The sequence below is a fragment of the Nelusetta ayraudi genome, unplaced genomic scaffold, assembly GCF_046127955.1.
Source record: "Nelusetta ayraudi isolate G7.1 ecotype Tasmania unplaced genomic scaffold, CSIRO-AGI_Nayr_v1 ptg000127l, whole genome shotgun sequence".
Lineage (NCBI taxonomy): Eukaryota > Metazoa > Chordata > Actinopteri > Tetraodontiformes > Monacanthidae > Nelusetta > Nelusetta ayraudi.
In genome coordinates, this window is record NW_027466177.1 from 31,385 (window position 1) to 92,332 (window position 60,948).

General features: G+C 48.1%; 5 protein-coding genes across 7 annotated transcripts; 1 reads left to right on the forward strand and 4 right to left on the reverse strand.

Annotated features, from left to right (window-relative positions):
* Positions 1-11,955: 11,955 nt before the first annotated feature.
* LOC142904358 (contactin-associated protein-like 2) lies at positions 11,956-41,802 on the forward strand. Of its 2 annotated transcripts, XM_076050417.1 has the most exons (9): positions 11,956-12,090; positions 16,526-16,744; positions 21,436-21,672; positions 26,407-26,640; positions 27,708-27,841; positions 32,488-32,581; positions 40,192-40,476; positions 41,183-41,254; positions 41,390-41,802. In XM_076050417.1, exons 2-9 carry the CDS (start codon positions 16,627-16,629, stop codon positions 41,602-41,604), a joined length of 1,389 nt encoding a protein of 462 aa, XP_075906532.1. In that variant the 5' UTR covers positions 11,956-12,090; positions 16,526-16,626; the 3' UTR covers positions 41,605-41,802. The 2 variants fall into 2 exon arrangements, with proteins under 2 accessions (XP_075906532.1, XP_075906533.1); XM_076050418.1 differs by lacking the exons at positions 11,956-12,090; positions 16,526-16,744 and adding an exon at positions 18,670-18,741.
* Positions 41,803-44,282: 2,480 nt separating this feature from the next.
* Positions 44,283-45,896, reverse strand: LOC142904384 (lipocalin-like). Its single transcript, XM_076050461.1, has 6 exons — positions 45,737-45,896; positions 45,480-45,619; positions 45,320-45,396; positions 45,125-45,238; positions 44,908-45,012; positions 44,283-44,818 (listed from the first exon to the last, which is right to left on the reverse strand). Exons 1-6 carry the CDS (start codon positions 45,815-45,817, stop codon positions 44,799-44,801), a joined length of 537 nt encoding a protein of 178 aa, XP_075906576.1. The 5' UTR covers positions 45,818-45,896; the 3' UTR covers positions 44,283-44,798.
* Positions 45,897-47,205: 1,309 nt separating this feature from the next.
* Positions 47,206-49,648, reverse strand: c8g (complement component 8, gamma polypeptide). The gene is made up of 7 exons (XM_076050487.1): positions 49,316-49,648; positions 48,524-48,669; positions 48,085-48,155; positions 47,901-48,008; positions 47,670-47,774; positions 47,557-47,592; positions 47,206-47,341 (listed from the first exon to the last, which is right to left on the reverse strand). Exons 1-7 carry the CDS (start codon positions 49,493-49,495, stop codon positions 47,322-47,324), a joined length of 666 nt encoding a protein of 221 aa, XP_075906602.1. The 5' UTR covers positions 49,496-49,648; the 3' UTR covers positions 47,206-47,321.
* Positions 49,602-52,042, reverse strand: msrb2 (methionine sulfoxide reductase B2). Its single transcript, XM_076050489.1, has 5 exons — positions 51,711-52,042; positions 50,925-51,022; positions 50,679-50,755; positions 50,447-50,594; positions 49,602-50,259 (listed from the first exon to the last, which is right to left on the reverse strand). The coding sequence occupies exons 1-5, from the start codon at positions 51,826-51,828 to the stop codon at positions 50,128-50,130; spliced, it is 573 nt and encodes a 190-aa protein (XP_075906604.1). The 5' UTR covers positions 51,829-52,042; the 3' UTR covers positions 49,602-50,127.
* Positions 52,043-52,848: 806 nt separating this feature from the next.
* armc3 (armadillo repeat containing 3) lies at positions 52,849-59,941 on the reverse strand. 2 transcript variants are annotated; one of them, XM_076050481.1, is made up of 17 exons: positions 59,548-59,941; positions 59,314-59,362; positions 59,074-59,191; positions 58,699-58,824; positions 58,477-58,545; positions 58,207-58,379; positions 57,916-58,110; positions 57,091-57,274; positions 56,830-56,988; positions 56,629-56,737; positions 56,216-56,465; positions 55,950-56,086; positions 55,609-55,777; positions 55,427-55,521; positions 53,919-54,062; positions 53,494-53,656; positions 52,849-53,064 (listed from the first exon to the last, which is right to left on the reverse strand). In XM_076050481.1, exons 2-17 carry the CDS (start codon positions 59,359-59,361, stop codon positions 52,864-52,866), a joined length of 2,340 nt encoding a protein of 779 aa, XP_075906596.1. In that variant the 5' UTR covers position 59,362; positions 59,548-59,941; the 3' UTR covers positions 52,849-52,863. The 2 variants fall into 2 exon arrangements, with proteins under 2 accessions (XP_075906596.1, XP_075906597.1); XM_076050482.1 differs by lacking the exons at positions 59,314-59,362; positions 59,548-59,941 and having other exon boundaries at positions 58,699-58,848; positions 59,074-59,192.
* Positions 59,942-60,948: the final 1,007 nt, after the last annotated feature.

Sequence of the window (60,948 nt, forward strand, 5' to 3'; positions counted from 1 at the left end):
AAGAGCGAGCGCTTTCACGCCCGCTGACGTTTTGATGGGAGGGCTTTTACCGCGCCGGCTTGCTAACTGCGGTGCCGTCGGCCCGCTGACGCCCGCGTCCGCATTAATGCTCGGGGGGGGCCTGCCTGAAGTGATGCTGATGGGGCGTCTAGTTCTCAAAGAGCGATGTGGCTGAGTGACAAACGCCGCCGTTTGGCCTCCACGTCGACGCTTTGTGTTGCAAAGCTCTCCTGGCGCGCTCGGCGACGGATCTCCTCGTTAAAGCCGCCGTGCCGCTGACTGAAGGCGCGCGCATGTCTGCGCATGTGTGCATGCTCTTGGTCGACAAAACAACAGTTCATTCACTTTAATGGCCCTGTCTTGCACTCAGGGGGACAAAGGGATTTTTTTTTTTTTTTTTTTTTTTGGCTGACAACAGCGGACTCGTTATCCTGCGACAATGTTATTTGCCTGCTTTTCACACTGGGCAAGTGCAATGTAATGTATAGAAATGTATAATATAATTTGTTAATAGCGGAAAAATACATTGAAATATGTACAGCTTTTTTTTTTTTTGAGTGTGAAAGGAGGAGTTTTGCACTGTTGACATGTTTTCAGCCTCCATAGAAATATGATTAAAGCCATTACAGCAACAGACTGGCAGACAAACTTCAAAACCAAGGCTGTAAATCTATTTTCATGCCCATAACAGCTTCCTGCTAATTGTTGTAGGCTTGTTGTCGTTAACAACCAAACGAGACAGCTTTAAATAAGACGAGGATGTATAGAAACACCGCTGACTAATTTAGTACTTTCGCTATAAAACTTACTTGAGGTGCATCTCGGTTGATGAGCGCGTGATTGGATCTGCTCCATGCAAAACCACCCACTCTACATAATAGATGGAGATGGACACACCCATTATATTAACATGGCAAACAGTCGCAGCGTTGGATGGAGGGTGATTAATTACTCTCATTCATCATCAGCCCCCCAGGTTTGTTTTGCTTCTAGCCGCGGTGCAGGGCGTGCAACCGACAGCTGAACTCTTTCCCGTTCTTCTGCCTCGCGCAGGAGAGAAGATTCGGGCCTCCTGATCTACAAAGAGCACCTGCCGGTCAGCCAGGTGGCCGTGGGCGACACCAACCGACCGGGTTCGGAGGCCAAGCTGACCGTTGGACCGCTGCAGTGTCAGGGAGACAGTGAGTGTCGTGTGAAATTTCGCGTTTCAGTTTTTTTTTTCTTTTAGAGAAAAATAGCATCACTTTATGCACCTTGGAGAAGTTGTCTTGCAACATTATGGGGTGCTGACGACACTGGAGCGCCTCTGTTCCAAATGAAGCTATTAGACCCTGAATGAAAACCTCGCTGGATATCAAATACTTTGCTACTTATTAAATCCAGCTCGTCTTCCGCAAAGACAGTGGCGAGGTCAGGCTGCGCCCGGCGGGGAGGAGCTGCGTCAAGCTGCGCTTCTCCGAGATGGGGGGGGGTGGACCGAGCGGCTGCAGGTGCGGGAGGAGAGACCTCTGTGGGAAGGCGAGCAGGCCGGCGGTCTAATTGAGGGGAAATGCGCCGCGTTAATGACTTTCTCCGAGGCAGCTGCTGCTGAGAGGGACGCTTTCATTTTGGCTGGTCGGGGGGAGACGCTGGCGCTCCGCTCAGCGGGGGGTCGGCAGGTCACCCTCGGCCTCCCCCCGCGTCGCAGCTCAGTCGCCGCGGTTAGGTTTCCAACGCAGATCTTCGGGAAACGGCGTTTCGAGCGCCAGGGCGACGTCGCTAATCGGGGAGAGTTTTCGGTAAGATGTCGGAGCCTTTTTGTGATGTCACAAAGGGCTCCAAGACATTTCAGAGTCACCCAGGGTAGGTGCAGGTGACGATCAAACAAAAACTCCTCTTTGCTTGTTCAACCGCTGCAGTATTTTGTTGGAAATTCCATCACTTGCGACAGTAGCTGCGTTTCCTTTACCTCTAGAATTGCACGAAACCGAAATATCGCAATAAAAAAAACTGGTAATCGCGCTTTATGTTTGAAAGGAGGAGGGGACAAAATATTTTTTATAAGTAATCAAAGAGACAAATCCAACAACCATTCTTGACAGCAAACAAACGTAAACGATGATAAACGTAATTCTCGTGAGATCTCGCGGAACGAGATTTTGCACCATTAAATAGAAACACCTGCAAATCGCAATTACACTTTGTCAAACATTTGAGAAATATCGCTTTAACCAGTGAGTCAAGTCATCCTGTGGATATATTCAGGAGTTGAAATCTGGAAGCATTTTTTTTTTTTGTGTGTGTGTTTCTCCTGTCCAACAAAGGTCAGTCAGTGGACAGCCTCGGGAGAACTGGCTCGTATGCCAAGGAGTGAGCTAAAAAAAAAAAATCCAGTGTCAGGAATGTTTTAATTAAGAGCGAATACATTAGCCGAGAGCACATCTGCTTTCCGGAGCACCGGCGTATTAAAAACGTGGACATTCCAGGCAGGAACTTTCCCGGAAAGTGAAACTTTTGACTCATTACGGCTCTGACGGTTTCCAAAGACAAACGCGCAGGGTGGATCTTTTTTATTTATTTTTCATTTTGTTGAGTGCCCACTTGCCCTGCGCCCTCTCATTATCCTCACCGTGGTCACCCGCTGCATTAAAATGACTTTGTCAACTATGGCGCTTCACAATTACAATTAAAATTGAGTTGGTAAAAAAGGGCGGAGACTGTTTGTGTAGGATTGTGTAGTAACAGCGACTGGAAAAAGTCTGAGTTATATCTGGCAGCATTTTCATATTACATACTATTCATACTTCATATGCTTACTTTTAATACTGTATGTAACTGTAAGTGTTTTATAAAAAAAAAAAAAAAAAAAAAAAACAAGTCTGCTGGACACTTTTTTTCCTGGGCCCACAGTGTAGTTAGAAAATAACACTTTTTTTTTTTTTACATAATGCACTAATTATTTTCCAGCCTGAAGGACAAACTCTCCAAGGAATTTTCAACGTGTGTGTGTGTGTGTGTGTGTGTGTGTGTGTGTGTGTGTGTGTGTGTGTGTGTGTGTGTGTGTGTGTGTGTGTGTGTGTGTGTGTGTGCGTGCGTGCGTGTGTGTGTGTGTGTGTGTGAACTCTGTCTAAGTGCCACCCAGGTAAACAGTCTTTCACTGCTTTGTCATGATGGACTTTTGGCTGTTTGTCAGCTGATCGGGTATAAAACTGCACATACGCACACACACACACACACACACACATTGGACTGCTGTTCCTGTCTGTTCTTCTAATCAGTGTTGGCACACGGCTCTCTGTGGGCCTCTAAGTCACCTGGAACACACACACACACACACGCACGCACGTTTTGCCGCTCCATCATAATGGCCGGGTCCATGCTAATTCGCTTGGGGGCACCTTTGCCGCTGACAGAACCTGCAGCCTGTCAGTGCCGCAGTGTGTCCTGCCAAGCCGGCATGGATTAATTGCGCGCCCGCTTCTGATGCAGGCGCAGTACCTGGCAACATGGTACATCCGTCATTGTGAGGCGCGCAAAACTCGTAAAAGTCGAGCGGATGATGGAAACCTCAGTCTTAATGATGGGTAGCCGCCACGTAGCAGAGCGTCAGACCGGCAGTCGCGTCTCCGCTCGGTGCGTGCGGAGAACAAAGGGAACTCGGATTCAAAACCATCCCGTCCCCGCATCATCTCCTCCTCCTCCTCCTCCCCCCAAATTATCATATCCACACATTTAATGAGCCTATTTAAAGAAACTGGGATTATGGGCTTGTTTTCCACATGAGGGGACGGTAAACAGAGGAGGGAGGGGCGTCGATCAGGAGGAGGCGGCTCTGGGCCTGCTCTGCCAGGCCGTCCTCACTTTCATCTTCATGCATCGTCAACTGGAAACCACTCTAGCCAGAGTTGTGCTGTTTTGATTTGTGCAGCCTGAACACAACTTCCCGATATATGGATCTTTATCGTCATTGTGACACTGTTGGAATTAAAAGTGCCAGCAGATCAGTGCGGCAAATCATGGGAAAATTATTGAAATTCGACATAAATTAAAAAAAAAAAAAAAAAAAAAAAAGATAAAACTTATTCAAATAAGCTAAAAGTAAATAATGCAAAAACAAATACACGTATGCTATTGCACATGCCCTCATTGCACTTGAAAACCTGTACGGCGCTGCAATTATTGCCACAGGGCAGAAACAGTTTTCGAGTCGATTTGTCTGTTTATTTGTTTTTCTGGACTGTGTCACTCCATCTTTATTTGTTTCTTTGATTTCGTGGGCACAAGGTCATGTTTGCCCGCTACCTCCCTGAATGTCACTCAAGGAGGCATCGAACTGCGATGCTAAGACGCGTCTCTCTGTTGTAACCAACTGCACGGTGCCTCTAATGAGCCCGAGTTCCCCCCACGTGTGCGACCCCTCGAGATGACTCCTCAGTCCGCTGTTGCCTTCTAAGGTCACCACCTCCTCCTCCTCCTCCGCCTCCTCTTCCTCCTCCTTCCTCCCCTCTCGCTTTACGCCCCCCCACCCGAGTCTCCCAAGACCAAACAGACGAACGCAGCCTGGAGTAGGAGGAGGAGGAGGAGGAGGAGGAGGAGCAGGCACAGCAGTAATGTTGGCAGCCGCTGTGTGACTTGGCCGAAAGCGGAGAGGTTTCATGAAAAAGCAATATCCTGCAGAGAGCAAACACATTTTTAATCTGTAGCGGGAGGCGAGGCGCCATCATTACGACAGCGATTCCTCGCGCACGTTATTCATCAGTGGCTGCTCATTTTTCAGGGTGTAACTCGTAATAAGGTGGCGCCCGGCGCTCGCGGCGGGAGCCCAGCTGTACCTGCAATGCAAAGATGTGGAGAAGACGTGCTTCCGAAAAAAAAAGAACTGAATCTGCAGCTGAGACGCAGCTGAGATGCGCTTTTAAGATCTTCAGCCAGTCTTTGGCCGCCATTTTATTCTGTAATTTGTGGCTTTGGGTGGGGCGGGGGGTGGGGTGGGGGGTGGACAGGAAGTGGCCCGGTTCTGTCAGGAGCGCCGAACATGACGGAACACCCGCGCCCCCCCGAAGGTGCAGACTCATTACGACGCTTCCATCAACCAACTCGCTGCCGATCCCGCCTAATATCCCCCGCCGGCGTCCAGGCAAACAGTGACTTAATGACCCGCGACGTCGCATCTGTTTGTGTTGCGTCGAGACAATTACTAAAAGATAATCCCACCCCCGTCACTTGGAAGGCTCCGCAGTTTCTTTGCCGCGACACATTATCTTAGCCGCGTAGCGCCGAGTGGCCGCAGTCGAGAAAACCAACTTTCCCCCCCCCCAAAAAAAAAAAAAAAAAATGAAGATGACTTTGAGCTACGTTCGCAATAGCGCCGCCCGCCAAGACACCGGAACACGGAGCATACCTTATATATCGGCCCATTAAGGCATATTAAGCATATATTAAAAATTTCACAACTGAATAGGTCGCCCGGCACATGATTGATGCGTCTCATACCGCGTGTGGAACTCTCTCTCAGTGCGAAAGAATGATGATTGGCTGCCATGTAATGAGTTTTCATAGGCAAATGACTGATGCGTCGGGGAGTCGGGAAAAGTTTGAGCACAGAAGCACTTCTGTGAGCGTGCGGTGCAGATTTCTGTGTTCTCACTTCTTTGAGCAGGTAAGGAAGAAAAAAAACGTAACTTTTTGTGTGTTCGTGCGGCGCCTCCTCCTATATTGATGATGCCTATTTCCATGGCCAGTTTAATGGCTGCATATAGAGTAGCAGGCAGACAGAGAGGAATTAGTCTCATTTATTGATGTTAAAAGGGTTTGGGCGTTTTAACAGATGGGTATGAAAATAAATGGCGGCGAGTGGAGCAGAGTAGCATATATTCTTTTGTTGTAATTGGAAGGTATCCCTGCTATGAGACCCGTCTCCTTGGGAACAGAAAGATGCTGTAATGCCACAGAAAGTTATATCAGTTGTTTGTTTGTTTTTTGTCAATCGTGCCTTTTGATCATTTAATGTACAACAACAGGGTGTCCCGACAAATTTGACAAATTTGACATCAATTCGCAGGCCAATCATTTTGGCAATTCTTGTTGAAATGTCCTCAGATTTTTTACAGAATGTATAGAAACAGATGTTAGATTTAATGTTTTATTTTCCATCCAGTCACCCAGTTGTGTCACAGGCGGTGCGCATATTGAAGACTTATGAAATCAGTCCCATCGTAAACTTATGATGTTCAACACCTAAACTGTTCAATTTCACTGGGGTAGACTTAGTAGTTGTCAAGATAATGGCTTTTAAAATGATGTTACATTTTTTGTTTTTTGGGACGCCCTGTATTTGAAGAAGTTTGACGCGAAAAATGCAGACTGTCAGCAACACAATGACGTTTAAACTGAGCATCAACACGGGGAAGAATGAGCTTTAAAGGGACTTTGGTTATGACATGATTGTGGCGCCGGTCTCGTTTCAGAAGAAGCTTATCTTCTTGGATTTCCCCTCAAAGCCGTCTTTAGAGTTGACAGAAAATGCCCGGGGAAAAAAGGGGCAAAAATATCCAGCGAGCGGCAATTTGTTTGGCGAAAAACAAGCCAGGCCTGGTTCCAGGCAAAAGCCACTGAGTTCAGCTCTTTTCCTTTAACAAACCGAGGTTTTTCAAGAACTGCAGCATGTTCAGCGTTGAAGCAGGCGGCGCTACGAGCCGCAGGAGATCGGCCCCAGGTGAACCAGGTGCGACAGTTCACACCTGCTCAACCCAGACTTTAAAAAAGGCCTCATTCAGGAAGTGAAAGACGGGTTATTTCTGCTCTTTCTGCTGCCTCTTTTTTTTTTTGTAACAAGACTTCAATTTCCTTTTCATCCCACGCGATCGCGTCTTCTCTCAAGGTCCCAAGCTAAAAAAAAACAAAACATAAAAAAAATAGAAATAATAATAATGTATGACAAGCGACTTAATTTCAAAGCGAGATTGATAAACGCTTTCCGTGTCTCGGAGGAAGGCAACACATTATCTCCGTGCGCGTGCCAACGCCGCACTCACCGGCGGAGGCGCGCCGCCCTAACACGCCGCGCCACGGGTGGCTCAATTACGCGGGAGATGAGATGAAACACGGGTCTCGATGGAAATTTAAAAATAAGCGGAGGAATAAATGAGCCTGCGTGTCCTGCCGCAGTTCAACAAATTTTCCGATCTATGGATGTCAGTTCAAGTGCTGCGTTTTGTTTTGTCCCCCCCCCCCCGCAATAATATCAAGAGTTCTCCTCAGGGGAACCTTCCGCCACTGTCTCTCCTGTTGGACGACGGTGTTGTTAGCACTTTAGCTTATTTCTTTCAAACAACAAAAGCTCTTTAAGGATGTAGCAGAACAAGTTGGGAAAGAAATCTAATTAAAAGAGTTTGCACGGCACGCTTGCCCTCACAAAACAGGTCAACAGCAGCTCGTGAGAACCCAATGGTTGAGCTCATTAACATGACTTACTGTCCGAGCACGCGTGGCCGCCATGTATTTAACCAAGACCGCCGTACCAATGTCTGTTTGCGCTATGTCCGCGCAAGTATTCTCCACGTGCGCGGCGGAAAATGTTCTTGTTAATGGCCTGAACCGCCGAGTCAGTCATCCCCGCCATCTGCCGGCGCCGCCTCGTAACCCATCTGGTCAAACATCAACGGATAAATCATCTTGTTGGCTTCCACCCCCCCACCCCCCAAACAGACTCCACCCCTCCGAGCTGTAAGCTGTTACGGTTCGGGGGGCGGGCGGCAAAAGGTGTACCCTGCGAGCGGAACAAGAAAACATTGATTTTTAGCAGGCAGCTGGAAATTGTTTTTCGGGATTCTGCAAAAAAAAGAAAAAAAAAAAAAAGAACACAAACTTGAACTGCACAAGGTTCGTTGGGTAACTGAGTGTGCAAGGCTGTTCTTCTGGGGAGGGCAAGCAGAAACACGAGGCCTGCGTCAGGAATAGATGTGGATGGAGGGATTAAGAGGGGGAAAAACAAGAAATAATTGCAGACCTTGTGCACAGTTGTGCGTTGAGTCATCGAAAGTCAGCCTGGGACGCTGGCTTTGCTGGCCAGGCCGTTGGTGTTTATGTCTCAGACATGATTGGTTTGTGCTGGCTGGACCTTTGTATTTCCCCCCCCCCCCCAAGAAGCGTTGGGAAATGTTTGAGTTTGGGGGGTGATCAGCAGTCCGGCTAACAAGTTGCATCTGTGACTCTGGCGCGGCGGCAATTGGGAGGGACGTTTGTGATTTTGGCGCCCGTCGCCGCTTTCCTCTCCAACAGCCGCTTTGTAATCGCCGTCGGCCTCGGCTCCCCCCTGACTTCCTCCGAGCCTTTCAACTCCCGTCTCGCTGTGTTTCTCTCAGCCCCTTCCCCCCGAGGTCACCGCCTCCCCGTCTCTTGACTCGGAGCGTTCAGAACTTTTGCGCTAGGGCATATTTCTGCTCGAAGAATAACTCCTTCTTCGAAAAATGGTTACGAACGAGGCCTTTGGGAACATTGAAAAATGTGGTGGAACAAAAGTTTTTCGGTCTGCCTTGAAATTTTACATAATCGCACAGTTGTTATCACGGAGTGGAAATGGAGGAATTTTGCCAGCATCAGACAGAAGTTAACAAATAACAAGTTTAAATTATTTCTCCCGGTTGCAGCTGGCAACTCGGGCCAAAAAATATGAAATATCTAGAAAATATAAATATTACAAAAAAGAATCTCTGTAAATATTGAACAAGAACTGGTGTTAGAATTACCTGCAGCAATCCCACACAACTGGACTGGAAGGCAGCATCAAGCCATTGATTATTCATCTTTTTGGACACATTTATATTCCATATATCAGTTTGTATCAATATTTAGTGCTTTTTCCAAATACCGAAAGGTCAAGGGTCAGATGAGGGTCAGCAAGTTGTTGTTCGTAAAGTTTAGTTGAATGCTGTTCAGTCCTGAGGTTGTTGTTTTTCTGTTTATGTGCAGCAGCAGGGTAACTGTTTGTGTGCAAAAACTGTATATTTCTCAGAGAAAACTGAGCCGCTAAGTTTGTGCACCAGTCTGAACAAAAAAAAAATCCTCATTTAACTCCATCAGCTTCCCCGCAGATGGACATTTATATTTCATGCGCCCGGGCAACAGGAATATGAGGCCTGCATCAGGAATACAAGTGGATGGAGAAGAGATGCGGGGGGGGGGGATAAACAGGAAATAATTGCATATGTTGCATTCAACGCGCTACATAATGGGCTGTCAAACAAAGCCCAACACACAACCATGGAGTTGTGTGTTGTTGTTGTTGTTGTTGTTGTTGTTGTTTTTCAGAGTTACCTCAGTCAAAGAGGGGAAGTGTGCGTGGGCTGCCGGCTTTGCTCAAAGAAAGTAGGGCTGCGCTGATGGCAGCTAACACGCACAATGAAAACGGCTCTCTCAGTTGTGTTTCTTTTCGCAAGCGAGCTGCTCAGATCTGTTTTCGCCATTTAAAAGAAAGCGTTCAAAAACGAGACTGAAAGAGTGAAATAAAGAGAAAAGTTACAGAGAAATTGGAAGCTTTTTTTTTATTTATTTATTTATTTTTTTTATTTATTTATTTTTTTTGAGTTGTGCCGAGACGACAGAGTGCCTTTGAAACGCCCTTCAGTCACTGACGGCGTTCCCAGTGTCAGCGAGGGGTTGTTTGCTTTTTTCGTTCCTATGAACTGCATTGGTGCACATGGTGACACACAAAGCGCCGGCCCAATCCGAGCGGACCTACTGGCGGATGAATCATGTCTCTGTGGCCGTCCCGCGCTGTGACAGCTGGTTGGTCGGCGCAAAACTCATTAGGGGGCGACTTCGCCGCTTAAACGCCGTTCAGCCCGCCTCCCGTCGCCAGGCCGTTTGCGTTTATGTCTCAGGCATGTTTGGTTTGTGCTGCTGGACCTTTTTTTTTTTTTTTTTTTGTCAAGAAGCGTTGGGAAAATATTTGAGTACGGGAGCGATAAACAGCCCAGCCAACAAGTTGCATCTGTGACTCTGGCACCGAGGCAAATCGGGACGGTTGCGATTTTGGCGCCCGTCGCCGCTTTCCTCTCCAACAGCCGCTTTTCAATCGTCGGCAGCCTCGACCCCCTGACTTCCTCCGAGCCTCTCTACTCCCATCTCACTCTGTTTCTAACTCCCCGCCCTCCTGAGGTCCCCGCCTCCATGTTCTCCTGACTCGGAGCGCTCTGCACTTTTGCGTCAGCGCGTACTTCCGCCAGTAGGATAGAAGAATAAACACCCTTTCATTGATCTAAGAGGAACTTTTTGGTTGCCTCCAAGCTTCCGCCATCATAAAAAAAAAACAAAAAAACACTCCAGACGGTCAATGAGTGTCCCCAGCGATGAAATGGTTTTTACTTCCTGCCATGATGGATTATCACGGCAAACAGACAGTTATTTGTGTTTGTGGCCTCTGCAGAGCCCCCCCATTGTGGAGGCTTCAATTAATTCTGCTCATTAATCGACTTGGCCTCCCACGGACAAATAAACATTATTCCAGCCCTGTGTGTGTGTGTGTGTGTGCTTGGCCGCTATCTGCCCTCGCCCCTGGTGACAGGATGTGAAGGAAGGAGGGGGGAAAAAACACGGAGGAGCCAGGCCCTGCCACTAGGGGGCGCTTATCACGCTGAGCCAGGACGCGTCGAAGCAAACCTCGGCTGAATATGCATGCGCTCATGAAAACACATGCAAATAACCCTAAAATAATGACACGGTTGTTATTCGGAGTTGTATGTTTAATTTGGATGAAATCATTTTTTTTTTTGCAGAACATAACGTTAACAAAAAAAAAAAAAGAAAAAGTGTGGGGCAATCTCGACACTGACAAAACGCCTGCAGCCTTCAAATCTGCGTTTAATTGAGACAGACTCCAGTTTTCGTTTTTTTTTTTTTCGTTTTTTTTTCAAATTCTTAATTGCTCTCTTTGTTGTAAAATGTCAAATGGCGGAGGGCTCCTCTTATCGCCCTCATTGGAACATCCCTGGTAATCATCCCACCCGACTCGGCCATCACTGCAAGGTCACGGTGGAGGATCTGAGCCCGGTCCTCCGAGGCATCGCGCACATCTGACTCTGCTGATACCACATTAGTCTTCACTCCTCTTCCTCATCCCGCCCTCCAGGCCCCCCCCCCCAACCTCACCCCCCTCACCTCTTCCAGTCATCTGCCCTCTGCGCGACTTTCCTCCTCTCCATCACTCCGTCAACGTTCGGTCCCCTCACCCATGTCCGGCCCCTTTTCTCCCCTTTCCACACTCCTCCTCTTCTGTCCTCCTTACTCTTCATCATCCCCCTGAGTGGCAGCGGAAGCGGGGGCGGCAACGGGGTGAACAGAGGGGAGACAGAGAAGCCTTTTCATCAACTACAGTCTGATAATTCATCAGCGGCTGCTTTGGGCGCGCGGCTACTTTGTCTTCATTAGACGGTCGGCGGTCTCGCTCGCCGGCGCGGCCATAAAGAAACGTGTTATCGAAAGACCCGCCAAGCGACGGGCACGGCCGTCGTTCAGGGCCCCAGGAACGGGAATGGAATGAATGGAGGAGCGTGAATGGCCTCTCTGCATAGACGATGCTATCTGACCTCCTTTCTCAGCGCTGTTTTAAGCCAGCGGAAATTACAACGGAAACATGTGAAGGGGTGCATTTTCAAAAAGAAAGCGATTGAAATGCTGCCCCCCCCCCCCCCCCCCCCCCCCCCCACATGGGGGATGTTAACCAGTGAAACAGCAGGCGTGAGATAACAACGCTCCGCTTGGAACAGATCGATATCGCGATTCATGGAAATCGAACGAAACCATTCCGACTGTGAATTCATTATCGGCTCATCAGATCAATACCACCATCATTGCTGGTAGCTGCTGTACATGCATGAGTTAATGGGCCCGATGTGAGTGCTTTTTTTTTTTTTTCCTCTCTCTCTCTCTTCCTTCCCGCAGACAACTACTGGAACGCCGCCTCGTTCACCACGCCGTCGTCCTACCTCCACTTCGCCACCTTCCAGGGCGAGACCAGCGCCGACATCTCCTTCTACTTCAAGACCAGCGCCCCCTACGGCGTCTTCCTGGAGAACCTTGGCAACGCCGACTTCATCCGCCTGGAGCTGAAATGTAAGGCGCGAGGGGCGGGGTGGAGGCTCCACCCCCGGCCCCCCAAACCGGGTTGAGGGCTGACAGGCCGCTGTAGTGATTACGGTGCTCGGCTCCGTTATAGGTAATTGCCACGTGCGGTAATTAGGCCGACTCGGAACCTCTACTTAATCTAATTACCCATCGACGGGGATCGCAGAAACGCACGCACACAGCGGCAGCGCTGACAAAAAAATCCTCATCAACGAGCTGTCATCGACGGCTAATCGCATTTCTTCCGAGTTCAAACCCGATTTGGCGTCAGAATGTTCTCGTCCATTATTTACTGCTGACTTGCCCGGCCTTCTCTCTGAGAAGATTCGGGGGGGGATTTTTCTTTTTCTACTTTGTGGCAAATTGCTTCAGAACGATGAGCTGGTTTTGTGCTCCGAGAGATTCAGAAGCGCTTTATTTTTCTTTAGCCGCATGCGTCCGACACGTGTGCTGACACTGAACAATACTTGTGAGAAGTACGAGTGCAGTGACGGGCAGGGGGGCCGGGGGGGGGGTTCACCAGAGGGCAACGGTGCTTCGTCCAGCAACACATGCAAACCAAAACACAGCAGGCCGGAAGAGATAGCGTTGCTAGTGTGAGTTTGTGTTTGCGTGCACGTCTGCCTCTCCCGAGCTTTTCAAAATGCCCCCACATCGATTTCCCCCAACCCCCCTGACCCCCCTCCCCTCCCTCCACCTCGCCGCATTCGCTATCATCTCGCATTTGGCCCGGCAGCGCAAAAACTCGGACACACATAGGCGAAGGCGAAGGAAGGTGGGGGGGAAATAACAGCTTGTGCACAAACACACAGCTCGCTCGCGCGCACGGCAAACACACACATAATCTCTGCCCTCTCGCCGGTGCAAAAACTGTATCTGCTGCAATCCTGTCAGGGCATGAAATGACTAGTATTAAGGGCCCCGCTACCTTGGCTCTGCTGCTGCTGCTGCTGCTGCCGCCGCCGCTGCTGCTGCTGCTGTGGGAGGAGATCCGCACACTTGCAGATACACAAATACAACCGCAACACAAAGCGCCCCGGCAGACACAGGTGGACGCCATTGAATTCTAATCCTATGAAGTGACTCATGGACACGTATGAGAGGCCAGTTGAAGGCACTCGGAGACCTTGGCCCGCTAACAGGATTGTGGACATTTCAGGGTCCCTAAGTACACCCTTCTTCTTCTTCTTCTTCTTCTCCTTCTTCTGGACTCTTGTGGAAAGGCTGTATGTGCCAGGCAGGGGTTTAAGCCCTTAAAGGGCCCCCCTCTGCAAGTTTGGTGATAGTCATGGCCATCGATTAAAGCTATTTAGGTTCTGATCCAATTAGAGATGTGAGGCTTGTGCCCGTTTTTGTATCGGAAGGGGGGGGTTAGACGGAAGAGTTGCTTCAGAGGCCGAGCGAGTTTCTGAGGTTTTCACTTCTTCAAGGTCTTGTAATATTTTTAGTTGTAGCTATCAATGTTATTATTAATAATGTTAGTAGTAGCAGTAGCAGTAGTAGAAGTTTCAAGCGAGCAATTTTCAGACACCAGGTCATTTTGAAACCAGTGCACATTTACCCAAACTGTCAAGTGCATTGACATTGTCCCAAAATGTAAAATTCTGCTCTAAACTCCCAAGTCTCCAAAGCTAAATTTGCACACTGAGTGCAGGACCACACTTCACATTGGCAAATGTAGCCTAAGTGGTGTAATGGCAGTTGCCAACGTTAGCGACGGCTAACGTGCTCTCGTCGCATTTTAATTGGCCGTCGTCGGTGGCGTGTGTTTAATGTGCGCTGAATCGTCGCCTCTTTGTGGTCTAAATGGAGTTCAAAAAGCTGCAGATTTAAAACAAAAAAAATAAAAACAATCGAGCGCACTGCATAGTAAGGATTTGGAGGCACGCAGAGCTCATTTCCTGCTGATCACTGTTAATTTGTGCCGTGCCGACGTCGCACGGCGTCCTGCTCGGCTCGGCTCGGCCAGCCTCCGTCTCGAGGTGGACATGCAAAAGCAAAAGAAGAGGAAAAACAAACAGCTTCTCCGGGGTCACCACGGGTCAAAGTCGGTTATAAACTACATGCACGGCACAGTTGCTGACGCTTCCAACATCGCCGGGCAGACAGGCAGACAGACAGGCGGCGGCGGCGGCTTCGCTTCACTTTTCGCTCTGGCCTCTGGACAAAGTGGGAGAAAAGAAAAAGCTGCGCAGCCATTTATCTTCCCCCCTCGCAACACAACAATAATCAAAGGCGGACTTGCGTATCGCTGTGTGCTTGGCCTTGTTTCAGCATTTAAAATAAGCGATGTCTCTCCTGCCGGCCTGAAGACCTGCGCCGTGTTTACAGGCCTTATTAATTCCCAGGCACTAAAGCCTGTCAGAGGCTTTTTTTCCTCGCTCGAGCCGCGGTTTGTGTTGCATCTGTTCTGCCGCGCGCTGCCATTTGCTGTGTTTTATATCGCGAGCGGCCCAACGCTTCAGACACTTTCTCTGATTTATCTTATCGCTTAACGCACCTGGCACACCCATGCGGGCTTTTGCCTGAGACGTTCTCCGGCGACTTTGCATCTCGCCTAAGCGGAAATAATGTCCGCCGGGGATCCGGGCGGGAAGGAGGGAAGCGTTTGCGGGGCGATAAAGGGATTGGTAAGTGAATGGCGGAGTGTACGAGCAGTATATGAGGAAACAATTACAAAGTGTCTAGATGGGGTGGGGGGCGGGGGGGGAAGAAGGGAATAAACAGGGAGGGAGACGGAGGGTGAGACGGGGTATGGAATAATAGAACGGGGCCGAAGAATGGAGGAACTAACAATCGGGAGAGGGCTGCGGAGGGAAAGATAAGTGTGTTGAACCTCTTTCTCTCTCTGAGACGTTGTGGCAAAACCGCTGTAGCGCAACAAAAGGACAGAAACTGCAATCCAGGTGGAGTCAATTCGAGTCGCGGCAAACGTGAAGGCAACGGACAGGAAGTGGCACTCGGACGATGCGATAATGTGCCCGGCGTGCACCCAGCGCGCAATACATTGCATTGTTGGTGCAGGAGAAAGAGTGCAGCTGAGAGATAATGAGATGAAAGTCAATGTGAAAAACGGAAAAACAGCGGAGGAGTGCATTGATTAGAAAAAAGCAAATGAGGAGGACTTAATTTTCCTGTTGACCACCGCATGGAACCCCCCCACCCGCCCCACACCCCACCCCTCCCCACCTTCTAATGTCAGAGCCTAATGATTCCATAATGGAGCTCCGGGCGCAGCGAAGAGCTTAATGAGCGCCTCCAACGGGCGCAAGCCTCACTCGCACATCTGCGCCGATTGTGCAGCGATTGCGTAATGAAGAGGGATTCGCACTGTGGCAGGAGGTGATGAAAACTATCAGGGGCCGTGCATCAGAGGGGACCGCACGCAATTAGGATGGCCCGTCACTGCGCTGCCGGTCGCCAGGAGGCGCTGTTGGCTGCCGCAGCCAACAGAAAGTTGGGCCTTAAGAGTTTGTTGTTGCAAATCATCATGTCATCATGGATGAATCCATGAATTGGAACCGATGTAAATATGGACTCCTGCGGTTTATTTTGTGTAAGAAGTGTTGACGGCCGACACGTAGACACTGCCGGATTAGAAATAATATTGAATGTTCAAGATATAAGCAGAATGCACTTAAAAGTTTTCTTTTTTGTGTATCTTCTTTTTTTGTGTGTATATTGCAACAACTATTATCCTGTGGATTTCTTACAGACATTTGGCACCGTAAGAGTTTCATACTGTTCCATTTCTTATTCAGACTGCGCAATTTTGTTTATGTGGTGTTAAAAAAAAAAAAAAAATCAGGTACACCCATCACTGCTCTTTTCAAAGAGCAAATTTAAAAAAAAAAAAAAAGAAAAAGAAAGAAAACACACACCAGACGGCGCTCTGTCCGGCACATCAGCAGAAGCATCTGGTATAACAAGCAATCTGCATTCCAAACACATAATCTGTTGGCTTTGAAACAAGACGAGCCATAATTCTAGTGACAGCGTATCAATAAAGTGGAAGAAATGCAATCTTCTCCTCTCAACGATTTTCCGTTCTCTCTCCCTCACTCTCACACACGCTCGCACATTTTCTAATGTCCTCCTCCGCTGCGGCTCTCACTTTTTCACTCGTCCTCCTAATGAGACTGGAGAAATGTTTAGGAATAGAAGTCCGAACAGATAGCACTTCATTAGCGCTTAATGTCCGGCAAAAGCCAACTCTTCTTTGGTTTGTCAACGGCCAGCGGGATTAGTTCCCGTCCAGGGTTTGCGGGTGGACATTTGCCCAGCTGGAATCCATACCAGCCAAATGAACGGCCTCCAGACAAACGATGCGCCGGGTAGGCCATTGAGCTCTTACTTATCCGCCGAGTGGAGTCGCGATCCTGCAACCTGCTGACTCTGCGTACCCCTCCCCCGACCCCCGCAGCGCCCCAGGTCGTCTCCTTCTCCTTCGACGTGGGCAACGGGCCCGTGGAGCTGACGGTGCGCGCCGACGCGGCCCTCAACGACGACCAGTGGCACCGGGTGATGGCCGAGCGGAACGTCAAGGAGGCCGTCCTGCAGCTGGACCAGACCTACAGGGCGTCCCGGCAGGCTCCGGCGCAGGGCCACACGCGGCTGGAGCTCTTCAGCCAGCTCTACGTGGGTAAGACGCCGCCGCTGCGATTTGATTTCGGGACTTTTTTTTTAATATCTGCTCGGCGTGGGAGGGACACGCGCGGCGGAATTACAGGCTAAGCACACATCCCCGCCCCGTCTTCCGTCTTCCGAGAGAAGAAGGAAAAAAAGAAAAAAACGCCAATTGTGCCGCCTGTGTTGCCGGCGCTGCTGCCCTGAATCAAATTGTGAGGACGTCGGACTGTCTCAGAAGTAAAAGACGGGAGCGTCTTGGTTGGAAAGCGCTGGTTTCCTCCTTTTTGAGCAGCTTATGCACGGCCACCGCTAATTAAGTTGATGCTAATCCAGCACGCCCACAGCCAATTTTTCGTCTCTTTTTTTCTTCTTTTTTTTTTTTTTCTTTCTTTGCTTTAGGGAGGCGCTCACACGCAGACATATCTTGGGAAACTCGTGTAGATTAGACTTTTTAATAAGGCGGGAACCCGCGGCCCTCCGTGCGGTCCGCAAGGGCGCCAGACTTAAACTCGGCTCGCTTATTCTGCCGAGGTCGCGTGTTTCGCACTCTTCCAACTCCATATTTCTCTCGGATAAAGACGCTATCGCGTCCCGAAGATAACATCCGCCCCCCCCGAACTTCCATCTCTGCGCGTTTCTTTCGCCGCCTCCGTCAGACGGATGGCTCCCCCGGAATATCACACCAATCATTCCCCGCATTTTGCAAAAGAGGTCATCTTGGCCCCCCCCCCGAGCCAATCAGAGGTTGAAGTGGCCGGGAGATCTTCTAAACTTTTACTTCTCCTTTCTCTGCTACCCTTTTGTGCTGAGGGTGCTAAATTGGGGTTTCTGGGGGGAATAAGAGAAAAGTGCTGAGCCGGATCACAGAGTTCCTGCTGTCTCATGGATAGGAGAAGACGTTCAGCACCCCCACCCTCCTCCCCTCCCCCGAGGAGATTGTTCCAAATTTCAATCAGGCATCACCATGTGATAGCCTTCGCCGCCGAGCCCGTTCCATCGCCTCCATCGCTTTTGGCTGATTCGAAACGCCGGGGCCGGGACGCCCTCGCCTCGCGGCGTCCTTGTTTGCCTCCCCGCTGCATTTGGACTTTTAATTTAGCAAGAAGGAAAGTTCAGGGAAAAGGTGAAACTGTAATAATTTCGCAGCGTCGGGGGCGAGATGAGAGGCGGGAGGCGAGTAGGGAGGCAGGAGGAGGAACAAGAGGCCCCGGAGCTGACGGCCGCCTCCCTCGCAGCCGATCGCTAATCCCCCCCCCGCCCCCCGTTAATCCTCATTTGATGATGAAAGCGCGGCGGGAAAACAGGAAGTGATGCCGGACCGCTGAAAGGAAGAGGTTTAGGCCTGACCTTTGACTCCCCGGGAAAGATAAGACATCCCTTTTTTTTTTTCAGTATTTGATCAGGAGATTTGGGACGGGGGGAGGAGGGAACGGGAAGGCTTTCGCACCCGACAAACTGCAGCGGCACAACATGTGTTCCAGAAGCCAGATTGTCAGAGAGAGAGTTTTTTTTTTTTTTTTCACTTTGCCTCAGCTTTGCACGTCTTGTGCGCGTCTTTGTATCATCGCCTCCGCGGCGGCTCAATCAATACGCTCCTCATCAGGCATTTGATTGCTTTAGTGTTTACCGCGCAGCGGCTCATTTGCTCTAATGGCCCTGAGAGTAAATGTTGGCGCCATCAGCCTGCTGTCACTTACTGCACGCTGTTAACTTTTAGCTGCCAAAACTCACTTCATACGTTCGCATGACTGTAATTTCTTTCTTCTCCCTCGCTTATTTATTTCAAAGCCGCCATCTGTTCTCCCCCCTCCCCCCTTGATTAATGCTCATTGTCTTGTTTGTTTTTGTCAATTCTTTTAACCTTTTTTTTCTCTCTTTCTCCCTTATTTGTGTTTGCATGGATCGACGTCTCGCCTGTCTGTCTGTTTGTTTTTTTGTTTGTTTTTGCCTCTCGCTGCATGCGTGCGACATCTTTCGCAGGGAAACCCGCCTCGCTCACCTGCCAAGACAGTAGGTAACATTTAATGAACATGTTGCTCAAACAAAGGGGAAGCACTCTGAGTTATTTTGAGGTTTTGGCGTTTACCGAGCATCGCTCCTTTGTGTTGTGTGTCTTTAAAATAAACATTAACATATTTGCCGTCTGCAATTACCGTAGACTCGGGCTTTAAATGTTTTCCTTGCGGGGATCCAGGCGAGGCGATTATGTGCATTTAGGAGCGAATGGAGGGGGTGGTGGCTGGGAAAAAAACAACACAAAAAAAAAAAAACATTTCAAGCCAGTAGACACAAAGACTGCCGGAAAAAAACAAGATTTTTATGATAATCTGACCCTTTATAGAGGGTTGCGAAGGCTTCTCGCTGACATTTATACCGTGTAGAGCTGAATACTTAACACAAATGCCATCCGATAAACATCAACCGGCTCAACGCTGTTCCGGGGGTTCTGCGGAGTGTCGACGATCAACAGCGCGACGCGAGAGAGGGAGCACTTCCCACCAGTTCCGCGAGGCCGTTTCAACAGCGATAATGGAGCGGCGTTTTTTGCGTGTTTTTTCCTTTACACGGCTGAACAACAAAAAAAAATACATCGCAACGAGCGCTTGTTGTTTTGTGTCAAACAGAGGTTTGAGAGGTGAGAGGTTTGTTCTAGCGTGCAAGCGCCCAGCAGTTTCATCCCAACTGGGGCCGCGCAGAAGCGAATAAAGTGGCATAGCGCTGACTTTTCTCTGTCTGAAGAGACAAAGCTGCTGTTACAAGTTCAATTTGGGAGACTTGGAGAAAGATGTGAAAAGAGAAAAATATTTAGAAAAAAAAAATAGAATAAAAACGAAACACTGAATGTTTGTCTACCTGTAAACCATCATAAGCGATTTTAAAAGAAAATGATTAAAAATTTAATATGACATATTATAAAAGTGGTGTTTTTCTGTAATGCCATGTGATATCTCCCTAGCCCCTGACTGGAGTAAATACATTTACAGTCACTGCCAAAAAATTTGGCCGACCGTTGTCCTTCTTAAGGGCTCCATAATGAGCTATTTGGGTTGCGCACGCACGCGCGCGCGCACACCGCGGCTTTCCACAGGCCCCCCTCCCCCCGCGCCTGCTGTCCGCTTAATCAGCGGCTGATTTAGACCAAGGTAAACAGGTGGTGGAAAGCTCCAGCCAATCAGCGGAACAAGATCGATTAATTAGCAGGTGCGCTAAAAGTCAGAGGCAGCGGCGGGGAGGGATGGTGGTGAGCGGAGGGGGCCCCGACATGTCCTGTTTTCGCAATTGCTGAAGCAAGAAATAAAAAAAATAAAAAAAATAAAAATAAAAAAAACCCTCAGAGAAAACAGCGGTGGCGTGTTAACACCGGTGTTCAAGCAGATGCGTGCGCACAGGAAAATGCAGCTGGACGAGACCCCCCGAGGCCGTGCGTAAGTCTTCCCGCCGCATCTTCCCCCTGAAATGTCTCCGCGTTGCTTTATGGATACAATTGATAGGTTTTAATGACTCAAGGGCCCCCCAGGCTCCTGTTAATGACGCCGCGCCCCCGCTCGGGTGTTTATCCATCCGGCGTGGATGCTCTCCGCGGGGCGAGGGGGGAGGAGAAGAGGTGGGGGGGTTGGGGGGGTTGGGGGGGTGGGGTGGGGTGGGGGTGGATGGAGTTGTTGCTCGTATACGCACAAATCTGTACCTGTGGGCGCGTGTTTATGACTCTGTTTATTGCTATTGTCATTGAGCTTCGCATTCATCTGCTTAACAGCCCCCCCTCCGCTCCGTCCGAGTTAATGGGTAGTTAGACTGTAATGGTGCGAGGACAGGACGGCGGCGGAGGACGCCCCGGGTGGTGAGAGGGAGTGGGGTGGGGGTAGAGGGTCGGGGGTGGGGCATTAGCGCCGGCATCGACTTCTTTAAATCAGGTGCAGCGCCTGTGATGCCGCGCTCTGACCGGGCGCCGCGTCAAACCCCTTCCATCCCGACGCCCATTAGGGCAGAGTGCTCATTAAGCCGCTTTTTTGTTGTTGTTGTTGTTGTTTTAATTAGTGAAGACATCAAACAAGTTGAAGGTTGCTCCGCGAGCGGCGTCACGCATTCCGACTCGAACGATTTAGCGCGACGTCAGCAGCTTCCCGAGGCCAGTTCGGGATCGGAATGAGTCCGGAAGACACTTTAACTTCCAACGATGAGAGTGAGCGCTCTGACCCCCCCGTCACCCCGCTGGTGGTGTGCGATACTGCAAGATTTGGTATCGATCCGGTACCAAATAAATAAATAAATAAATGCTTCGCAATGAAGGTGATTGTGTCATCAAATTGCTAAACAGAATTTAGCAATTTTTTAAACAATTTTTTCCTCCTTGGATTTAACAAAACAAACATTATGTTTGAACTTGTGTGAAACCATGTGGTAGTTTAAACATAGTAGTCGTTAAACATAGTTAGATTGCTACAAGAACTATTCATGCAACAGCTACTCTGTCCTAGATTGCTAGAAATACACGGTGAAGTTCATCGTGCTAAAAAAAAAAAAAAGAATCGGAAGCTAGCTAAAAAAAAAATAAAAAAAGCTAACGTAAGGAAGTTTGATTGCTTTTGAGCCATGTTTTCCCTAATAGCTAATAGCAGTTTGTTCAGATCGACACGTCCACCACCACGACTCCCTGCTGATTCCTCTTCTCCTCCTGCCCTCCCCTCCCCCCCCTCCCCCACCAAGGCGCTGCAGGAGGCCAGAGGGGTTTCCTGGGCTGCATCCGGGCCCTGCGGATGAACGGCGTCACCCTGGACCTGGAGGAGAGGGCCAAGGTGACGCCCGGCGTCAAGCCCGGCTGCCAGGGCCACTGCACCAGTTTCGGCATGTACTGCCGCAACGGCGGCAAGTGCGTGGAGAAGTACAACGGCTACCTGTGCGACTGCAGCGACACCGCCTACGACGGCCCGTTCTGCACCAGAGGTGAGGGAGCGCTTCCTGCCAGGCTCGGTCAACGTGCACGCGGGGGGGGGGTTTAAAATTCAACTTTTGGGGGGGGGGGGGGGGTCGTCAATGCAAACTGATGTCCAGGTCATTTATTGAGAAGCTCCTGCCAGGCTGGAAACCATATGATATGATGCTGCTCCATTGTTTTTCTTCTTCTTCTTCTTCGTCTTCTTCTTCTTCTTCTTCTTCTTCTTCTTTTCAAGTCTTTCACACTTTGATCCAGTCTTCTAAACTAGTCTACACATGCTTGCTCTCCTGCACGTGCATTTGTTTTGTTTTTTAAAAAAAAAAGCCCTCACGCATGTGAAGGAGGCCTGAGACTGTAGCTCGTGTGCCACACTGTGATTCCATCTTCAGAAGTGCAGTACTGAGACAAATCTCTCCTCCCCTGCATGGGTTTCCAGGTAATAATCAGTGTCGGCTTTTGTTCTTTTTTTCCGGCCACCGGGTCTGCCGGGTGCTTTGCAATTCAACTGTTTCTGATAAGTTTTTTTTTCTTTCTTTCTTTTTGTCATTTGTGGCTCCTGGTGAAAGGACACTTTTATGGAATGTGATATCCCTTGCATGCAAACTTGAGCTCACAGAGCCGGGCGTCTAGCATCGTAGCATCGGAATTGCTGCAGCCTCATTGACGTCCCACTACGGTTTCTACTGTGCCCCGAGATTGTCCTCTCCTCTGCCTCCGTTCAGAGCCGTGGGAGGTGAAAGTCTTTGCTTTTTTGAGGGATAAATGATAAGAGACAGGCGGCCGAGAGCGATATTCTTCTTTCACGCCGGTTCCCTTTTGTCTACTTGTCCATGATAAGAATGTGCAAAACCAGAGCCGTTCTATCTAACAGTGACTTGTTTAAGCAATGAGCGTCGTTTGTTTTTGTGGATATCCGTGGCAGTAGGACACTCCGTCTCGCCTCTTCTCAGTGCCATATTTGCTTATTTAAAAAAAAAATCTAAAAAAAAAAACATGTTTGTCTCCACAGGCGTTCATTAAATGTAGCATTGAAGTTCAACTTCCCCAAAACAAGTTGCCTTAAAGTGCTCCAGGGAGAAGAGTGGAAGCACCGCTGTCTGTCTGTTTTTTTCTCCTAGCTCCCACGTTGATGCCCGGCGTGCAAATTAATTTATTTCCTAAAGCTGAACGCTGCGTCTGCTGGTGGTGAACAGCGGGTTGAAAAATAGCAGGCGTGCGTGCGTGCGTGCGTGCGTGTGTGCGTGTGTGTGTGTGTGTGTGTGTGTGAAGAGGGAGGGCGACAGCCTTTGGTGATTTGCTAGCGCCAAGACATGAGAAGACCTCCTCTGAATTCTGTCATAACCAATCAAGGCCTTGTGGGTTTCCAGAATAGAGCTTATTATTACCAGTGTGTTTGTGTGCGTGCGTGTGTGTGTCGTTCTAAATAAAGGGAGAGAGCACAACCTTGGGACCGACTCCCGACTCTGAATCTCTCTATCTGTCTTCTACCCCACCTTCTTCTTCTGGCCCTCATTCCCATTATGCTCCTCTTCTTTCCCCCCCCCCCCCCCCCCCCCCCCTTTCTTTGTCTTTTTCGTTTCTGTTGTACTTTTCATTTCACCTTTGTATTGCATTGTGTTTTTCAATTGACTCCCGTGTCTCTCCGTGAGTGAGAAATGCATGAAGCCCGGCATCACTGCATAGTGTCTGTTCTTTGGTGGGGGGGGGGTGTAGTTGTGAGCAGTGTTGTTGGGATTACTCCATAAAAGTAATGCCATTACTGATTGCTCGTTAATAAAGTAATCCAATTACTTCTTTAACTGCTTTGTTTCATTAATAATCAATTACTAATTACTTTACTAATCACTTTAGTTATAAAAAAAAAAATAAAAAAAAAGACAAAGCAACAGTTGCTCTGTGCTTTTGAATGAACTTTATTTAAAGTGCAAATTTTGCAATTCTGTCCTCTCAACATGAATGAATGTTTGCTCTCTGAACACAAACTCCACGTTTCACAGAACAAACTCATGCACGGCACTGGTGCCTTTTGCACTGCCCACATTGTTAAAATAATTAAAAATATTTCGGAAAAGTAACGAAATCGTTACTTGATAAAGTAATTATGATATAATTATCAGTTTTGCCACAGTCCTATAGTTACATTACTCCATTACTCAAAAAGTAGTTTAATTACAGTGGTGGAGTACTTGGTAATCGCCAACAATGGTAGTGAGTACATCGTCATTATCATCATTATTATTATTATTATTATTATTTTTCTCTCTTACTTCTGCCTTTGCGCCCTTTAGGGTCACTCTTCACACACACACACACACACACACACACACACACACACACACACACACACACACACACACACACACACACACACACACCTTATCACACACCTGCCGACATACATATATACACCAATGGCTGTTAGTGTTGGTGCTGTTGGTGCCCTGCAGCAGACTTTTCTCATTCCCTCTTATGCTTCCAAACAGCAGTGTGTGCTGCCGGCGCTGAGCCTCTGGGCTGAAAGCCAGAGTTCGCTCCTTTTTTCTCAGCAGGCCAAACACTCGGACAGGTCGCTGATAGTTTGTATGAATTAATATATTTGAAAAAAAACAACAACAATGTTAAATTAAATGGGGGGGGAAAGCAAGCTGTTGCAGTGAAGTAGGGAGCAGATCTGAGGCTCTTGAGCATTGAATGGAAATGTATTTTATTCAATGGCAGATCATTAATTCACATTGGGAAAAATAAAAATGTACCACAGCACATCTGTCCTAGAGTGCGTCAAGTTTTAATTGGCTCAAATCATTCATGCATCATTGTATTTTATGCTCAGCAATTGAAACTATCATCACCGTAACAGCTCCGCCAATTAATCCCAAAGCTTTGAACTTTTATTTATTGGTCCAACATACAATCTTTGAAGACGTCCAATGGCATTGGAAATAACAAATATGTCTAAGCAGCAGTCGAAACAGTAGTAGCATTTGTTTTGCGACTGATTTCTTTCAGATCAGAAGCACGCCGCCCTGGCAGAAACACCAAGCTAGCCAGACTTGAGTGGTTCAGTCGAACCCGGCGGGGTCTCGGCAGACTGTTAACAATCCAGCAGCACGACGAACCCGAGATGACAAGAGGTGGAAACTTTGCAGGCTGTCGGCGGTGTTAGCGGAGCACAATTGCTAAAATTGGTCTCTTCAGGCTTCCGCAGCTTGACGCTGCGGCGCCGGCCGAGGAAATTGTGCCGCGGCTGAGACTTTGACTTTGTTGGCTCAAATACCACGCAGAGCATTTTCCCCTTTTTACCATAGTGTGCCTCTGATTGAAGTTAAGTGCCAATGTATTTATGGTGTGTGTGTGTGTGTGTGTGTGTGTGTGTGTGTGTGTGTGTGTGTGTGTGTGTGTGTGTGTGCGTGCGCGTGCGTGCGTGCGTGCGTGTGTCCAGCATGATACAGTTGGTGAGGCGAAACCAGAAAGGAAAATACTTGACGACGCTCACTTAGTATTCCTCACTCATGTGGTGTGTAATTACATGTTTCCACTGCTCCCACTCGCAGAAGGTAAACATGTCAAGAAATATTCCATGGCATTTAACCACACGTACACACACACACACACACACACACACACACACACACACACACACACACACACACACACTTAGACACAGAGCCAGAGGCTCGCTGCTTCACTCGCAGCCATTCGCTTTCATTTCACGCACATTGTGGCTTTCTTCTTCTTCCTCCTCTTCTTCGTCTTCTTCTCCTCCTCCTCCTCCTCCTCCTCATTTGTAAGTGCCACAAGGACGACACACATGGCATCTGCCTCCATTCCTCTGCTGCCGGGACCTCAAGGTCCAAGCCGTGTTGCGGGTTTCACACAGATGGTCCTCTGCTTGGCCCGTGCAGGCGCCTCACGGACTCTCTGCCTGGCAAATCTCCTCTGACCTCTGGCATCAACAAGGCGGCTTTTTTTTATTTTTTTGAGCAGCTGGATGTTTTCTCTCGACCATCCTCTGCGGAGCCCGGAGATGGTTGCGAGTGAGAAATCCCAATAGATAAGACCACCGACCTCGACTCATTCAAAGTAACTTTCCCCACTTTCTCTCCCCCCCCCCCCTCCCCGACTGCATCAGAAGCCCCAACTGCAGCCAAGTAATTGGCAAGATTACATACAATACACTACCATTCAAAAGTCTGGGGTCTGACTCATTTCTACATTGAAGTCCATTATAGCCATAAATACCAGTTGGATGAAATATGACGCTCTAATAGTAAAAGTAGGCTTTCTTACAGAGCCTAAAATAGAATGCTTTGTTTACTCACTCATGGTTCAGTCCACACACAACTAAGTGTGATTATAACACAAAGCCTTGTTTCAGAATTCCCTGCGTTTCTTAGCTGTTTTAGAGCGTTCAACCTCTGTAATGACGGCTACATACTGCACACTTGATATTCGTTCTCTAATAGGACATTCAATTCGACATTCGAGGCAATAGCTGCCATCCCACGAATGTGTTCACAGCACATTCTGACTGATTTCCGTGCGTTAGTGATGTTCTTGGAGCGTTCCGTTATTTCATGAAGCGGGTTATGATGGAGTTCAATGCAGAAATGAGTCAGCGACCCCAACCCTTTGAGCGGCTGTGCATCTATTTGCAGCGGCCGCTTCCGCCACGTGGGCGGTGAGACTCTCTCCGCCTCTCACTGTGCAAACACCTCGTTTTTTTTTTTTGTTTTTTTTCCCAGACGTCGGGGGTTTCTTCGAGGCGGGAACGCTGGTCAAGTACAACTTCCCGCCCGAAGCGGTGGCGGGAGCCAGCCGGGACGCCCGCGTCGTGCACCACCGCCTGACGCCGCACGAGGTCAACCTGACCAAGGAGGAGGTGGCCTTCAGCTTCAGCACGTCCAGCGCGCCGGCCGTGCTGATGTACGTCAGCTCCAGGACGGACGACCACCTGGCCGTCGTCTTGAGGCAGAACGGTGAGCGACGCCAAGCAACATATCGTTTTCTTTTTTCCTTTCTTTTCTTTTTTCTTTTTCGCGCGACGCCTCCGAGAGGCCCGACTCCGGCGCCCCTTTGAGGCTTCCCTCGCAGGCGCAGTTTGCCAGCTTCTGTAATCTTTGTGAAATCCTCTTCAGTCAGCGGGCCCCCTCCTGAGCGACTGACACATCGCCGTGCTTTGATATGTTCCCCTTTTTCTTTTAATAAAAGGAGAAAAAAAAAAAGGAAAGCGAGGTTATCAATTTCGCAGTGCCATCTAGCGTTTTCCCCCACCGGTGCACTCAGTCACCCACATAAAACTAGAAAATACTCACAGTGCCAGCGGCTGCCGCCAGATATACTGAGCTCCCTCCAAACCTCGAGGCTCTGACATCGTGAGTATCTACAGTCTCCTGTCAAAGGGGGCGGGTCTTTTGAATCATTCAGCTCCAGTGCAGAGTCACTTTAAAAAAAAAAAAAAAAGAAATCTCAAACGGAAAATCTAGATTTTGGGCTTAACCCTTGCATGCATAATTGACTCCTATTAAAATGTAATCTTATACTATATGAATGGGTTTTTGTGGTGGAGTCGCGCGTGATCCAACACGGTGGCGCCAGTGTCACCCACCTCCACTCCCCGCCTCGCCGAATACAGTGCCACCCGTTGGCCAGCCGCTTGAACTGCAATTTAATCTTGTCAACGAGCGAGTCGGCCCACGCACAATGAAAGCGCGCCCAACAGCTTTAGGGCTTTAGGGTGTAGGAGAAACTCAAAGGCAAATCAAATTGTTTGTTTTAAGTACCACACTATAAGCTCTTCAGCAATCCGATACAGAACAAATATAGAAGTCCAGGTGTTTCTGTCTTGCCGAAAGAAAATTAAAAATTCAAATCCAGACTGAGAATACAATAGAATTAAAAATATTGTATCTTTGAATTCAGTCAATTTAAGCAACAATCATCCTTGTTCTTTATTACCATGAGTGAATCATGCGTTCCACAAACAATACATTCAAAGCATCAGCCTGTAGTATTAATATTTTTTGTTTGTGTGTGTGTGTTTTAGGTTCACTCCAGGTGCGCTACCACCTCGGAGGCCTGAGGGCGCCGTTCGCCATCGACGTGGACCAGCGCAACCTGGCCAACGGGCAGCCGCACAGCTTCAACATGTCCCGCGTGGACAGGAGCATCACCATCCAGGTACGGAAAAGACATGCTTCCCCCCCCCCCGGACCGGAGCCCGTTTATTTCCGTGTGCGTGCCTTGTGTTCGTTCCCCCGGCACAAACACATCCCCCCCACCCCCGCACAAAGCCGGCCCAGGCAGTCGCTCCGTGATTTGCATTCCTGTCCCGCAGTGTCCTGTTCTGCCAAACTGCCGCGTCGTCCTCTGCCACCGTTAATAGACTCCCAGCTGAAGGCCCGACTATAGCAGCAGAGAGCGCATTGATCTGTGTGTGTGTGTGTGTGCGCGCGTGTGTTTCTCCCTGATGCTTTTCTTGTTTCCTCTCATGCGAGATAATATTTCCGTGAGTTTTTTTTTTTTTTTGTCCCGTTGATGTCGGTGTTGCTCGCCCAAGCGTGTTCGCAGTGTGTTGGCCAGGATATCCATTTGCTCCTGCGGCTAAAAATAATGAAATAAATAAATAAAGCGGGGTTGTGCGAGATCAATACAGGCCGATCGCGATCCGTCATTGTCAAGGATGGGATGGAAGTCGGCTAAAGTGCGGCGGAGATTCTCCTGGGCGGAATTTTCTAAACGTTCGGCGGGAATCTTTGGCAAATAGACCCGTAAAATTGTGTCATTAGCTTCGTGAAGCTCATAAAAAAGCAAGGGGAAAAAGTGAAATTGCCTGATCGTGTAGTTGAATATTAACAGGGAGATTTTGAAAAGTCCTTTGTCTTGGAAGTTCACATTTCAATCTGACCTCTGCCCTCGTGAGGCAAGAATCCATTCTCAAAATTTTACCCAATAGTAATTTCTCTAAATGCTGGCCCGGAGTTGTTTGAAAGACACGAGAAAACAGAACGGTGCAATGATAATGGATGAATAATTTAAAGAGGGTTTGAATAAATAACTCACACTTATTTTTACACTTTTACTTTTAGACTGAGTTAAATCAGAAACTTCATTAAACAAAGAAGCAAAACACAACGAACATTTATTAAAGAAGCTGTTCATTTGGTTGCAAATGAAACTATTTTCATTATCATTAATTGCTCTGGTAAATATAGTTGTTTAACATACAACTGAATCAAATATCTTGTATTATATTGACTTATATTGTTTCCCTCCTCACTGTGGCCACCTCTTTTGATAATTTATGCGGGCGCAGCTCTTTAGCTCCTGTTTACATTATGCCGGGGTGGCCGCGATAAATCACTGCACTCGCAGGCCTAAACGGCGCCGTTTTTTTTGCGCCGCGCCATCCATACCGGAACCTCATCACCCTGCGCCCGGGCGCCGCCGTGACAAATTCCGACAGCGGGGGGATTAAAGTTAAAACATCCGATGGAAATCATCCTCGTTCTCTGGAAAAATCACCGCGCACAGCCGCTGATCACCCCGGCGGGAGCACTTTGAGCATCAAGAGCATCACTTCTTAACCGACAGCGGGGGGTCATTGGAGGAACTGTCCGCTGGAGGTGAAAGCACCCTGGGGGGAAAGGGAGTCTTTTGCATGTATGCGGGACCTTTGAATGATAAGATCAACTCTCCTGGAATGTTTCAAGAAGACGGGGACGATAAAGTCAAAGCATTTCACGCCGCCTCGGGCCTCCTTTTCGAGCTGCAAGCACGCACTTAATATGGCGGCGGTAAACAGGTACCAACAAACAAGACATTGCACCTTCAATTTGTATCACACAATAAACTCACCATCCATCCCTCCTGCCTTGCAGCGTTTCTCTGATTGTTGCCTCGTTTCAAACCAAGAGAAACCTCCAGGCCTTGTGCATATAGTCAGGCGAGAGCGCCACCTGCTGGACTGTCGCCTCGTTACAGCCGAGGATTCCTCAGCCCGAAGTGTGAGGGAGGAGGTGCTGAGCCATGTGCATTTAAAAAAAAAAAAAAAAGAAAAAACTCCAGTTCTGCTGCCAGACCTGCAGTTGGAACAGCTTCAGATGGATATTCGCCCGAGGCTGTCGGCATCTCACTCCAGGGTCAACGACTCATCGGTGCCAAACAGGCAGGATGGAGAGGGTTAAATGGCAAAAGACAAAAGACAAGGCCGCGTTGAATTTAACATCATCCAACTTGCTCGGCGCTCGGGCAACGCACAGGGCCGTGCACAAAGCCAGTGTTTGGATTTAAAAGCGTTTTCGCCGAGGTCTTGTCAGGTCAGCGCACTATCAAGCCGCAAACCAACGCTAATACAGCGTAAAGCCCCCCCTTCCCGGTCTCTCCATCTTTGGCTTTCCTCCTCCTCCAGCCTCATCCAGACTTTGAGGGCTGGGAAGTGAAGGTGGGGAGGAAGCCCCCAGGCGTCGGACGTCTAATCTGCTACTTCCTGTGCTCCCTCGTTACTGACAGTTTCTGCCTTGGGGGGGCCTGAGTCTCATTCCCACCCACCCTACCTACCCTCATTCATTTTATTTATTTTTTTCAAAAAAAAAAAAATCACATTTTCAAATATCATGTAGGAAAAGGTTAATGGAAACGCCAAAATTTAGGGCTGTGGGGCGTAATTCACCAAGGGAAGAAAAAAAAAAGTGTTTTTGCCTTCGTTGAGGGGTTTTTGACTCATGCAGAAAGAGAGTTTTGCCCAGTAGCTCCTGACAGTGCAAGCTGCGAACTCACACCACCGCTGATAAGGCTGATTGCTTCTTCCTGGTTTCCTTGTGTGTGTGATAACAGCTCATGAACAAACATGAATACATCTAAAAAACCTTTATCCTAATATCTGTTCTTCCAAGCTGTCGTTTTTTTTCCCACTCGTCAATTCTACTTCTTCTACATTGCACACCAGCGTCGTTCCGTTATGATGCTTAAGTTACACTGCCATCTACTGGCGCGACTGCTGCAGTTCAGCCACTCGGAGCGCTCGCACTTGTCATCTGCGCGTCGTTGTCTATTTTTACCCAAATGTAGAAATCTTTGGGGGGGGAAATAGCTTCGCATTAAGATGGACAGATGGACTGAGCGCGTGAATGTCTGCTGGCAGGGGTTCACTTAGTGCGATGCTGCCTGTTTGCAAGGCAGAAAAAAGACCGGAAATTAAGGCCTAGTTTTCTGACTTCTAATTTTGAACGGAAGTAATTTCCTGTCCGTCGGGCATCATTACGGAAACAGGGCTGCTGCAGCGGTGTAAAAAAAAAAAAAAGAAAGAAATAAAAGAGTTCTCAGTATACTGTAAATTAGCTGGGATATATTGCCATGCGCTGGCTAAATTAGACTTTTGGTGTTTTGTTTTTTTTTGCCTCATTGTCAAAAGAATAGATTTCCCCCGTTGTCAGCTCCTTCGTCTGGACTCAAATAGCTTTGCCCGTGATGGCGCCACGTAAATGTGGGCGGCACTCCTGATAATTGTGGTTGTTGCTGACAAAGTTTAGTGAGAGAGACGGAAGTTCCTTCACCCCCAGCCGCCGTTCTCCTTGCACGCACCTGCACTGTGGCGCTCTCAGACTGGCGGCGGCCAATTTGATTTCAGATGAAAGTAAATAATCCGAGTGCAAATTTAATTGTGGCCCATTATGCCGCCTTCCCCTCAATCACCGGCGCAAAACAAAGCCCGGCGCGGCCCCTCCGCCGAGCCCTCTGCTTTGCAAAAGAATCAAATTAGCAGATGCTGTGGCCGGCGCGTACGGAGGAGAAATAGCCCCTGCAAACAAAGTTCCACGTTCTGTGGACCTGCAATATAGGAGCAGCTACACGCGCACGAACGATCCAGCCGCCAGCTCGCAAAGGCCGCGGCTGCCATTCAGCCAGTCAATGAAGCAAATTTCCACTAAAGCGCAGATTAGCAACAACAAAAAAAAAAAGGAGTCATTGTTCTCAGCCTTTGTTGTCGTTCTCAGCCTTTTCCCTCTTCCCCGGCTCGGGGAAGTTAATGCTCCGTGGATGGCAACCTGTGCACGCCGCGATACGCACGGTGAATGCCGCCGTCTTTTCACTTTCACGGCGCGAGCGCACAGAAACCAATTTGTGGAGTTGAAATGATTCTCGTCAGCGGCAAGTTGCAGGCAGCCGTCAAGCTAATTAGAAACCTCAGCGAAACAGCAATAACAAGTTAATTATGCCGCTCGGATATTAAAGCGTGCGGCGCCTCCTCCCCCCCCCCCCCCCCCTCCCCCCCTCGTCTCGGAGGCTTCGGCGGACGTGCAAGACTTGAGAGATTTGGGGCTGTTAGCTGATGGCTTAATGTTTATCAAAAGGGCCGGTCAAGAGCTGTTTGTGTGCAGCAGGATGGGCTTTCTGCTTCATTTACGCAGCTTGTGAATTGATCCAACACACAATAACACTGTGAAGTGAGTTGTCTGAGCGCCCCTTTAAGCAGCCGCCCTGCAAAGCCTGAAGCAAAGCTGCTGAAACTGAAGCTTTGCTTCACGTTGACGTGTCAGCGTGGCCTCCCTGCCCTTGCTCCCGCATCACAAAGAGCTGTTTTATCAGCTGTTTTATTCTTCTGTCTATTCATCTTTAGTGTGTTGCTGCAATCTTGACCTTGCAGTAAATCAAGTAAAGGATGGGCTGCGACTCAAGCGGGCTTTTTCCTGATCAAAAATAAATAAATTTTGCTTCAGATTGGAGAAGTAAAAATTGTTTCTTTCACAAAATGACAGTTTATCAGATACAATTACTCTTCAGATGTGTAAATCTATGCTATGTCTGTCTGTCTCTCGCCCTCTCAGCTGGACCACTACTCTCCGGTCAGCTACACTCTCCCGGACGCCTCGGACACACAGTTCAACCTGGTCAAGTCGCTGTTCTTGGGCAAAGTATTTGGTAAGCGTCTCTCTTTGTGCAAACTGGTATCACTCCTGCTTTGATCACAATTCTCCCATTGAGCCTGGCCCCTGCTTTAATTTTATCTCTTGACCGCAGTTACACTCTTATATTTCAGTCTAATTGTCACTGAGAGTCTTCAGGTTAATTGGATTCTATCTTATCTCCCGGCTATCCGCTTTAATTGTGAATGAATGACGATCCAATTTGGAGCCGCGAAGTTGGCAAATTATGGGATATTGGGGGATAATAAATTGTCGGTGTAGTTATTAGAATGTAATTGGTTGTTGCCGGTTGAGTTTGTTGTCATCCAAACCAGGTTGTTCATCCTCCAACTGCAGGCTAAAGCGTGCTGCCATAACATTCCAGGTGTTTTCGCCCCAAAGTAATCAAATTTGGTCATAATTAATAATCCAGCCCGTTTCTTTAACTCTTATCATAGAGTTGATTTTAACTTTATCATTTATAATGGCATGTTGTTCGTTTTGAGGAGTTGTACAATTCCTTCGAGTAAAAATAGTCGTGTTTTTTTTTCTGTGCTGTTCGGAAAATGTAGTTCCACCTTATCGCCACAAGAGGCCACCAGAGGACCGTGAAAGAGCAAACTGACCCCGATTCTCCTTCGACTTAAAAACACATTAACTGCCATGCTACTGTCAAAAATTATGGCCTGGTATTTTTACTTGAAAATATAATAATAATAATAATAATGATAATAATAATTTGCCGTGCTACTGGTTTCAGCTGTTTATCTCCCTTAGCGTCACATTTTGAATCCTTCTGCTGCTTATAAGTCGCATCCCATCTCCTTCTTTTTTTTCTCTCTCTCATTTATGTTCCTCTCATGGTTTTTTTGTCCTTGACCCTAAGTGCTGAGAAAGTCGGTCAGGTTGAAATGACGGCTGACTTCACTTACCAGCTCCACTTATCGACTGCTGCACACAACACTGTTCCTGCGGGGATTACAACCTTGAGCTTGCACACGCTTCTACAATCATTCACACACACACCATCCATCAGTTCCTTACCCGGCTAAAGCAAAACATTAGCTTTGGGCGCACACAGGACACAGCCGTGTTGTATGACAAACCGAGTACAGCTCCTTATACGCTGAACTCCCTCTTGCAGCTTACACAATCGGTCTGTGACTGAGTGTGGGGAATCAGGTGCTAGGATCGGGAGAAAGAAAGGAGGGTAACGGGAGGATGAGACGGAGAAGGAGCAGAACAAAAGCTGTCGTTTGTCTCCGCGCATCCCGTCTGATCTGCTTCACTTCCGTGTCGGGGCCGCCGAGACAAGAGGCACAGTCAGACAGATATCAGATCCTCCGCTCTTGCAAGACAGAACGGCTGTGTTTGGTGTCACACACACAGAGAGAGAGAGAGAGAGAGAGAGAGAGAGAGAGAATCACAGCGACGTCTCTGACCAGCTCCTCTGATTCTCTTCCAGTTAATGGGATGAATCAGCTGGAAAACAGAGGCAGCAAAAACAAAAAGCAATGTGTGCGATATTGAAGGGTGCAATTTTTAAAAGGTGAATGCTGACTCTCTTTTTTTTTCAACAATAAAAAAAAAATCACATTTAATCACATAAAAACACGCTATATATAAAGACTTTTGTGTCTTTCTCAGTATTGATAGGATCGTTAGGATTACTCCATTAAAGTAATCCAACAACTGATTACTAATAACTCCTTCAAAAGTAATCTAATTACTTCTTTAACTACTTTGTGTTAGAAGTAATCAATTACTAATTACTTCAGTTTAAAAAAGATACAGTAACAGTTGAGAACGTCTTGTTTCCTGCACATAACGTACAACGAACCACAGTATTCTTTCTTTTAGTCGAGATGAACTGGAAATAATGTTTGTATTTCCAGCTATCAAACACAATCGCTGTTTTTTCTTTTGCCGCCACCATTCTTTTTTTTTTGTTCTTGCGTCATTGCATACCAATATCCATGACATTGCTTGCACGGCTGCATCATCAATCTGCAACATCGTTGATTTCGGTTGTTTTTCTAAATTTCAGACGTTTTGTGGACAAGACGACATTTTTAGCTTGCAACATATTTCAGAAAAGTAATGGAATCATGACTTGATAAAGTAATTCTGACATAATTACCAGTTTTGCCAGAGTAATCCGGTTGCATTACTGCATTACTAAAAAGTAGTTTGATTACAGTCATGCAGTGGTTCTCAAACTTTCTCTGTCACGCCCCACCTTGGAGGAAAACTTTTTTTCACAAGCCCCAAATTTGACGTGGCTGTGTCTTGAGGGATCCTGATGAACCTGCAAGTGGTCCCATGTCTCTAGGACAAAGTTGACTTTTGACCCCATAGACTTGCATGGCATTAACGTTAGCGATAATGCTGGAATTAGGGTTAGGGCCTAACCCTAACTGCTGGAATTAGGGTTAGGGTTTCAGGGTTCCTCATGGGCTAGAAGCCCCAAATTTGACGTGGCTGTGTCTTGAGGGATCCCGATGAACCTGCAAGTGGCCCCATGTCTCTAGGACAAAGTTGACTTTTGACCCCATAGACCTGCATGGCATTAGGCAGTGGATTACTTAGTTGTAGATGCCTCGCCAAAACACTGGTATTTCACAGGTAGACGGTGCTATCACTAAGTCACTACTGTCACCTTGCTATGTTTTCCTCAAACGTTTGAATATTTTATGGATGCATTGCATGCTGTTGTCTCAAAAGGAGATTGACTGCAGAGATCACAGTGACATCATTAAACCAAGACACAGGGAGTTGATAAAAAAAAAAAAAAAATTGTGAAGAAATCTCAGGTTCAGGGCCAGGGGATGTACGGTCCGGTGCCGCTAAGGGTAATTGTGCTTAAGTGCTATTGATCTCACAACGTCGTGATGGACCGGCACATTGTTGGCCACTTTAACTACCGAAGTCTGATGCAGCATTCGATGCGCAGAGGTACTGGAAGCTGCACCAGTGCTTAACAGTGCATTTATTTTGGTGTGTGTGTGTGTGTGTGTGTGTGTGTGTGCGCGCGCGCGTGTGTGTGTGTGTGTGTGTGTGTGTGTGTGTGTGTGTGTGTGTGTGTGTGTGTGTGTGTGTGTGGGTTGATGTATTGCATACGCGCCTGTCCTCCCCAGGAAATAGTCGGGGAGACGATGAGTCATACATGAGCCGCAGCAGCAGCCACACTCGGTGCCACTGATCTCCGTGTCTGTCTATCGGTCTGAGGGAGGGAATCGCTCCTCCGCCAAAGGCAGGGCACTGGTGGAATAGCGACACTGCGCTCGCGCTATCACCAGAGAGGCGACTGCAGCCTGCAGGCTGCTAAGAAAAGGAATCGGACGGAGATGAGAAGCAGACCGAAACTCTGATCTCGGGCCCCTTTACTTTTCATTAATCCCCTCACGTGTGTCTTCAGAAACCCTGTCTGAACAGATTGGATTTGCCTCCGGCTGTTAGCTTCCCCCAGTATCTTTTTGCTTTTCTGCTGGAAAGCCAATTGCTGCTCAAATAAACAAAAACGTGTGATGTGTGCATTTCAGTGTGGGATTTTTTTTCTCTTCCTCCTTTCCTGCAAATGCGATGCATTTGAAGGAAAGAAAACACAACCTCCAGATTAGGTCTGTTGTTTACGATTTACATCCAAGTAAGAAAAAACACACACACTAGAGTAAATATTTGCCCCCTGTTCTTCAAGTTATCTCCATGAGACCTCCTGATCCACTTACTATTTTACCGCTAAATATAAACAAGTATTGCCCACAGCGCCCATTAAGGAAAGTCTGGGGTGGGTTATCGGGATGTCGGCATCGGGATCTCGTTACGGATACAATGTTATGGTATCGGGATCATCGAGCAGCTACATGATCCTGCATGGAATACCGATCAGGACTATTTCCGATGCGGTGCGAAGCACACGTGGAGTCAAGCAAGCCAGAGTAATGAGCAGACTCGGCAGCGCAGCATATTCATTTCAACTCATGGATCAATATTTACAGGCTTTTATGCTTGCACATTTGTTTTTGCACAAACAGCAGGACTTGGATAATTTTTTTCCTACTGTGTCCTTTGCTCCCGTCGCTCTTATCAGCATCAAGGTTAGACAACATCTGCCTTGGTTTCCTCTCCGGATCACCACCTCATCTCAAGGTGCCCTTCTGTCCAGATGCACCACCTGTGTGGCTTGCGGCTATTGCTATGACATCATGCAAACCCAAACGCACCTCCAGATCCACGCTGGAGGGGAGGACGTGTGGGTGGGGGGGGGGGCACGACTCCTGCAGCCGGGTTTTCTCCAGCTGCTGCGTCAGAGTGGGGGGTGGGGCCGCACTGCAGCGGCCGGGCGAGAGAGGGAGGTGGAGAGAGAGAGAGAGAGAGAGGGATGCTCGCGAGCGCGTCTCGGTGACAGAGGAGAGCGGAGGAGAGGGACCGGAGGAGGGGAGCCGCGTCGAGGCGCTGAGGCCAACCGCACAGGAGGTAACTACGCTCCGTCGCGTGCCACACCTGCGCGTCTGCGTTCGCGTCCGTTCACACCGAGCGAGTCCCTGTTGTTCTGCACTAAATGGATTTGCCGCTGCAAAGATGAATGTTCCAGATTTACCCGGCGATGACGGTGGTGCGGATTGGGAACACGTTTAACTCCACCCCGACCCCCGTCTCGTCAGAATAAACAGCTGTTTTTTGTTGCTGGTCTGCCAGCGTGTCTCCCACCTGGCTTGCCAGGCTGTCTGGAGACGAGGCTAACGGTCTCGCAGCCGACACACATGCACGTCCCGCTCGGCCAGGGAGGGGTTGCGTGCAACTACAGGTTTTAACCGAGCGTCCGCAGTCCACCTGCACCTCTGGCCTGTTTTTAAAAAAATAAATAAATAAAATTAAAGCCTGTTGCAGTGTTTCACCGCGTGGCTGCATGCAAAGAACATCGTTCAAAGGCTCCGATTCATCATTCATTCATTTATTGCCACTGTGTGCACGTTCACGGACGTTGACCTCGAAAACAAACACAAAAGCGCGCACGAAATGCACCAAAGTCTCCTGTTTAATCTCCAATTGCAGCCAACAGCATTCATTACCGTGTGTCGAGGCGTCCCCTGCCGCATCCAAATTCTGATTAACAACAACCCTCACCCACCCACCCACCCCTCCTCCACGTACCTCTCTGGGCCACGCACCAGCATCCATTTGTTGCCATGGCAACTGCGCTTGATCTCCCCTGCAAAGCCCCCTCTCTTCTCCAGGACCCCGCTTGTCACCCCCGTCACTTCCCCAACCACACGCTGGAGGTGCTCCTCACACCTCTCCCCCCTACACCCCCAACATGTCTCTCACCTTAACCCTCCATCCTCACAAGCGCCTCTTTGGGGGCGCAGCCACACCCTGCCCCCTCTCTCCTTCTTCTTCTTCTTCTTTCCCCATATGTCAAAAAACACACATCACAGATCCTCCAGTGTCCATTGTGGACACTGGACCTATTTGCCTATTCAGCACGCCGACCTTGTCGCCCCCCGAAGCCGAGTGACTTAGCTCGGCCGTAATCGCAGCCGGCGGGCTCAGACCCGTCACCTCAAGTGTGCGTTTCGCAAACACTTTATTGATTCGTCCTCCCCTCAGACGTGGCCCCCGGAGGGTTTAAGACCTTTGGTGTTGATTGATGTGCGGCGACCCACAGCGGCGGGCTGATGTCATTGGTTTGCTCATCTGTTGGCTGAATTTCTGTGCTGCACCACACAGCAATGCTCTGCTAATGTTTGCCTAATGTGCACCCACGTGCAAGGCTGCTGAGGCCTTTTCGTCCTTCCAGCCCAGCCCACAGTCAAAATTCATATTTCAACTATTGTGATTCTTCAACAGCCAACAGGCTGAATAAAGAGGTCTCTCATTGGCCGTGTCCTCCCCACCGCGATCGTGTGCTGATTGTTATGCTCCGCGGCGCCCAACTTATTAGTATGCGGCGATCAACACATGCTCCGCCCTCGCGTTGGTCGCGGGAGCTCCAATTCATATTCATGTTCCATATTCACGAGACCTTTATCAGTATTCTGCTCACCAACTGTGGTCGCAATAGTGCGGTGAAGCTCCCCTTTCTCTTACCTTGTGCTTGCACGCACGCATTTCTGTCTCTGTGGACCCCCCCACATACACAAATTCTGATTTGTTCACGTGCTCACGGTGAGAAGAGTTTGGCAGCGTATGTTTCTGTTCCTGGAGAGACGGAAACGCCGTCGCGTCCCGCGACACTGCGGCTCGTCCTGAATCTTTAGCAACGCAGCCGGCGTGCACGCAAACACACGAGCACATTTCAGCAAAGCGTCAGTCAGACGACAAACATTTCGAGACGAGGGCGAAGTGGCGCCCCGTTCCTGGAAGCACAATCAATAGCGTGCAAACACGCAGGCTCGCTCGCACTCCTGTTTTGGACCCGTCCAAATGGAATAAAGAGGGAGAATCACATTATGGGCCGCGTCCAGATGCTCCGACCCGCCATCATCTGTGATAACGTGATTCATTAAATAAAGCCGCACGCAGCCGTGCTCCTGCCAAGCCGTGCTTTTTCTGCGGGTTTTTTTTTTTTCCCTTGTTTTTGCTGCTGGATTGCCCGAAACAGCAGTTCGTGCTGGGTGTGGCACAGCAGATGGGCAGCGGCAGAGCAGCCATGCGTGGAGGGGGAAAAAATTAGACCCGGCTCACTGCACACAGAGTCAGTCGAGGTGTTTAAGGTACGGAGTAGAGGCATGGAGAAATATATATTTTTAATTGCTTTCATTTTGAAACAACTTTTTAAAGGCTTCCTATAATACAAGAGCCGCTTCCTAACTATAATATTTCTCGCAATTCTGACTGTGAACGCTGCAAAAATACGGAAAAGTCCACCTTTGACTTCTTTTGTCTGCATCGCTGTTTCACTAATTCCTCTGAACAACAAAGCAATTTTTTAATCCACGAGGGAAAATGGCCTTCACCGCCTTGACTTCCCTCTGTTGGACAGATCTGAACAAAACGGCCAAAGTCAGCCTTCAATGTGCGGAGTAAATAGAAAGAGGGGAGGATCTGCGACAGCAGCGCCATTGATTTATCGCCTCCTCCCCATTCGACGTTGGTGCCCGTTGTCACTGTGGTGCTCCTCCTCTTCCAGCCTCCTTTCTTTTTTTATCTCTTCATTAGTCATCCTGCTTCGGCGGTGGGGACTCATTACTGTCTCCAAATGTATTTACACTGGCGGCCTGTCCGTTCTCTATTCGGGGCCCGAAAATAAGGCCTGCTTCTCGGTGTGTTCCTATGAACTGTGTGCACCTGGTCGGTGTGTTTGCATCCTCAATTAGCCTGAATTAGCACTGTATAGTTACCACTCTGAGACAGCTTGAAACATGGCCATATAAGAGCACAACTGGAAGAATAACTTCTACTGGGCAAACTTAATTTCTTTAGACTTTTCATCCATCGGCTTCTCCAAGTTGCCTGGGAAACCTCTTGTTTATCCTCCACCGTTTGTTGCCCCACTTCCTCTGCATATTATTATGTCCATGTTGTAATGCGTTTATTTGTGATTTCTGCCTTGAAAGAAATGCAGTTAAAAGGCTGACATTGGGTCAGAGTCTGACTCGCACCCTGCCCTGTGTCTCCGTCCAGAAACTGGCAACGTGGACCCAGTGCTCATCGAGCGCTACAACACTCCAGGCTTCATCGGCTGCCTGTCGCGCGTCCAGTTCAACGGCGTCGCCCCCCTCAAGTCGGCGCTGAGGAGCTCCGCGCAGGCCCTGGTCTCGCCGACGGCCGCGCAGCCCGACCGAACGCCCGCGTCTCCCCAGCAGGTGTCCTACCAGGGCAAACTGGTCGAGTCCAACTGCGGGGCGTCGCCTCTCACCATCCCACCAATGTCGGCCGCGACGGACCCCTGGCATCTGGACAACACAGGTCAGGAGGAGCCAAGACGATTTTAGCGGGAGCTCGGACTCAGAGAGCTGCGGGAGTGGATGATGGATGGATGGATGGATGGATGGATGGATGGATGGAGAGATATTCGTCTCTTGACTCCCCTGCAGGACAGTCAGACGGCATAAATAGCCGAGAGCTCATCCCAGGGTGCTCGTGGGCGGGCGCGCTCGTGTCAGCTCGGCTTCGCCTCAGCCCGATAATGCCCGTTAGCCCAGCTGCGCGTTTGCCAACAAGAATTCATCAAATCCTGCAGCTTCTAATGACAGAGCTGTGACCTTTGTCCATCCGCTCTTTCTGCCGTCTCAGCGCGAATAGCAACAATTAGACAATTAGACGATTGCCGCTGAAGTTGAAGTGTGCAGCAGCCGATTCTAAAGCCTTTCGCCGCTCGGCAGCTCTCTCCCGTGAGACGCATTGAACAGTGCAGCAACACATGAAACAGACTCCATAAATCACCCCCGTAGGATGCCGAGCGCATTTCATCCGTCCCTCTGCGATCAAAGAGTGACCAGGAGCACGTCCATCCTCCCACACCGTGTTCTGCTTTCACCTTTGAGTTACAAAAGCAGCAAGAATGTGTCATACTCTTTTCAAGTTGGTTGTTGTTGTTGTTTTTTTCTGCAGTGAAATGTTCTGGATGTGAAGTTGCCGTGCGTGACTGTGAAGCTTCGCTTTTTGTCCTCAGATGCAGAGTTCCCCTTAAACGAGGAGAGGGTGATTCCCGATGGAGTCAACAGAGACTCTGCAATCATCGGAGGTAACACAAGCACCCACTGAGAGTCTGTATTTAGAAAAATCATAATAAGCGACCAAATCAATTCATACACTCTGAATTGTCTGAGACCTGGGCGTTAAAAATGTTGCCTTTGACTTTTCTCATTGCCATTTGCAGGCATCATCGCGGTGGTGATCTTCACCATCCTGTGCACTCTGGTGTTCCTCATCCGCTACATGTTCCGCCACAAGGGCACCTACCACACCAACGAGGCCAAAGGCGGCGGCGGCGGTGGCGGCGGCGAGTCGGCCGGCGAGTCGGCGGACACGGCCATCATCGGCACCGACAACCCGGAGACCATCGACGAATCAAAGAAGGAGTGGTTCATCTAACAGGAAGCGGCCGCTCTCGGACGCAAGAGAGAACGGAGAAGCGCCGCCCGGGCCGCCAACGCAGGCGGCGGGTGTTTTACCTCCACGACCAATAAGAGGAGAGATGGACAATGATCTCCTGCGGAGGGACAGAGACATTAGGAAGATGTGTACAGAGAAAAAAAACAACTTTTTTTTTCTTTTCTTTGTTTTATATAATATATATATATATATACATATATATATATATATATACATATAAAAATATAAATATATCAAGAGTATCCACGAGGGAGGAGGGACTACAACATGGTGGACGACCGCTCCAAGGGACTGTACATGTATACTAACCGGCTTGTCCTTCTTTGTATCGTGCTTGAGAGTTTTTCAGGAGTCCTTTGAATACTGTATATGACAAATAATAATAGTTACTGGGGGTGGCGGGGGGAGAGGGGGGTGGGTGCGCGATAGCTCAGATTTGTTGCCATTCCCAGCTGCATTCAGTTTCCTCCAGACAGAGAGATCTCATATCACAAAATCGTATCGCTTTTTGTCCCCCCCCCCCCACCCCCCACCCCTCCGCTTTCGTTTCCAGGCAACAGTTGCACTTAAACCATTTTGTGTCAAGCGGTGGCGCCACCTCTGCCGTGTTGTTGTCAATGTAGAGTTGAGTGCGGATGCCAAAAGTGACTTTTTGTAAGTACAAGATTTTACTTTTACCCTATTACCCACCCCCCCGACCCCCCACCAGATAATTTATCCAGAGGGAGAACGCCTATGCTAACTAAGGAGGAAATTCAGATCTATATTACAGCGATGTTGTCTATCTGTCAAACTGCATTATACAGTATATGTTATGAATTATGTTCTTTTGTACGTTTCAAATTCCATGACATTGATTGTATGGGACTGTCCTTCACTGGTGGAAGGCAAAGAAGAATTAACATTAGTCGACCGGTTCAGTTTTAGCAGCTTTCTTTTTCCACTTGGTGTTGGTCAAACCGGATGCCTTTACTCCGCCAGATTTGTTTGCCAAACACTCGAGTCTTACACCGCTGACCTGCCAGCCCGGGTATTTCCATGACATTTCACTTTGGGGTGGTTAAAGAAAACCTGGACTTAATCCTGCAGCTTAGACCGACCATCGCGCTCGTGTGTTTACAGCGGGCGAGGAAACGGTGCCACGATTGGAAAAAGAAAAAGAAGGAAAAAAAAAAAAAGGCGAGGCGGTTCCAGCGGGAGCGCTCGACAGAGAGCTAATTTTGCATCCACATTTCATGCACAACATTTTGGCAAAGCGGCACAGAGACGAACGGTGACAAGAAGCACGCGGCGTCCATGCTGGAGATGGGTTTGCGGCCTGGGGGGAGGGGGGGAGGGGGGTCACGGCGCAGCGCTCGCCCATCCCTCGTGCCTTCTAGGTGTCGAGCCAAGCGGCCTTGTCCCGGGCTAGCTGGCGCAAATTGGCCTGACGCCTCCCATTCTTACTCAAGGTGTTCATCTGGGTGTTTTTTTTTTTTGTTTTTTTTTTTGTACTTTTCATAATTAGTTCATGCGATGCTTTTCAGCATAGCTGCATTCACAGTTCACAGGATCGTCCATTTGAAAAAAATAATAGTGCATGACGTCTCCGGCTCTCTGCGTCCTCCCTGCACAAACTCACCAGGCGGCAGCCGCGATGGACAAGTCTTTGCAAATGGTTTTCCTACCTATGCACACACACACACACGCGCGAGCGCGCGCCAAACACGCATGTCTAACGGAGCTTGAGTGAAGGCCGTCTGTTCATTCGGAAGAGTTGAGGGTGCTGCTTTGCCAACACGCGACTGAGCTTATCTAACAGTGCCACCGTTGTCCAGTACAGTGTGTATTTTTCTTTTTCTAACTGTTTGACATACCATTGTGTTTTGCAGAGTGATATTTTCCAGTTTAAAACCAGCGGCCAACTTTGTTATGTCTATTGTGAGTTTGCTATTTTGTTTGTCTGTCTGTCCGTCCATCCGATGACTCTGCTGCCGTCATCCCCTCTGTTACAGGACTAGTTTTTTTTTTTTTGTTTTTTTTTTTGGGACGTCACAGTTGAGTCTCCTCCATCACAGTATCATGTCGATCGAGGCCAACGGTTAAATCAATTTCTGCGCGCGCAGATTCTCACACACACTTGTGATGAGGTTTGAAGGGAGATGGATTATCAGCCCCAACAGTCAAAATTATTACTTTGGCATTTCCTTTAGTTCTTTGCAGTTCAATAAAGGGTGTTTGATCTTTCATGTCTGACTATTTTTTTTTTTTCTGCTCCTACACCAAATGTCTTAATCCTTTCTGTCGACCTCTTTCTGATTCCCAACAGTTTCCATCCATCCGTCATCCATCCATCCATCCATCCATTTCCGATGCTTCTTCCTGAGCTCAGGGTCACGGGGGTCTGCTGGAGCCTCTCCCCAGATGGCATAGAGGAAGGCAGGATGACACCTTTGTGGCCAGTTCATCACAGGGCCACACAGAGACAACAACCATTTGCACTCTCACACACACACACACACACACACTTATGGACAAAATTGAGATTCCAATTCACCTCACATGCATTGTTAAATGTCCTACTGACACATATTTGTTGTTATATAAATATGTGAATTAGGATAAGAATGATGCCATGCCAAATCTAACATCTTTGCAAAAAGTACAAAAAGACTAAACACTAAAAAAAATGTTTTAATCACTTTAGAACACAATACGAATACAATAACGATTCAAATGAAGGTGATGGTGCGGGTGATTACTTTGTTTTCGCATTTTAGAAAAGTCAGTGGAAAAGTGTTTTATTTCGCTGTCAGCAATTCAGCTTCTCTCGCCGTGTTGATCATGAAAAATAACACTGAAACGCGCACTTCTTGTGTCATGTTATTTTTTTTTTATTTTTTTTTATTGTCATTCATCATTTCAACAACAAGAGACAAGATACGTTTAAAGGCAGTCGGCAGTATGAAAAGTAAAAGCAGCATTCGCGATCGCGTAACCTGACGCCGGGTGACGCCGCAGGCGGCGCTGTCGTCGCGGGGAGCAAACTGCAATAACAACATGGGACAGTCCTCTTGCCGCAGAGGCTTTTGGTGCGATTTGCTTTCTTCTCTTCACCGTGAGAAGGGACGATAAGGACCGACCTCCCCACCACTTCCACCATCATCATCAGCATCATCATCACCGGAGACTCTTCACTCGTGGGAACACTCCACTGTCGGGACACAGCAGGAGAGGAGGCACGTGAGCAAACGTCAGGGGGGCGGGGAAAAATGCATTAATTCCCATTTGACAATGACTTACTGTCCGCCATCTCCAAGAAGACGATGTTTGCCGGATCCACGCCGGTGCTCAAGGAGTACTGCCTGAACTTGGCCTGCAGCTCGGCGTTGTGCTCGGGGCTGCGCGCTGCGGGCGGAGCAGAGCGGAGGCGCGTGCGTGAGGCGGGCGGGCGAGCGAGCGAGCGAGCGACAGACAATCGACATACAATCCCGTGACGGGTCTCTCAAGGTGCACTTACTGTACAGGTTGTTGACGGTCTGGATGCCGGTGGGCTTGGTCTTGACGGTGTGCACGAGAGCGAAGCTGTCGAACACGGCTTCGACGATCGACATGTCGTTTTCGTCCTGCCACACTGTCGGAAGCGCGGAAGGAAAATCAATCGATGCGTCGCAACAAGCCGTCAGATGTGGCGCACGTGCGTGGCTTTACTCACCCTGACTGGTGTACACGAAGCGCCCGGGGGTCTCAGTTTTCTTGGCAGCGTGCGACGCGGACCAGCATCCTGTCGTCCTGCAGGTTGGGTGAAACGTCACACATTATTGCCAACAGTGAGAATTGGGGTCGAGTTGCGTTTACCTCCGTTTGCCACTCACGTCGCCGAGGCGAGGGAGAAGTTCAGGTTGCCCTCGGCGGTCGGGGTCATGATGACCGTGCCCATCTTCATCTCGGACTTTTTGCCCACGAACCATGCGGCGTCGCTGGCGAAGCCGACCAGGTACCACTTGCCTGCCATCTGAAATAAACCAGAGGGACGGTGCCGTCGTGTGAACTTGCTGCGGCCTTTGGTCAGTGTTCAAGCTTTGCAGCCTAGTCTGTCGTTCAGTCAAACATCAGGAAGCTCGTCTCGTACCTTCTCCACGTCAAAATCCTGGATGGGCACGGCGGAGGCGCAGAGGGCCAGCGAGAGCAACAGGGCGGCCAGCATCTTCATCGGTGTGTTCCTCGCGGCGTTGGAAGAAGAAGGAGTGAGGGGTGGAAGGCAGAGGGAGAGCGCTTTTTATCCCACTCTGCCCCCCCCCCCTGCCCCCCCATCCTTGTCTTTCCTCCCTCCTGCGCCTCCTCCTTCTTGTGTAACTTTCCGCCCTCCTCCCCGTTCAAACTCTCACCTCAGCCAGAATGAAAACACGCATTGGCTTCGATCCGTACGCATGTGACATTAAATTGACTGGCCCGGAAAAAAACAAAAATCGAGCCTGGTAAACACTGTGTTTAGAGACAGCAATTATGATAAACCAGTTTGACCGATGTGAAGGCACATCAGTCTCCGCATGCATCAGGGACATTGGTGTCAAGGTACTTTTGATCAACGAAAATGTACTACTTCACAAATTCTGCACCTATTTCACAATCACCAGGCATTGAGCAATGCACCGATTGGCTGACCGTTTGACACTTCCCTGAGAGAGAGAGAGAGAGAGAGAGAGAGAGAGAGAGAGACGGCAGGGCCCCGACTTTCATTAGGTGAGTTATGAAACGCTCACACGTGCAACGCAGACTTGAAAACACAAGTTTGCACATTTGGTAACTTAAACCTTCTCACCCTTCTGGGCCTAAACTGGCAACACGTCCCCTGCACGTTCCAACAGGCCAGGCGACTCGGAGGGTTTTTGGAATCTCACTCTCTTTGGTAACAGATGTGAGCTTTCATAACATTTGTTATGCATTTGTGTTATGTAATTAAAAAAAGTGGGGTTGAGAGGGTGCAGCCGGGTCCGCCTCGCCGCTTGGGTCTTTATTCAGAGTCAAATGTGATCACCGCGGGAGTCAGAGGCACTTCAAGAAAGAGCCCGAGCACTAATTCTTTTCAAGTGCTAATGTTGAAGTCATTTCGACAGGAATCACAGCGCTTCCAAATGTGGGCCCTAATCTCAAAAGCAGCTGGAGAAGCCTTCTGAAACAACCCGTCCCCCTCCCCAAGTCCTCCGTCTACTCCTCAATTGGAAACAAAAGCTGCACTAAAGAACAGCGGGTTAATTAACCCTCTGTTTACAGCGGAGCAGCTTAAAAACAACCCCCCAAGCCCTTTCCCTCTACCCCTCAAGGGAAACAATCTACCACGCAGCACTGAAGAACAGCAGGGTAACCCGTTGTTTACAGCGGAGCGGTCTGAAACAATCCCCCCATTCCACTCTTTTCAAGGGAAAAAAAGCTTCTATGCAAACAATAGGATTCTAAACAGCATCAGCCTCCGGTGAAAAGCATATATTGGTCAGTAAGTTACGAGTGCATTTAATGAAAATGAAAACGTCACTTCATGTTTGGTGCAGGAGAGGCACCGAGTTGTCATGTCAAGAAGTTTTTAACGAGTAACCTGTGACATTTATCTGGTTTTTGTTCTTTTTATTCACGTTTAGCTGCAAGCGCAGTTTGAAACACAGATCTGAACATTGACACTGTCTGGGCCGCCGTCACCGACTCCATGGCTTCCTCCCAACTCAGCAAGTGGGCACACAGTCTGAAAAACAAAGATGATACAAATAATGTCAGATTAACATACAGAGAGATAACTATTAGACAATGTTAGGTTGTTGGGAAAAGCAGTGTCTCTCTAATAATAAGATTATATATTATAAAGGGAAATGTCACCTGCATAAATGTGGAAGATTTACTAATTCATCGCCGGTCTTAGTTTTCCTTTCTTTCAAGCGAGAGACAGCTCGGGTTACTTACTGATCACATGATTTCTGTCCACGTCACCGCAGTGGCCTGCAAGAATAAAAGATGTGGTGTGATGGGAATCATTGCCTATCTCGTTTAAGTATTTTGGGTGGACTTGGACATACTGTAGGTGGGGAAGGAGAAGAGGTAGGCCAGGCCCACATTTTGTCTCTCGGATAGCTGCTCAAACTTGCTCAGCACAGGTTCTGACAGCTCGCCGACAGACCGGACTGCACACAGAACATAGAACCAAATAGAAAAAAAAATAAATAAATACTGTTTTGGTGATACAGTGTGTTCACCACAGTCCGTTCACAATCAATTGAAAATGTGTGCTGCATGCACGAGTAGCCCACCATAGAGCTTTATGGTCATTTTCCCCCTCTTCTGGTAGTAGAGGACCGCATATGACGTGTAGTCAGTCTCCCCGATCACAATCTCGGTGTTCTGCTCAGGACGAGCTCCTACGCGGCAGGCAGGGTGAGTGGACAAACAGACGGGGAAATGCACATTGGATGTTCAACATAATACACCACTGACCTTTCAGTGTCATCCTTCCAGGAGTCTCTGACATGGTGTAGACCTGTTGTATCTCCCAACACTGGTGGTTACTGAGGACCAATGTACATTTTTTTTGTCATAGTGCACTAGAATATTTAGCCAAATCTGGCCATACTCAGTTTTATAAACCGGTGAAAACTCAGGACACCAGGCCATGTGTATCTTCAGTGCCATACAATGCAAAAGTCTCTTTCCCTCTTCTTTTTTTTTTTTTTTATCAATATGTTTGCCGTGTCAGTGAACTCTGAAAGAGTGAGAACTTTGCTTATTTTTGTATCAGAGTGTCAAGGCATAGCAAATAGGTCTAGCAAATCAAATAGGGTCAAAGGCCATCAAGTCGGTTTTGGGAAGGAAAAAAGTGCTCCCTCTGCTGATGAATGAAGGTACTGCAGACTCCAGTGAGGTCGGCGGCACTTACTGTCGTGTTTTCGTGCTAACAGAAATAGTTGAATCAGAGGTGGAGGAAGCTGTCAGGGTCATGACTGTTGGTTCCACTTTGGTTCCATGTTTTATCAAGTAAGGGCATTTGGAGGCAGTGATCAACAGGTACCACGTCCCCATCATCTGAAACACATACAGGATTCAAATTAAAGGCCTCTTCTGTCAAGTTCCAGATTGAGGCACAGTTAAATGTAACTTAATTAGATATTAAACAATAAAAAACAGAAACATGCACCTGAGTTGCTCTCTTTTCAACCAAGTGTTTTACAGATTAATACGTACAGTACCAGATGCATCCAGTGTGGAGTCAACATATTGACTCATCAGCAAACAAATAACAAAAAAATCAATGCACTTTTAAAACCTTAATAAACAAAAATCTTTAATGGAGGAGATACTTCAGGTTCTGATGAGAGACAATTATATTTTCATAGATTGTTAAAAAAAAAGCTTCTGCGTCATTGTCATCATCAAATGCAGATTTTTTTAATTGAGCAACACAAAGTAACACATAAGGTCACCGTGATTTGTTTGTTGTCCTGTCCTCATCATGGAGGGCTTCCATCGTTCAGCAAAAGTAAACGTTCTGTTTATTTTGGTGAACTTGAACTTTTCAGTCTATTCACCAGAATACTGAGCACATTTCAATCAAATTATCTGACTCTGTGGCTTGATAGAAAGTGACGACTCACATTGTGGGAAAAGAAAACTTAAATCAAGATAAAGCGCATGGAGTTGAACTTTTCTGCCTACGTCTCCAGTTTCTTACCTGCTGGATGTCTATGTCCGGTGCTGGTGGGGTCACGTCGATGGGCTCGACTTTTGGCTTCTTGGGCGGTCGTCTTTGGGGTCGCGGCCGGCTGACGGCCCCCCCTACTGCCGCAGTGGAACCCAACAGAGACATCAACAAAACCACTACGACCAGTATACGGCACCACGCTGCAGCCATCCTTTGGATATTGAGAGACTGGTTCAAATGGAATTGAAATGTTCTCGTGTCTAACCTCTTTTCCACCTCACTATGTCTACACTGCTGTATCAGCCTTTTTTCCCCCCCCGTCTGTCTGCTCTCAGCTGGTCCTGTCTGCTTTACTCAATCTCCAATATGGACTGCAGGAATTGCACAAAAAGACAGAATCCATGAGACAAACAGTTGAGACATAGGTTGGCTGGTGATGTTTAATATTAACTGGGTTTACTGGCAGAATGAGGTGCAGCAGTGCAGTGTGCACATCTGAACCACAGAGGGCAGCCTGGCTTGTTATAGACTCAATTGTCATCAGGAGAAGAATACAGTGGAACACATGGTGCATTTATGTACACAATCACCGAACTTTACATTATGATATCAGACAGTTTGAGTTGAGTTTTTTTTTTTTTTTAAACCATTTTCAGCATATAGCACACTGACAAAATAGTGAATCAAACACTGTGAAATTTAAGGAAAATTGTTTTATTCAAACTTTACATTTACTGCAACTGATCAACTTCAAAAGCTGGATTTGAAAACTCAGATTTATTTATTTATTTTTTTCAAATGTCAATTTCATAGCATACAGAAAAAGAGTGTGTAAAAAGTGATTAATATTCCTCCTGGTTGTCAGGCTTGTACTTTTCTCTGCCTTTAAATGTGAGGGCCACACTGTTGATACAGAACCGCTGGCCCGTTGGCTCTGGTCCATCATCAAACACGTGACCCAGGTGGGCGTCACACTGTCAAGACACATACAAGAAAAATCATTACACCAAAATAACATACACTGAAGAAAAAAAAAAGTTGGGAACAATATGGCAAAGACAATTGAAAAAGTTACCACTAGTGGTTTTATCATGGAGACACTTCAACGCGAGCAAAGCAAACATGAACTTTGTCTGACGGTTCAAGCTCGGCAGGACCTACATTTTTACAGAGGACCTCTGTCCCCGCACAACCAAGGCTGTTGTCAGGGCGACGAATAATGGAGGTGTGGCTTTCATTCTGCTCCCATGTCCCATGAGCCTCTTTGAATGACGGCCAGCCTGTCCCGGAGTCGTACTTTGACTCTGAACTAAGAGCAGACACACATCCCTTACACGTCAAGTCTTGCATTCAGGACGGAGTTGAGAATTATTGACTTTTTCCCCACTGATACCTGAAAAGTGGAGCTTCACAGCAGACACAGTGGTACATCCCCACTTCCGAATGGTGAAGGTAGATCCCACTGAAGGGCTGAAAAAACCCACAATGTCAGGAGGGGGCCGGGGGGGTACATTGAAAGTCATAATAAACATGTATCATCAGGTTTCTGAGTTCATATCTCCATCAGTCTGGTAGGTTAACAAAATTCTGGTTCGTTAACTAGACAGGGGTGTCTGTGTTTTTGCAACAGAAGTCTCACCAGCTCCGTCCCTTTCTCTCGGGTGACTACATATTGCTCTGGCGTCAGCTTCTTCTGCCAGTCTGTGGTTTCATCATAGCGGGTGAGAGACTGCAAGCCTGCGGACGTCAGAGGTAACAATTAATTAGGGCCGCCCACGTACTGTTCAGAACATGAACAGTCAAAATGGCAAGACTTAAATTAAAGCTTGATTACACGTTGAGATGTTTGGATGGTCTTAGCCTCTCGTGTAAATCATAAATACATATGGACTTTAGACCTGTCTGTCTGTCTTGCAACGAGCGGCTCTTTGGATCTCGGTCAGATGAAGTGTAAACTTTGCCCCAGTGTCTTTGCGAACTTGTTGAAGCAATATTCCATAGCAGTTGCTTGAGATAAGATCAGTAAAAAAAAAAAAAAAAAAAAACTTTGTGGTTTGTCCATACAGTGTGCTGATGACAAGATTCATGATGAACTAATAGACAACGGATACTTAATATTTCAACACTTTCGAGTATTGGGTCACTGAATGATTTTATTTATACTGTTACATAATTGCATGAAGACCACTCAATAGCTTTGACATATTTCAATTTACTTGCGTCATAGAGACAAAACTGCATGCTTGTCTTTATCAACATTTCCAACATTATGTAATAGCCTGTTTACTGCGTTGCTACTTGACTGTTGTAAGTGGCGCACCGTGGAGGCGCATTGTGCGCACTTAGTGGAGCTGTTTGCTGCCTGCGACACGAGACAAACACGTCCAGATAATTAAGAGAGACAGTGAACAAACAGAACCGGTACCTTGAGTTGTAGCTAGGGCGCGGATGAATACAGGGATCCTCCTGGGCTGCACCGCCGATCTGGCCGCGGCGTGCCGAGAGACGGCAGCGTAAAGACGAGCAACGACCACTCGAGACATGTTTCCGGCTGCCTTCTCAGCTCTTGTCTAGAATCGGGTGCACTTTATCAGGGAGTTAAGTGCGCCCGGCCAAGATAATGCGGTTCAAGGCGGGTTTACCCTGCTCTTCCGCCGGCTGACCTACTCACAAATTACATCACATGCTAGCGGGTCGCGGCGGACTGGGTTTTCTGACCTGTTGTTGGCAAGCAGTGAGCCAATAGCACCTTCAGCACTGTGTGGGGGCTTTATTAAAGCAAATGACAGTAGAATTGGGGTTATATAGCAGGCACAGAGGAACTGCGTGTCATTTCTTTAGAAAAACTACAAATCCCAGTGGAGCCATGGGCAGTTCGTGCGCTGTGTGCCTGCCGTAAAATGTCGTGAGCGAGCGTTTTTGAAAACCGTGTTACATTTTTTTGAGATACATTGAATGTTATGTTACGTTCAGTTTTACAGTGTTTTAATAAACTGTTTCCTCAGTGCAGCAACTGTGTATGGCATGAAAAAACAACCCAGAGCAACCGTCGTAGCGCACTACGCAAGTTGCGTATGGCTATCGAGCCTTACGTCGTTTGCGCAGGAGCCACGCCTCCCCCTCGTGTCATTGTTTGGACTGAGAGTTTGACGAGAGGTCAGGAGGAACCGTGAAAGTGGACTGCACTAACATTGCTCAGGTAGCCTAAACACTGCTCTCTCTGCTCTCCGAATTTATTATCAGCAAATATTATTAAGCAGAATTGCAAGTTGCCTTTCTGTCATGCAAATCATTGCCTGCTTCTTCTGTGTCTGTTTGGGGGAAAACACTGCCAAGACATACACATATTGTAGCAGGTAAACTAAAACGGAGAGGGATTCGCGTAGTTTGTTTTATGTAAAAATTTAATCACTGACAATATCTTTGTGTACATTTGATGACTGTCAGTTATAGCAGTTGGGTAGTGGACTCTGGTGGAAATGAACCAATGAAAAACAAACCAACAAAGAAACATTGAAATAAAAAGACTGCAATAAATTTCAGCAAAATCTAGTGCAGGATTATTATTATTTTTTTTATTATATGATCTGGTATTGTGTCGCAGCTGTTGCGTCAACTGGCAGCAGGCTTCCAGGATCGTGCATGAGGTCCACGATGTAGCGGCTAGGCATCGCAAAGGACTCGTCACTGGAAGGATTCAAGAGGAGAACCTCATTCCAAGCTCGGCTGTACTCGCCACGGACCAGTGTGCAGCTCAATCCAATGCAATCAGCCAGACACTGAAACATAGAGAAGACAGGTTAGTATTTGGACAAAGATGAATGGATTAGCATTGATAGTACTCCCAAATAGACAGTGACAGCTGTCGAGAGTACATGGGATTTTAAGTAGAAGATTGGCAAACAAGTGTCCCTCTGTTGTTGTTTTGTTTTTTGTCTACAACAACATCTGGAAATATTTGAAATGCTCCCTCTCCATGTCTCACAAAGGCAGAGGAATCGTGGCAAATTCACCCTCATACAGCAAGTATTCCACTGCTAGCAATAGCGAGGGCTACATCCGTAGGATGCGACGTATGGCTCTGCGACCTACATGCAACCATAAATTAACCTTTACATGGAGATTTACTGGAGCAATTAACAAAGTGAAAAGAAAGGGCCTTGGCGGAATTAGTTCTCGAGGTTGTGTGGCGGTTAGTTCAGAGATACCTTGAACAGAAGGGCCCTGTGGCAGTAGATTCCCCTTTTAATGAACCCAATTGGGACAACATTAGACTTGAGCTCCATCTTGAGCTCGCAGAGGTGAAGCACCCAGAGAAATCCGTGCAAATTATCCCTTTTCACTGCTCCGCCCATGGCGTCACTGACCAGCCTGTGAAAAATGCAAGCAAAAACAGTAAATTGTCACACCTAACAAACCTCCACAGGTATTATGAGGCATGTTCGCTTTGAATTAGCCCTGTCACAGCAGTGGCTTTCCACTATGTATTAGCTCTGCATCTGCATAATACTGTTTTGTGTTACTTGGGAGATTTATGAGCTGCCATCATTGTAAAGATTCAGAGGCAAAGACTGCCCGCGTGTGATTATCTTCCTTGCGTGCTGCTTACGTGCCGACGGGCATTAAAAGTCACCTGGCCAAGGCAGCGTACTGGCCTCGTTCATCACTCAGAGAGAGGAAGTATTCTTTGGCCTCTTTAACTAGGTTTTGCAATGGGGTGTCGTTCATCATCTGCCAAGATTTGTCTTCTGCCGGTCTGTCATTGTCTTTTGTTTCCCTGCATGGGAGGACAGTGAATTAAAAAACACAGCCGAGTCGTTCGGTTTCACTGTGGGGATGAACTTCTTATTTGCCGAATGTTTTATCATTTAGATGCATTGTACAGATTTTCAAAGAAGTTTGTGCAAGAACTTTCAGTTAACGTTCATTCTGTTGGGATATTATGAAGTAGCCATTGCCATTAACAGCGCAGCATATTAAATGCAACATTTAAAGGCCCAGGAAGTCATCCAGTACAATGTCCCCATTCAACAGTTTCCCATCCCATGTGTGGAAATGCAGTGTTCAACATGGGCGAAACCTTCACCACCCACATTAGACCCTTTTCCAGTGGGTCATTTTCCCAAACTGCTTAGCTGAATTATTTCTAGTGATAGGCAATTTGCTCCATAGGATATAGAACTGCAAAAGGCCGACGGATTACATAACACACTACTTAAAAATGCCTCGGACACTGTGTGTGCATGTGCATGTGTGCACAAACACATACTCACACACAATAGGGCTGGACGTGAGGTACCCTTAAGGCAGTGGTTCTCAAAACAAGTCTGGTGTGAACGATTCTACTGCCAAAAGTGGCCAACGACAAAGAACAGTGGCCACCGCCGGACTCCTGAATTCTTCTTTTCGTCCCTGTCTAATATTTGTCCACCCTGTGTACCTGAGCAGCGTTCTTCTTAGCTACAACCTACTGAACACTTTTTGTTAATTGTTCCGCCATGGAAAAAGTTCCGACGTGAACACATTAGTTCCCCCGGGCGCCCCCGTCTCCCTCCCGGCACCCCCCCAGACGTGACTCTGCGCCCACTTTGAGAAACACTGCCTTAAGGGGAACTGCTTTCTTTGGCTGTGGTAATTAATCAAAACACTATAACGTCATATTGTGTGTTAGAGTCCTGGCTTATGTCCAGATAGTATGTTGAACTCATAGGTTTATATAGTACAAAGCACCTCAGCTCAATGCTTAATGGCATGAATGTATTCACTTCACACTTGTGTCAATTAGACTAAGCCCCTTTTTGTAATGGATCGTTCATCCTGTGAGGCCACACTAGTGGGGCATACTGAAGGCGAGGGGGAAGGACGGTGGGAAAGAGAGAGAGAGAGAGGATTGGTGGAGACAAGGGGGAGTAGGCTCGTGAGCAACAACCAAAACAAAGTGGCCCCACAAACAAGACGTTATGGATGCTAATGATGGAAACCCACGGAGACCCACGAGCCACATGTGGTTGCGCTGGTTCTCTGCCCACGAAACTGTGATACTGCTGTCAGGATAGCCTGCAACGCCCCCTTCCTGAGTGCAGGAGAAGTTGCGATCGAAAATGGATGGGTGAGTGCACTCGATGATTTGAGAAAACGAACCCCGTTGACGTGTTGATAACAATGATGGGCTTGTGCTGATTGACAGGCTGCCGGGCCAGTTCCTCCAACGTCAGAATCCTCTCATCTGCGTGGGCCTGAGGAAAAACACCGGCAGTGTGAGAAAAGAATTGCACTTTCTAAAGCTTTTCCACATCCACGATTATTAATTCACGTGCAAACACCTTGCCAACATCATAGAACCCGTCAGTTATGATGTCCGTGGCGCTCAAGTGTCCAGTCAGACTGTATTTAATGGACATGTTGGCATTAACCAGGGTGATCATGGCCAAGTTGCTGTAACAGCTCTTGCGGTTCTGAGACTGGTTGATTGCCTGAAGTTTTTCCAACGCTCTGAAACAAACAAGCACACGTTCGCACGCTCACCCCGAGATTTTTTTTTCTTTTTTTTTTACACGGAATGACCCTAGACTGCCTCACTCGTAAAACTGCCAGATGCTGCCATCTAGTGACTGTTTTGGTGATAACCCCGATGGCGTGTTGTCGTTTATATGGCGTGTTTTACCCTAATCTGTGCATCTCAATGGCGCTCGGCTCATCAGTGGCACAAACGTTGATGACCAGGCATGCATGGTGCAGCACCTCCTTGTCATAATAGCACAGTAAATCCACCAGTGGTTGGAGGCCTTTAGCAGCATGGAGCTGAACGCAAGTGAGAGAAAACAAAGGGTATTGTTTGAAATATCACATGGGGGGGGATATGATTTGGCTCAATATCTCTCCAATTGATCAACATAATGAGCTTTTTCTACAGTCATCATCGACACCAACCTCTGCTCTCGCCTCGGCATCGCCCACCAGCATCGTCAGGCACTGCAGGATGCTGACCAGGATGTGTGCATCCGTGAGAGTCAAGTGCTCCACCAGGGCTGTGACGGCCCCTTGCGACAGGATGCCGCTGCGGATGACCTCCATTTCTGCCATGTTCGTAAGGGTGGCGGCAGAGTTGGACAGAAGCTTGGGACAGACTACTTTTAGATGCTGGACGAGGATCTTTTGGCCTCCTGCTTTAAAGACTTTTCTTGGAAAAAAAAGACGAAAAATGAGATGACTCATGCAGCGTCAGAATGGCGGTGTATGGCATGGTAGCAGTGCAAAGAGACAGCGTTTTGAGGACTCCCACATTGTGCAATGGAGTGAGGAAAGAGCACAAACACAAGTGAGCGAGGTGACCAGTAACTCACAATGAGTTGAAGTGATTGTCGAAAGTGAGTCCGAGGAGGGCCTCCGTCGCCGCTTCTTTCAGGTTGAGATTTTTACTTCGCAGGCACTGCACAATCTCAGGGATGACACCTGAAAATGTGAAAAGCCAGACGCATGAGTGCTGAATCGCAGAAGACGCTTTCCAACTGAACAATGCGGCATCGCAATCTGATGTCGCGTACCCAGTTCGCCCAGGGTGTCTCTGCTGCTTTCGTGGAAGCTCATCGCGTGCACGGCCTTGCAGGTGGCTGTTTTCACGCACACGTCTTCTCCTTCGGGTGCCAGCAGGTCCACGAGGACCTTCTCCACGTTGTGCTGGTGGAGATGTTTCCGATTGTCGGCTGCACACAGGAGAAAACATACATTTGTAACAGCACTTATCAAGTGAAGGGATCAGGGCTCAAATTGGAACGTGTCCGCCCACTGTCTTCTCCTCTGCTTACGGTTCAGGGCAGCTTTGGCAAGGCAGGTAACTGCATTGTTTCGTATGTCGGGGACCTCGGTGATGAGCACAAACTCCATCAGCCTCGCCAGTCCTCCGCTCTCGTGGATCATCTGCGACGTCTCACTGTCGCTCAGACAGTTGGCGACCACCCGCAGGGTGTCGACGTGGAGGTCGATGAATTCCTTTGGGAGAAAATTACAAAAAGAAAATGGTAAAATTGCAGATTTTCCAGAAGAACATGGACTACAGCGGCGTTTAGGTGGTGCAACTTTGTTGAAAAAAAGCATGCTCATCCAAAAAGAAAAAAATTAATTTGAGCATGTACAATGTGCACAACTGCTTTGGCTCTCAATGCAAAAAGTTTAATCAGAACTAAATGTAAGTGTGAATTATTTTTTATCTTCTTTGTGTTTTTGCAATGAAAGTTTAATCTTCTGTGGGAACTTACGGGGGCCGGTTGAGATTCTTAAGTTGTGGTATGAGTATTTAATCAGCTACATTAATCTAGCTATTCAAAAAATGTATCACAATCAGACTGGTACGCTGACTCATACTGCAGGAAGCAGACTACTCATGAATTCTAAATGTAAATGCAGAGTTGCTTGATGATTATCGCTTTGTGAGCACTTGAGCATTTCACCTAATGAAGTGGCCAGCAAGTGTATAACCTCACATAAGTGCATAAGCTTCATGCATAGTCCATTTCATGCCAAGAAAATCCCTGTAAATGTTGCACACATGGGCATTTTACCCCAGTTCTGTTGCCATCATACCATATAATGCCTATAGGAAGAGTCACAGCAACATTGCCAGCAACACCTACCGCATTGTTGAGAATATCCATGAGCTTCTCAAAGCCCTGCGCTTCCCTGAAAGTGATGCAGTTTTCTTTGTCTGTGGTGAGGATGTGCAGCGTTTTCAACGCCAGATGCTGAATGACGGGGAAGTCTGACATCACCAGGTTCAGGATCAGGGAGATGCCGCCAGACTCGTGCACTGCCTGGCGACTTTGGTAGTCCTACAAGTCACGCACGGGACACAGACGGGCAATGCTGTTCAACGGATCCACGTACATGTTTTTGTTGTGACCGGAAGGAAATTCTCAGGAGGTTACCTGAGCCGTGTTGAAGATGATCTCCAGGGAGTTCTTCTTCACATCGGGGTCTGGGCTGGTCAGGAGCTGGATGAGCGGCGGCAGGCCGTTGCTCTCGAAGATCTTGACCTTGCAGACGTAATCCACCGACAGGAGGGCCAGGCAGAGCGTTGCGAACTCATGGACGACGACGTCTTGAAACGGGGGAGAGAAGAAGAAAGTCTGATCCGTACAGCGAGTCACTCTCTCACTGCTCAGCAGCCACTGTAGCTTGCTGGCAACACAACTCACCTTCAATGGAAAGTTTGTCAATGAGCGATGGGATGACGTCAATTTTCTTGAGTGCGTTCTTCACTTCCGCTTTTAAAATAAAACATGTGAAATGTTAAGGGCAGTACATGTCCACATCTGTAAGCCATCTGTAATCTTTTAAGTCACTCAATCACCTCGGAAGAAAACAAACACGGCTGCCAGAAAAATTCAATGCAATGATTTTGTGTGTCGCTTACTCACCATTAGTGGCCATGATGCCCAGGGCCATGAAGGCATTGCGTCTAACCAGCTTGTTGTTGTGTGCAATGAGTATACAGAGAGGATCCAGAGCCCCAAGGCCCAGCAGGGCAACCTTGTTCTCGTCTCCTGACAACAGAGGGAGTCAGCGAACTGGAAAATTGAGTACGGCAGCGACGCAGAACTTGGAACGCGATCGAAGATGGTACGAAACAAAAAGGTGTGCGGATTAAAAAAACGCAAGCGTAGGCTCAACAAAGTTGGCGTTTTATGTAATCAAATCATAGTGGGGGTTTGTTTGGACCAAAACCTTTTTTATTTTTTTTTTTTTAAATGTGTCCAAGTGATAAGGGTTTATCAATCAGAGGTCAGCTTCACCTTTATCTGCAAAAGTGTGGATGGCCTCGCAGGCTTTGACCAGGATGTCCTCCTCCGGGGAGCTCAGCAGCAGCACGGCCGTCGCCGGGGTTTTGCCCTCCACAGCCAGCGGCTCAAACTGTTGAGTGTGAGGACAAGGAGACGACCCTTCACGCTGTTTGTCGGCCGTGTTTCACGCTGGGCATGACACAGCGGCTCCGATGGTTTAATCAGAAGAGATTCATATCGTTTGTATCTCACCGTGTCCTTGCATGGAGCCTCGGCCTCTTTCTTCCCTTTCTTAACCATCCTGAAAGGAGGAACTTACTGTTATCTCCACAGTCGACCAGTGTGTGTGACCTGCAGTCATGAGCTGAAGCCCATGAAGCAAAGCACGAGGCTACCTCGACATCTTAATGTTTGCTGGCTTCTAAACAGCAGAGCAGTCGTATGGGTCAAAAATAGATCAAAACCTAATTTACTCAACTGACTTACTTGTTATTTCATTAATCCAAACTCTGCAGGGGGGAAATGGTTGGAGATGTTACGTTAAATTGCGAGATTCGGCCAGTTGGTCGTTTTGGGTTTTGGGTCTCGGTAAAAGCATGTTGACGCCGCGTTGCTTAGGAACGCATTACTAAACGCTGAAGGAGGCGGATAAACTTCCGTTTTTGTTTTTTTTTTGTTTTTGTGGTAGCGATTGCATGAATTGCATAACGTGGAAAATGAACGTGTTTGATCAAGTGGTTATTACTACAACAGTGCGAATAGAATCCGCCATTTTCCGCCGGGTTCCCTTTTTTTTCTTTTATCTTAGAATTGTAACTTTATTGGTATGAAGTCGGGTTATTTCGGTTAAAAGGGATTCTTCCATATCACCGCACCACCTGCAAATGCGAACAGCTATCCAATTTACTTGTCTCCCCTCTGAAGTAGCCAATGCAAATTACATATTACATATTTTAACCGTATGCGTGTGCGTGCTTGTGTTGTAAGTCCACAAATGCGCCTCTGCGAGCGGTGACTCACAAAACAAATGGGCAGCAGCGGCAGCGGCAGCGGCAGCAACCACGCAGTGATGCCTCCAAGGAGGAACACTGACACAGCAGTGTGCGCGCTGGAACGTCAAATGACCTCCAAAGACATCACATCACCTCTGGCGTGGTGGTGAGACGCTGCTGCGGCCTGAAATGGGATTAATTCTGATGCAAATCACAGGGGTGGGATGGGATAGGATGGGAGTGGGCGGTGGTTGGCGATGATGATGTACAAGGTTTTCATTTATTTATTTATTTATTATTGCTAATGCAACATAATGATTGCGTAATAAGTGCAAACACTGTCCTTTGTTAAGGCGCAGTGCTCCTGAGCGGCACTGAAAAGTGGCACAGACCCAGCAGACTGTGCTGTGCAGAGGGAGGAGGCTGCAGCAGCAGCAGCAACAGCAGCAGCAGGCACTGCAAAGCGCAGCCTGTCATCTCCCCTCCTCCCACTCAACCCCCCCTCCCCCCTCCCCACTCCTCCTCGCCTCCGTGGAGCTGTCAGATGACAGTGGCACACATGAACCGCGGCGCTGCAGACGGAGTTGCCCACCCGCTGACTTCGCGCCCGAGCAGCTCCGTTCCGACCCGAGCGAGGCGCGGGCATGGCATGACAGCCCCGTCACCTCTCTGCGGACTGCGCCCGGAACGCACGTAGGAGGAGGAGGAGGAGGAGGACGGACGGAGCCTGCTCAATTCTCACAGTTAGCTCCGAGGCTAGTGCTAGCGAGGCTAGCAGCTGAACGCAGCCTCGCGCAAGGTTACTGCGGGGGGTGGACTAGCGCTAGCTGATGCTGCGCGAGCTAAGCCGTTTGGCTCAACGTGTCGTTTCCTTCACGCCTTTTTGTTTCTCCCA

Excerpts from the sequence above, each read along its gene's own strand:
- LOC142904358 (XM_076050417.1), top strand. The coding sequence starts at position 16,627 with ATGGCCGAGCGGAACGTCAAGGAGGCCGTCCTGCAGCTGGACCAGACC. Across the intron at positions 16,745-21,435 it reads CTTCAGCCAGCTCTACGTGG|GCGCTGCAGGAGGCCAGAGG; the intron begins GTAAGACGCCGC and ends TCCCCCACCAAG. Across the intron at positions 27,842-32,487 it reads ACAGGAGCATCACCATCCAG|CTGGACCACTACTCTCCGGT; the intron begins GTACGGAAAAGA and ends TCGCCCTCTCAG.
- LOC142904384 (XM_076050461.1), bottom strand. The coding sequence starts at position 45,817 with ATGAAGATGCTGGCCGCCCTGTTGCTCTCGCTGGCCCTCTGCGCCTCC. Across the intron at positions 45,620-45,736 it reads AGGATTTTGACGTGGAGAAG|ATGGCAGGCAAGTGGTACCT; the intron begins GTACGAGACGAG and ends GGTTTATTTCAG. Across the intron at positions 45,013-45,124 it reads GACCGTCAACAACCTGTACA|CGCGCAGCCCCGAGCACAAC; the intron begins GTAAGTGCACCT and ends CTCCGCCCGCAG.
- c8g (XM_076050487.1), bottom strand. The coding sequence starts at position 49,495 with ATGGCTGCAGCGTGGTGCCGTATACTGGTCGTAGTGGTTTTGTTGATG. Across the intron at positions 48,156-48,523 it reads GTTAGCACGAAAACACGACA|TAACCACCAGTGTTGGGAGA; the intron begins GTAAGTGCCGCC and ends ATTGGTCCTCAG. Across the intron at positions 47,342-47,556 it reads GGACAGAAATCATGTGATCA|ACTGTGTGCCCACTTGCTGA; the intron begins GTAAGTAACCCG and ends TTTGTTTTTCAG.
- msrb2 (XM_076050489.1), bottom strand. The coding sequence starts at position 51,828 with ATGTCTCGAGTGGTCGTTGCTCGTCTTTACGCTGCCGTCTCTCGGCAC. Across the intron at positions 50,595-50,678 it reads TGTGAAGCTCCACTTTTCAG|TTCAGAGTCAAAGTACGACT; the intron begins GTATCAGTGGGG and ends GTCTGCTCTTAG. Across the intron at positions 50,260-50,446 it reads CAGAGGTCCTCTGTAAAAAT|TGTGACGCCCACCTGGGTCA; the intron begins GTAGGTCCTGCC and ends GTGTCTTGACAG.
- armc3 (XM_076050481.1), bottom strand. The coding sequence starts at position 59,361 with ATGGTTAAGAAAGGGAAGAAAGAGGCCGAGGCTCCATGCAAGGACACG. Across the intron at positions 58,380-58,476 it reads TGACAAACTTTCCATTGAAG|ACGTCGTCGTCCATGAGTTC; the intron begins GTGAGTTGTGTT and ends CCCCGTTTCAAG. Across the intron at positions 56,466-56,628 it reads GACAATCACTTCAACTCATT|AAAAGTCTTTAAAGCAGGAG; the intron begins GTGAGTTACTGG and ends TTTTTTTCCAAG.